Genomic DNA, 71871 nt, shown 5'->3' with positions numbered 1-71871 from the left:
GGATTTACTGTTAGTAATTGACTAAGGAGGTTCTCCAGTTCTTCTGAAACCCCACAGGGGGCAGGATACACCCCTGCGACAACTTGTATTTGTAATTCTTGGATGATCACAGAATCAAATGGGAGCTTTCCCACTACCATATAATACAAGACCACTCCTATTGTCCACATATCATTCTTCATCCCGTCATACAGAAGTCCAAGGAAGCGTTCCGGGAAACCAAAAGAATACGCACCGCAGTGCTGGTTTAGCATTTGTCCAGGTTGTGTTTCGGTGCTAAGCCCAAAGTCGATGACTTTGACCTTTTTGTTTTTATCAATCATTATATTGTCCACTTTCAGGTCTCGGTGAACAATCCCCTTTCCATGGCAGTAGCTCACTGCTGCCAATATCTGTTCAAATATTTGCCGGGCCTCATCCTCCTCTATGTGCCCTGACTCTCTGATGTACTGGTAGAGTTGTTGGCCTTCCACCAGCTCCATTATGAGGTATATTCTAGTTTTGTTTTCAATGACTTGTAAGAGAGAAACAATGTTGGGGTGGTTGATCTTTCTCATTATGTTTGCTTCTGTCATGGCTGGCCGGAACCACTGCTTGTTCTTTCAGAGAACTTTGACCGCCACTCGGGTTCCTGTGAGCCGGCGGTGGGCCAGGAGGACCTTGGCATGGCTTCCTTTTCCAATAGTCTTCAGTACTTTATATTGGGAATGAAAGGTTCCCTCCTGAGAGATACTGGGATCGGGACTAGAAGGTGGTAACTCCTCCTCAGTCTCTGTAGGCATTTTATCAGTACTAATGCCACCTAAAAATAACAAACAAATGGAATCAAATAATGAAAAAGATGGAGCAATTCAGGAACTAAAATTACACATGTGGAACCTAAAAAAACAAATGAAACAAAAAGAAAAAAATAATAACAAAGAAAAGACTAGACTAGAAAAATAGAGTAAAATTATGAACAGGGGGAAATATGAAGAATCATAAGTAAAAGCCACCCAAATAACCATCCCCAAAAGAGAAAGCCAAGAGCACACAAATACTAAACGTAATGATGAAAATAAAAATCGTCATACTAAAATAGGATTGGGCGGCTAAACCTGATCAAAACTGTGAATGGATTGTTTGAAGAAAAAGGTCAGATGAAAGAAATGAGAGGAGAAAGACTGAGTATAAGACAAAACAAACAAATGTAAAAAGCCAACACTTAAGGGAAAACTCCATTGAATTTCAGGACCTAGTGATCCACAAAAATCCACAACTCTCCAGAGCAAAATACTGAAAATTAAAATTAACCAACCACAAGGAATAAGGCAGTTAATATCAGTGAATAGTAAACGTTAAACAAAGGCCGAAGAGTCAAAGTGTCACAAAGGGCAAATTTGTATCAAGTCTAAGCCAATGATTGCTTGTACTCAATAAATAGAGAAACAGGAGTAATGTAAAAGGATGAAACAGCAGGGCATTGAAAATGGAGATAGAGTTAATCATCCGACTGCAGAACAGTAAATAATCAAAGCAGTAATATAGCATGTGAGAACATAAAAGCCACCACCAAAATGAATCCAGCAATCCATAATAAATAAATAAATAAATAAATAAATAAATAAATAATGAAACAAAACCACAAAAAGGAAATAGCCAGTGGTCTTGAGAATATATGGCCTAATTCTATCTCTTAAACACATAGAAAAAAAATCAATCCATAAATAAGCAGCCAGCAGTCTACGTAGGCCTTTAATCTGATATTATGGGGTTGGCATATCAAATTCCTGGGAGCCACTGGAGACCCAAGACAGGTACTTGGGCAGCTGCAGGCCAGTGAGAGAGCCTGTCATGAAAATGAGGTTGAGGACCTGCCTCAGGAACAGGAGCCAGGGTGACTTCTAGCCTCTACACTCTTTTGCTCTGAAGTGCAGGTAATATAGATCCAAGGGGCAAAAGGGGATGGGCACGTGCGTGCACACACAAACACACACACACACACACACACACACAGGCACACACACAGACAAACACCCAGATTCATACAAAACACACTCACGTAGGAACAGGCACACACATACTTACACACAAGTAAACCTGGAAAAATGCACATCACAGACACACACACACACACACACACACACACAGGGACACACACACACACAAAAGAAGTGGTACACACATACAAACATACACACAAACAAACCTGTAAACTCACACACTCCTACATATACTGACAAACACACAAGCGAATGTGTACACACACTCACACACAGGCAAATATGTCAGCACACACTCTTACACACACTGATACATACACATATACACAGTACAGTAAAATCCAACACAACCACACACAGCTCACAAGATACAAACAAGTCGCAGAGGGCTCCACTCCACACCTCCTTCAAAGCACTCAAAGAAATCCAGGCCTGGCAACAGCTTAACATCTGTTGGCTGGGATGCCTCACAGTAGCTCCTCATGAGGTCACAATAGGACCTGTCATGACATGGTTGGGAAGGGCTTCAAGGCTCTGGCTTCTGTGGGCTGTGGAGAGATTTAAGGCTTTTAGAAATCAAAGCCTGTAAGATGTTTACCTCTCCTCGGTTCTCTGTTTTGAATGTTTTCTATGCCTCCTGCTTCAAAGTCGTCATGTCTACACTCAGGATGTCACTTTTTCATTGAATTCTGAATGATTAGCCTCAAACTGATGGTACACTGTTAAAAAAATAAAAAAAAAAACAAAGCTGTGTTTCTAAACTGACCCATCAAGATGACACTGATTTCATAAATCCTCAGAAAGGCTCTAGGTTATCATCAAACACCTGAGAAAAAGCTGCAGGGATAAGCAGAGCACTTGCCTCCCAAGGGTAAGGAATTGAGTTTCAATCCCCAAAACCCCCATCAATGTTGGATGCATCAGCAAAGCCCATAAGCTCAACATCTGTGGAGTGGGGAGGGGTTGGGGCTTGAAGACAGGTGGTCTGACATGCAGGCGTGAGGACCTGTCAGAGGATGGCCTCTGACAGGACGTGGGGTAGTGGTATGCATGGACACCTAGGCATATAAGGGGGTATGCATACACAAGCAGACACTTCCTATCACACAGAGGTTGGCATGATGTATAGAAAACCAAGTCCATCCTGAGTGTAGGGCTCACTTTAAATATTAAGGTCCAGTGATGGAAGAGGCATGTATGAGGACAAGGAGCTCTGTGCAACCTGGGGCCAGAAGGAACAGAGTGGCTATGCTGACACAGTTGAAATGAATTCTTAATCACAGTCTGTGACAGCCAGGTCACAGGACCCAGTCTGCTGTGTTATTTGTGAGCAGCCAGTGCAGCCAGAAGCTAACTATTGAGCACTGACTGGCCCAAGCCCAGAAAGGGTCTCTGTTTCTCAGAGTGCTGGGGGGCAGTGCAGTGTGTAGCGCTTTCCTTCTGAAGACTCTTCTGGGGTTTGGAGTCCCCTGTAGAGGACTCTCATGGCTGCAGACACTAAGCCTGGGAGGAAAGATACTCATTTGTAGAGTTCACTGAAAGGCCTGAGAGCAGAAAAGGAAAGAAACAGTAAAATGTGCCACCTCTGCTCACTGTGGTTCAGCTTCTGCCTTTGCAGCTGAGCTCAGGTGCCCTGGAGTCCTCCCTAGCCTGAGTCAGTGATCTCAAGTTTAAGTCCCTACTTCCTGGTTTGTAGTATCAAACAAAGCACAGTTTCAGGCAAGAAAAGCTGTGAACACCATCTAGACATTGTTGTCTACATTTGAGGGGGACTGTTGAGCCCCAAAGGGAGCAAGGGTTACAAGGTCAGGTATTATAGGAATGGCCAGGGTTGGAATCCAAGTTCCAATCTCCCTTTGCTCTGGGCAGAGGGTAGGCCTGGCAATTGGTTCCTGCTGTGTACATGGGGAGAATCAAAGGGTCTTATGGGATCGCTGGCACAGACCTGCCCAAGCATGGCTTAGGGAGCCTCACACCAACTCAATATTTGATGTGTTCCCAGTTTCTTCTACCACCCTCAGCTGTGTGCCATTTTCCCTGCCTCCTGCAAGGGACCCTAAATATCTTCCTATAAAAGGCGATCAAGGAGGAGTTGCACAAGGACAGGTGGGGCTCTGTGGGGAGGTTCACATGGGCTAACACATTAGAGGGCTACAGTCCCTGGATTGATGCTGGATGGACACCCTCCTCTGACATCCAACAGAGAGATCTTCACAGAGATCAAGAGAAGGCTTCTCTGAATAGCTTTGCAGAGCACCTCCGATTCATGGACTTAGGACTGACACCCATAGGATGCTTTTGAGGAGCCGATTGTGATTCAAGGGCTCAACTGCCTGGGTCCATGTGCCTCTAGAGATGAGCCCAGGACTTGGCTGTGGCTAGTTATGGGGTCAGATCAGAGGATGGGAGGGGGCTTGTCCTTGGCTCCTGGGAGTAGAGCAATTTTTCTTTCCCTGCCCCTACTTTTTTTGCTTTTCTTTCCTTGGCATAAGGAGGGACTGGAAGAAGTCTGTCTATGGGGAGTGAGGCTGGCTGGGAAACTGCTCGCTGTTCTACATTGTCATGCAGCTGGGGACTTGGGGTTGTTGGCAGGATAACCTCTGCACCATTCCAGTCTGCTTCTCTCCACTTTATCCATGCATCCCTGTCCCAGGGCTGGGAGACCTGGATACAAAAGTCCCACCTGTAGCTTCCAGTCCAGGGATGGAGTCCCTCAGTGAATGGATTCCAGATGGTTCTGTGTAAAGCTGCATCGAACAGGGTAGTTACTGAACATGTGGGTACATGGAGGAGGATACTGCACTGCACCCACCCACATTTCATATAAAACCAATCCTCATGCTCTGGTACTAATTGGTTCTTTTTATACCTTTCACCATTTTTGCTATTCACTGTATTGTGAAGGGTGAATTTTCATTGTTTCACTTCTGCAAAAAGACAGAGTTTAGCATTGGAGACTCCCTACAGCCTGGCTGGAAGGGAGGCCTACACCCATGTGTCCTTCTAGGAAAAAGCTCTTTCATAGGATGCCTCCCTGAGTCCCAGGATGTGTGGAGGTCTCTGTGCCCTACCCAGGGTTGACCTCAGTATATTAACGGGAGCAGAGGCTTCTCTCTGATAGAACAGGACCACCCTCCTGCAAGATGTCTATGATGGTTTGTATATGCTTAGCTCAGGGAGTGGCAATATTAGGAGGTGTGGTCTTGTTAAAGTAGGTGTGTCACTGTGGGCATGGGCTTTAAAACCCTTTTCCTATCCACATGCAAGCCAATCTTCCCCAAGCAGCCTTCAGATGAATATGTAGATCTCTCACTTACTCTGGCACCATGACTGCCTGGATGCTGCCATGCTCCCAGCTTGATGATACTGGACTGAGTCTCTGAACCTGCAATCCTGTGTCCATTAATGTTGTCCTCATAAGAGCTGCATTGGTCATGGTGTGTCTGTTCTCAGCAGTAAACCCCTAACTGAGACAATGTCAATGTTCCCTGCTCCAGCTTCCTGGCTATAGAAGCTTCACACATGAGCGGCATTCTCTTGGGATATGGGCCTAATAGGCTCTAGGCTGTATGCTTGATCTGAGAGTGTTAGGACATCCTGCTCCTAAGGGCATTGTTACTGTTCCCATGCAATACTGTGAAAACATCAGCAGGCTCATGCTTTCTTACCCCCCTGAACACAATGCTGCCTTTTCCAGGAGTGGATCCAACAGCTCTCAGAACCTCCTCAGGAACTATGTGTTACCCAAGGATTACCTGCACTTGCTTACACACCCCTATTCTGTGTCCTGAAAACTTTTCAAAGCCCATTCATCTGAGACTGGTGAGTTCAGGACAGTAGTCCCAAGTGTCTTGTCCTACGCTGACAGTTCATTCTCATGAGGCATCACTTACCCTTGATAGAGGATTTTTCCAAGGGGCATTGGATGTGCAGGAGAATTGTGTGTGCTGACTCCTGTCAGATCAGCACAGGATACCATCAAGGCCCCATTTGCTCTTAATTTTGGAACTCATGGTCTTGGCACTGTCTTGTTGTTATTTAGGTCCCTGTCAGTCCCTAATTGAATTTTAGCATGGGAACCCAGGGCAGTTGTCTTCAAAGATATTCCTAGTATGGGCCACATCTTCACCTTGCCAGACATAAAGCACAACAAAACACCAGGCACTCAGAGAACCCTCAGGGGCTGGAACTGGCATGTTCAAACACTCTGGCTTGACCTTGGCCAGCACAGATTCAGAGAACATCTTCTATGTAGGAAGATCTCCTTCCTCCTCTCAGAGTTTAGGACATCTAGAGGTAGGCTAAGGTGCTGGCACAATGTGAGCAGAGGCAGCACTCTGGGCTTGTTCAGTGTCAAAGCCTCCCTGCCACCCCTGTATCACAGTCACAGCAGCCCATCTCATGAGAATTCTAGGGCTGCTGATATCCTGGATGAATAATCCATGTTCTGCTGCTTCTTTCTTTGCTTCCACATGGACAACTGAGAGAAGGGATTAAGTGTAGGTGAGGAAGCCCTGCAAATATCTACTTGGTGTTACCAAAGACAATGGGTTCTGACTGGCAAGATCTTTGAATTAGATTTTGAAAAATGCCACCTAGGAACAGTTAGTAGGTACTCTCAGGAAGGTGCAGCATGGTGGGCACAATGGGACAGGATCCCTGAGGCTGGTGCAGTGGGACAGGTTCGTTGGGGCAGGTAAAACTGAGTAGGAAACGTGAGCCAGGAACAACCGGGCAGGGACCCTGGTTCAGTTACAACAGAGCAGGAATCCTGGGGGAGATGCAAGGGGGCATGAGTCCTGGGGAAGGGATCTTGTAGTTGTGGCCCTGTGGCATGTGCAACTGGCAGGGACCCTGGGGCAGGTGCACTGTGACGTGCACCCAAGCAGGAATGTTCAGACAGGTGTGTGTTTGCTTCATGCAGCTGCTGTCTGAAGTAGAGAACACTGGCAACTGCCCCAGAGGGGATTTTGGGAACTCCTTCCAAGAATCCCTTACCTCCTAACTGAGAAGCTATACATTCCACAGATGGACCTTTATTGAGATGAGCAGATTCTAAGGGAGCTGCCTTGAATGAACAGCCAAAGAAAGCAGAAAAGAAGAACAAGCAATTGCAGCAGACATGTTCAGTGTGTTTTCGACCAGAAAAGTGGGACTGGAAGAAACTGATTAAGTCAAATCACTTCTCTGTCTATCCATCCATCCATCCATCCATCCATCCATCCATCCATCCATCCACCCACCCACCCACACACACACCCATCCATCCATCCATCCATCCATCCATCCATCCATCCATCCATCCATCCATCCATCCATCCATCCATTTCCCTGAGGGAAGTCAGCTTTTCTTTCTGAGAAGGTCAAAGCAGCGCTCCCTTGTGGTGACAATGAGGATTGCAGGCAGTGAGAAAAGTGGGTATTTATTTATTTATTTATTTATTTATTTATTTATTTATTTATTTCATGATCTGCGATAGACTGCCACTTGTGGCCAGTCCCCATCTGCATCAGCTGTACCATAAACCCAGTCTCAGTGTGACACAGAAAAGGCCTAATTGGAAAGTATGTCCTCTCTCTAAGCGACACTGTATAATAACATACTCTGGACCGCAGGTCAGTCAAGGCCTGTGTTTAGGAGACTTGTGGACAGATGAATGTCTGTGAGTCTGGACTTAGACTCTGTGGAGGGCTCAGGTCACCTGACTGTCCTGAAGCTTCCCACTGTGATTTATTTCCCTCCTACAGAGCCAGACACCTGAGCAACTGCATTTCCTGGTTATCCCCTAATCCTCTTACACTGTGTAGTGTGTTCAATCTCAGGGAGGGCCTGGGAATCTGAGAGACACCACTGAGCCCTCTGGGCCTGGCTGACTCAACCTGAGGCTACTCTGTGTGTCTTCATTTTGCTCACCCTTCAGAGACCTCAAAAGTCAGCAGTGAGCTTGCTGAGAGGTCAGGAACCTCCATATTGCCAAGAGCAACTGTCCTCTTTTACAGGTTCATCCACAGAGCTTGTAATTCTGATTGGTGCAACAGTCAGGAAGAGTGAAAGATGTCATCTCCCAAGGACAAGTGCTGTGCTAGTGGACACTGAGGAACTTCAGGGATCAAACCCTTCCCCATTCTTCTCCAGCCTCTCTTGTTCTTCATTGAGATGTTTCCTGCATATCTAAAAGATCCAGGCAATCCATGACATGGGTTTGAACATAATCTCGACATTTTATTCATTGCCTGATAACTAAGACTAGGTAAAATTTATTTATTCGTTCATTCATTCATTCATTCATTCAATCAATCATTCGTTATACATACGTACAGGGTAGCTGTATTTAGAAAGACCAGAGAGGTCATCAGATGTCATTAGAGACATTTGTGAGCCTCCATGTGTTTGCTGGGATTTGAACTCAGGACCTCTGAAAGAGCATTCAGTGCTCTTAGCCTCTTATCAATCTTTCCATTGTCCAGGCTAACTTTTTTACTTCCAATAATGTCTTCTTTATTCAGGTTACATCCTGATCCCAGTCACTCTCCCTCTTCCCTTCCCAGTCCCACCTTACAAATCCTTTCTACCATAATGCTCTCCCTTCTCTTTGGACAAGGGGAGAGTCCCTGGGTACCACACCACCCCGGGACATCTAGTCCCAGGTGGCCCGAGCACATTCTGCCCCACAGATTTACAATCAGGCAGTCCGGGTATGGGGAACAGATCCAATGGCAGGCAACACAGACTCAGACAGTCCTGGATCTACTTGTCAGATGACCCACATGGAGACCAACTGCAGATAGCTAACCCGGCTCTGGGGTTGGTTGCACAGGCTCTAGCATACTCCATGGTCCAAGGTATCTGACGGTAGGGGACTTCTTGTAGTGTTTTAACCCAACCAGTTTCCTTGTCACTCTCCCCCCACTCTTCCACAAGACTTCCCGAGCTCCATCTGAGGATTGGCTATGGCTTTCAGCTGCTGAGTGAAGCCTCTGGAGACAGGTGTGCTACTTTTCTGTCTGCAAGTAAATCAGAAAGAATACCATAAATAGCGTCAGAGGTTGTGTCTGTCACATGAGACAGATCTCACTTTGTGTCAGTCATTGACTGGTTGGTCCCTCAATATCTGCTTTACCTTTATCCCTACACACTTATTGGCAAGACAGATTTCGAGTTGAAGGTTTTGTGAATGTATTGATGTCTCCTTCCTCTTCTAGAAGTCTTTCTTGTTACAGGAGGTGGCCATTTCGTTTTCATGCTCTGGTAAGCCTGCAAGGGAGGCTTTGTGTTGGGTACAGTAGTTAAAAGCAAGACCTGGGAAGAGGAACGGCAGAGTTGTGATCTAGGACTTCCTGCAGCAGCCAGCTCTGGGTCCTGGGAGCCTAGGCAGGCTTTGCAGTCATAGAGCTCCATCCACTGCCCAAGTCCCATCCTGACACCTTCTCCATCTCTATTACAGACCATTGTAATTCTGGCATAGTCGCTCTGTCCTGGGCCCGATAGGCCATCCTACCCTGGAAGAACAGAGAGTTCAAGGACGGCCAAATTTCACTTAAGCAAACTTGTTCTCAGACTGTGTGGTTGCTCTGTCTTAGCTCTCATAACACACTTTCCTCTGCGTTGCCTTAGGCTGTATCCTCCAAGCATCCCACCATGCATCAGCTCCATATCCTGACGAACCTACCTTAGGGTCCCTGATAATTCCAGATACTTTAATGTTCTCCCAGGATGGACTGTGGCCTCTGGTGTGGCTCACATTGATCCTAGAAGTTCTTGGGAGCCTCCATGCCATGGCATAGGATGTCTCTGAATCCGCACTGGCCTGAGGGATTCCATCTGGCACAGGATTCTCTCCCTATTGTTGAATTTTGGCTCTTACGTTTTTCAGGAATGGCTCTGCATGTGGTCAACACATACTACCCTGGAAGACCAGAGAGTTCAAGGACGGCCAACTTTCACTTAAGCAAACTTTTTCACAGAGTGTGTGGGTCCCATCAGCAGAGAGTAGCCTCCACATTGCAATGATGTGCAAACTTCTGCCTTTCAGCCATGATGGACTTTAGGATCTACCCTGAGGACCCTCCACAAGCCACAGGTGGGTGATGTGTAAATTGGGCATGTTATTGGGTCAGGTCTTCAGTGCAGTGCCTTAAGCTGACAGCCTTTTGGGAGGGCATATGCTTCTCTATTAAATGAACTGGTTCCACTGTTGGCCTGGACTCTGCTGTGTCTGCCCCTCATGCTCTCCTCCAAGTCTCTAACTGTCCATAACTCTCCTTGACTGGCTGGTCAATCAGTCTTCATACCAGTCTAGAGCCATTCTATAAACACAGAGCCCAGACTGTCCTCTGCCGACGTTTAACAGGGCTGCTGGTTTAGTGTCCTGGGTTCCCTATGGGGGTGCAAACTCAAGTTTCTTAGGTCCCTATGTGTCTGACAAAAAGCCTTTCAACAAGGTAGATGTGAAGAAATCAGGAAATAAACTCCTGCAGTACTTCATGTCTACCACTGGAGGGCTCTACACTTTTCTGGTCCTGGTGTGCTACTCAGCAAACCCTCTCACTGGAAGGCTCTGTGCCTGAAGCAGAGAACCTCTGCTAAACACAATGTTACCAAGAAACTGGCTGTATCTTCATGGCAGCCTGTAGAAGATTCTCCACGACCTTGAGGACCCTATTGAGAAAACTTAGGTAGGCAGGGTGTGGGAGCCACCAGGGCTGTATGGAGACCTTACCCAGAATTTAATCTCCAGCTGTGCATTCCAAATAACATGACCCACACTCCTATGAAGGTCTCTGGGTGGCTCCTGATATGAGTTGGGGGAGGGGGGAGGACAAGGAAGCTGGGTCAAGACAGAAGCACTGTCCTTACTCACTGCGTCTGGGCTTGTTCCTGCCCTAACTGGGAAGCAGGAACCAAACACCCACTCCTCATGGGACTGTCCCTGATGAGGCCAGCTGAGGATCTGAACTGTCAGCAAGAAAGACAGGAGCTGTATGTGCCACAAACCAGAGCACAGTGTCCCGCATAAGCCCATCTCTCAAATGATGCCATCTCCTCCCCAGAGTGGCTCCAGTCTGGGTTAGGAGTGGGTCATGTATTCCGAGCTCTCTGCTACTCCTGCAAACTCAGCAATGGTGCCTTCTCATGCTCATCTATACTGAGCCTAGGGAGCAGCCAGAGGTCATACTCATGGGAATTTAGTCTCAGTTCAATCTGCTATCCTGTAGCCCATGAGTCTGGACTCAACATTAGTGGTCAAGGCCAGTTGTTTTTCTCCTGGACAAGACTTTGAGAATGTTAGTGACACATTGTATGCCCTTGGCTGGCCTTCACTCTAATAGCCCTGAGTGACCATTCCAGCCTGCACCCAGGGATTCAGATCAGCATTGGCCAGATCAGTCTCTTTGCTACCTGTTCCTATAGCTCACCTCCACTGTAGTTCATGTGTCCTGGCTGCTGCAGCTGCTCCAGAAGCTACCAGATGTCTTCCCACAGAATCCTGTAGTCCCTGTGGGCTCATCCACAGACATCTCACACTCTCCCTGCTGGGAGTTAGGCTGGATGCCTGCTGTGTGGGAGCTGCCTTGGCTTGTGGAGCAGAGTCAGAAGCAGTGGAGGAGATGTTGTCTGCTGCTCTTAGTGTCCTCAGTGCCCAGGGCTTGCCTGTGGTGTGGTTGTGGTCCAGCTCCAGTTAATCACTGATATAAATTCAGCCCATAGAAGCTGCGTACCCCATGAGGCACAGGGAGGACGATAACTGAGGGGGAACCATGCAATCCAGGACCCTGTTGGGATCAGGGAATATTCCAGGACCCCTCTCACGCAGAATGCAAGGCTAGGAGCTCTGTGTGCCCTGACACAGGGGCATGGGACTGTGACTCCCATGAAATGCTCCTTCATACCTATTACATCATCAGCTTTGAGAAGGTCTTCCTCAGTAAGAACATTCCACACTGCTTGCCTCTGCCATCTTGCTCTCTTTTCCAGGGCTGCATGCCCTTAGGAACATTGACATATCTTCTATGAAAATTAATATTCTGTTAAATCATTTTGATAAACATTTCTCAGCATGATATCTGTGTCCAGAAGTAGTCATCAGCAATTCTCAAGGGGACAGGGAATCAAAATATTCCCCCTGCTCTTCGTCCTCCTCTTTCTCCTCCTCTTCCTTCTCTTACTCCTCCTCCTCTACTTTCTCCTCCTCTCTTCATCTTCCTCCTCCTCCTCCTCCTACCCTCCTCGTTCTCCTCCTCCTGCTGCTGCTGTGCCTAATGCTGCTTCTGCTATTGTTGCTACTCCTGTTGCTGCTGTAGTTTCTGCTGGTGTCTTTTCCATTGCCATGTGTCTGAAATCACCTACTGTTTATACTGAGGACATGAAAGAATTTCCAGATGGCACTGTGAAATAGACAAGACAATTTATTCCAAGCAAAAAAGACAGTGAGGTAGAATTCTTAGCTTACCATTTGGGGCTTTGATTTGCCTTAATATATTATAACTTCTTTTTTCTACTTCTCAGTTGAGGTCTTTGAAAGAAACCATTTAGAACTACTACCTATAAAATTCAATAGATCACTAGGTCTTAGGAACAAAAAAAAAAAAAACCAGTATGCAAAACAATATGCATGCATGCAGGATTCTGACCATCAACTATAACCCACAAACTAGGTTGTTGATACTTATTCAATGACAAACCTTGTTAATTAGTTTTGAGGCTTAATGGAATGGGATGTTACATTTGAAAACATAAGACTCTGTTCTGCAGCACTTGTGATTGATGACCACATGTGAAAAGATCAGTAGCCCCTGGAGGAGTCCATGAGCCCATAAACCTCTAGTCCTCACCCTGTGGGAGCTATTGGCCTAAGGGGAAGCTGGAGTCCATCTGAAGGGATGGGCCAACTAGAAAACTCTGTAGAGTGTGGAACTCATCAATCCTATTGGGTCCCTGCTGGGAAGAGGAGAAATCAAGAAGAGGGAGAAGGCTTGGTGTTGGGGAAACCTCATAAAGAACTTAGAGCAGATACAAGGTAAGAATTGTGGGGAAAATGGAAACCAGAGACAGAGGAAGGACCAGCATAGAGCAAACTGAAAAGGACAAAGCACAAAGGTACCTGGGCTATGCCGGCTGCTTGTTCTCTGGACTCTCCATGTGGCTCATTTCTGGGGGGAGATTCTGTTCTGCCCCAGGCGAGGTTTCTTTCTCCTTGGCATGCAGCAACACAGCTTTATCAGGGCATTTGCTATATTCCTGGTCCACCCCTTAAAACCTCTGTGCCGGACCCTGCTGGAGATGGGCTTATCCTCTAATGGGGCTCTGTGGGAGAGTGGGTTGTCTTCTTTGATTTCCTTATTGCTACTCTTCTCACTGAAGATGCTTGTTGTTTGAATGCATGGGACACTCACGGCACATTTGTGATAGTGGTCCTGTGTAGGTGTCATCGGTAGTGGACTGAGACGACCAGCCACAGTGGATCTTTTGTCTCCTTTTGGATGAGCATTCTGGCCATAGTGAGATACGTGACCGTGGGAGGATGACACCCGCAAGGTGCCAAGGACTGGCAGGCTTCCACTCCTCTTTGGTTCTAATCTAAAAGCAGCAGCAGGATCAAGGCTAGGGAATGGGGCTGCAACGGGACTCACTTGCTGTGCCTGGGCTGTGCAGCCATCCCCCTGGAGAGCCTGCTTTTGTAGAAAGAAATAAGTTGCCATTTCCTCATTATATTTTCTTTGTTTTAAAGAGTGTTTTACTACAGAGGGTTGGAATCCAATGCTTTTCATGGCATCCAAAATGGCCGGGTCTGGTGTGAGGGGAAGCAGTTCTTCATAGGGACCTATCAATCCGTTCCAGTGTTCTTTGAACCAGGGTTGTTTCATCGCCTTTCTTGCTGTTGGTCTAAAGTTGGGATTTACTCTCAGTAATTTACTAAGGAGGTCCTCCAGTTCTTTTGAAACCCCACAGGGAGCAGGATATACCCCTGCCACTACTTGTCTTTGCAGTTCTTGGATGATCACTGAATCAAATGGGAGCTTTCCCACTACCATACAGTACACGACCACTCCTATAATCCACATATCATTCTTCGGCCCGTCATACCGATGGCCAAGGAGGAGTTCAGGGGAACCAAAAGAGTACGTGCCGCAGTCGTGGTTTAGCATTTTTCCAGGTTGAAATTGGGTGAAATTGGGTGACTTTGACCTTTTTGTTTTTATCAATCATTATATTATCCAGTTTGAGGTCTCGGTGAACAATCCCCTTTCCATGGCAGTAGCTCACTGCTGACAATATCTGTTCAAATATTTGCCGGGCCTCATCCTCCTCTATGTGCCCTGACTCTCTGATGTACTGGTAGAGTTCTTGGCCTTCCACCAGCTCCATTATGAGGTATATTCTCGTTTCCTTTTCAATAACTTGTATGAGAGACACTATGTTGGGGTGGTTGATCTTTCTCATTATGTTTGCTTCCATCATGGCTGGCTGGAACCACTGCTTGTCCTTTCGCAGAACTTTGACAGCCACCGGGGTTCCTGTGAGCCGGTGGTGGGCCAGGAGGACTTTGGCGTTGCCCCCTTGCCCAATTGTCCCCAATACTTGGTATTGGGAATGGAAGTTGCCCTCCTCAGAGATACTGGGCTCGGGTGTAGGGGTTGGTAACTCCTCCTCAGTCTCTGTAGTCATTTTATCAGTACTAATGCTACCTAAAAATAACAGAAATGGAATCAAATATTGAAAAGATGGAGCAATATAGGAGCTAAAATTACACTTGCGGTACCTAAAAGAAACAAACAAAAGAAAAAGAAAAAAAACAAACAAAGACAAAGTAAAAACTAGACTAGAAAAATAGAGCAAAATTATGAAAAAGTTAAGGGGAAAATATGAAGAGTCATAAGTAAAAGCCACCCAAATAACCAACCCCAAAAGAGAAAGCCAAGAGCACACACATACTAAATGCAATGATGAAAATAAAAATCGTCATACTACAATAGGATTGGGCGGCCAAAAGATGGTCAATACTATGAATAGGTGTTCATTGAAGAAAAAAAACAGATGAAAGAAACTAGAGGAGAAAGACTGAGTATAAGACAAAACAAACAAATATAAAAAGCCAACACTTAAGGGAAAACTCCATTGTATTTCAGGACCTAGTAATCCACAAAAATCCACAACTCTCCAGAGCAAAATACTGAAAATTATAATTAACCAACCACAAGGAATAAGGCAGTTAAATATCAGTGAACAGTAAACCTTAAACAAAGGCCGAAGTGTCAAAGTGTCACAAAAGGCAAATTTGTATCAAGTCTAAGCCAATGATTGCTTGTACTCAATAAATAGAGAAACAGGAATAATGTAAAAGGATGAAACCGCAGGACATTGAAAATGGAGATAGAGTTAATCATCCGACTGCAGAACCTTAAATAATCAAAGCAGTAATATAGCATGTGAGAACATAAAAACCACTAAAAAATGAAACCAGCACTCCATAATAAATAAATAAATAAATAAAACAAAAAACAAAACCCCAATAAGGAAATAGCCAGTGGCGTGGCAATATGTGACCTAATTCTTTCTCTTGAAGTCATCCAAAAATCAATCAATCAAGAAATAGGCAGCCAGCCATCTACATAGGCCTTTAAACTGATATTATGGGGTTGGCATACCAAATGCCTGGGAGCGACTGGTCAGCCAGCCCAGATACTTGGGCAGCTGCAGGCCAGTGAGAGAGCCTGTCTTGAAAATAAGGTTGAGAACCTACCTCAGGAACAGCAGCCGGGGTGACTTCTGGCCTCTACACTCTCTTGCACTGAGGTGCAGGTAATATAGATACAAAGGGCAAAAGGGGATGGGCACGTGCACACACAGACACACAGACACACAGACAAACAGACACACAGACACACAGACACACACACACACACACACACACAGGCACACACACAGGCACTCATACAGGCACACACACAGAAAATACACAGAAGTGAACTTATACTCACACAAACTCTGACAAACACCCAGATTCACACAAAACACACATACTTACACACAAGCAAACCTGGAAAAACACACGTCAGACACATACGCACATACACACAGGGATACACATACGCACAAGAAGACATACACACATACAAACACATACACACATAAAAACCTGTAAACTCACACACTCCTACATATACCGACAAACACACAGGCAAAAGTGTACATGCACTCACACACAGGCCAATCTGTCAACACACACTCTCTTACACACACTGATACATACACATATACACAGTACAGTAAAATTCGATACAACCACACACAGCTCACTAGATACAACCAAGTCGCAGAGGGCTCCACTCCACACCTCCTCTCAAAGCACTCAAAGAATTCCAGGCCTGGCAACACCTTAATATCTGTTTGCTGGGCCGCCTCACAATCGCTCCTCATGAGGTCACAATAGGACCTGTCACGACATGGTTGGGAAGGACTCTGAGACTGTGGCTTCTATGGGCTATGGAAAGACTTTAGGCTGTTAGAAATAAAACCCTGTAAGATGTTTAGCTGTCCATAGTTCTCTGTTTTGAATGTTTACTCTGCATCCTGCTTTAAAGTCCTCATGTCTACACTCAGGGTGTCACGTTATCTTTGAATTCTGAAGGATTAGCCTCAAACTGATGGTATAGTTTTCTTTTTTTAAAGACAAAGCTGTTTCTAAACTGACCCATCAAGAGGACACTGTTCTCATAAGTCCTCAGAAAGGCTCTACGTTATCATCAAACACCTGAGACAAAGCTGCAGGACTAGGCAGAGACTTGAGTTTGAATCCCCCAAACGCCTAATGGATGCATCAGCAAAGCTCATAAGCTTTCTCTGTGGAGAATTTAACATGGACCAACAGATTAGAGGGCCAGAGCCCCAACCCATGCTGGGTGGACACTCTCCTCTGACATCCAACACAGAGATCTTTGTACAGAGATCAGGAGAAGGCTTCTCTGAATAGCTGTGCAGAGCACCTCAGGCTCAGGGACTCAGGACTGACACCCATAGAATGCTGTAGAGGAACCCTTTGTGATTCAAGGGCTCATCTGCCTGGGTCCCTGAGCCTCTAGAGATGATCCCAGGACTGGGCTGTGGCTGCTTATGGGCTCAGACAGGGAGGTGCCAGGGGGTTTGCCCTTGGCTCCTGGGAGTAGAGCAGTTTTTCTTTCCCTGTCCCTGCTTTTTGAACTTTTCTTTCCTTGGGAAAATGGAAGGACTGGAAGAAGTCTGGCTATGGAGAGTGAGGCTGGCTGGGAAACTGCTCGCTGTTCTCCATTGTCATCCTGCTGGGGGCTTGGAGTTGTTGGCAGGTTAGCCTCTCCACCATTCCAATCTGCTTCTCTCCATTTAATCCATGCATCTCTGTCTCTTCGCTTCGTGACATGGTTGCACAAGTCCTACCTGTAGCTGCCACTCCAGGGCATAAGTCCCTCAGTGAGTGAATTCCAGATGGTTCTGTCTAGAGAGAAATTGTACAGGGTCGTTGCTCAGTATGTAGGAACATGGAAGAGGATACTGCACAGCATCCAAACACATTATATATAACATCAATCCACATACTCTGGTACTCATCGGTTCTATTTACACCTTTCGCGATTACTGCTATTCACTGTACTGTGAAGTGTGAATTTTTATTATGTTTCACTTCTGCAAAGGAAGAGACAGTGTTTAGCACTGGAGATTCCAAAGGCCTAGCTGGAAGGGAGGCCTTGACACACAGGTGTGCTCCTGGGAAATAGCTCTTTCATAAAACGCCCCGTTGAATCCCATGATGTGTGGATTGCTCTATGCCCTATCTAGGGTTGACCTCAGTGTGTGTGTGTGTGTATATATATATATATTAACTTGAGTATTTTTTATATACATTTCCAGTATTCCCTTTCCCAGTTTCTGTGCAAACATCCCCTTCCCTCCTCCCCATCCTCCCCCCCTTGTCTCCCTCCTCACAACAATCTAGTTCACTGGGGGTTCAGTCTTAGCAGGACCCAGGGCTTCCCCTTCCAATGGTGATCTTACTAGGATATTCATTTTCCATGTTCCCTTCCCCAGCTTCCAGACTTTAGATGACTGGATGCCCTGACTGATTTTTACACAGGATAAAAGTCGGCTACATTTGTGTTTGATTATTAACAGTGCCTCTGGAACTAAACTCAGATCATCAGCTATTCCTTTCACCTCTGAACCATCTCAAAAGCTCACACTATATATTCTGTTCTGTCCTCAGTGTACCATGTATTGCTATAATCACCAGCATTGTTAAAGCAAGCCAAAGGAGATTTATAAAATCTTCAGATTTTGAAATTTACATTCACACATAGCTTGTGCTACACATCATTAATCCCCCTTTCATGAGAGAGAAGGTCTCTTTACTGTCCAAACCACCCTTGTGTACAGGGTGAGTTTTAGGACAGCTTCAGTTTGTGGTAACACTCTGTCTCAAATTAAGCACACAACAGCAACAACCCAACCACACTCACACAGAAACACATTCATGGAACACACACACACACACACACACAAACACACACACACACACACACACACACACACACACAGAGCACTTTCCAGTTGCTACCCTTCCCATTCCTCAAGTGAACATTCAGTGTAACTGTACTTTAATCTCACCTACCTCAGTCCTTCCAGTCTGTAGGCTTGTCTTAAACCCTTAGGAATTGGCAACTGACATCAGGCCGGTTTCTGCTTGCTGGTGGGGAAATTGGGTTGTGTTGCTTTGTTAATCTGTACTCCCTCAGCCACCTTCCCCAGGCCCTGAGAAGTTTCCATTAACCTCCTTCAGAGTACTTCAGTGTTTTTAAGTCATACTCAACAAAGTAAGAAACCATTTGGTTTGATTGCAGCATTTAGGATTGTGTTGAGTAGGTACCAGCAGAATGTACACTGTTTATGAAGTAGGTCTGTGAGTAAGGGATAGGTGTAATTTTATCTGCTGAGTGAGTGAGCGTTTGCTCCATATCGTTACCCATTTTGGCTTCTGTGGTATTTTTATTCCTATAGACTAAACGGTTTGAGTTTGTGTTGGCTTCTTCTGTGATTTCAGTATCCAGCACCCCTGGACTTATCCTATAAGTATTACCAGATTAACAGGGCTGTTGATTTTCCATGGAGATGCTTGTTTACATTTGTACTTAATCCACATCTTATGCTCAAAGGAGGGAGAGCAGCTTGCTGGCTTTGCAGCAACACACATTGACCCAGAGTGAAGGTTCTCTCTGTTACTGATTCGAATTCCTGAATCATCATGACATTTTGCATGAGCTATCCTCCACTGTCTCGGGCATTTGAGTACTCCTTTCCCAGTTGGTGACTCTGTTTGGGAAGACTCAGGAGGTATGCCCTTGCTGGAGAAAGAATGCCAGTGGGGCTGGGCTTGAGGTTTTAGTGCTCTGCACCACTCCCTGTGCACTCTCTGCTTTGTACTTGTGATTCCAGATGTGAGTCCTCTGCTTCCTGCTCCTTCCACTGTGCCCTGTAGTCATGGAACTTAACCTGTGGTAACAGGTGGTCTGTGAAATAGGATCACTAATCGCCTACATGTTTTATAGTTTGCTGTGCTCATGGCATTTCTGTCACAGAAATACAAAGGTAACTAATGCAGAAGGGGATATAATAGAGCGGACTCTTGTTCTGTGATACCTGACTATGCCAGTTTGTGCTTGTTACTTGTTTTGGAAAATATGCAAGAATTCAGAACTTTGAACTAGAAGTGGCCCAGTGCTCTAAGAAGAGTTTAATGGGGTATACTGGCAGGAGCTTGGGAGTCAGGAGTGCCAAGACCTATCCAGAATGTGGAAGCCCAGGACAAGGGGATTCAGAAGGCAATAATATTTGTAACTGGTCTGGGATAATTTGTATGATGCTTTTACAAAAATGTGGCTTCCTTCCGCCCACATCGTAAAAACCTACCTGAGGCTAAATTAAAAAGTAATAAACAAATTTCTTCGATGAAAATTTGAAGAGAGCCCAGTATGGCCTCTGTTATACTGAGGTATAGGACTTCAATGAAAAAGAGCAAATGGGGCAAATAGAAATGCAAAATATACAGTTTACAGAGAAAAAGACACTGGGAAGATTAATATTATAGCCAATGCCTAGGCCAGAAGAGAGCCTGCAATTACTTAGGAGATTAGAACCTTAATAAGAGGCCATGTCTCCTCAGGTGATGACATCACTCAATTAACCTCATAATCTGTGGTAGAAAGTGACTTACTTAGTGTTTTCCTGCTATTAACAGACACCATGACCAACGCAAATCTTATAAGAAGAACACAGCTTTGGATTTGGCTTACAAGTTCAGCAGTTTGGTTCATTATCATCAAGGTGGGAGCATGGCAGCATCTAGGCAGACATGGTACAGGAGGAGCTGGGTGTTCTACATCATCATCTGAAGGCCGCTACTAGAAAACCGATTTTCATGCAGCTAGGACAAGAAACATAAGGGTCACATCAACAGTGACACACTTCCTCAATCAAGGCTACACCTATCCAATGAGGGCTCATCTGCAAATAGTCCCACTCCCTGGGCTGAGCATATTCAAATCAACACAGGAACATTAGGCATTTTCAGTTCCTGAAATCACCTGTGATCAGAAGCTGCTGCTACTGTGGGTCATGGGGCCCAGGGCTTTCCAGAAATCAGGCATCTTCTCATGTACTCTCATCAGTCACTGGGAGTAAGGAAGCTCAGCAAAGGACTGCTGTGTGGGCTGAGAAAACTGAGAAAGTCTGCTTGGGAAGGTGTGTCAATCTTCATCTCCACATGGAGATAGCATGGGGGTTACCTGACCTTACCTGACCAGTTTCCATGTTTGGTACCCCTGGATCATATTCATTGTCAGGTAGGAAAGTGTTATTTGGCACCCAATGTCATGTTGTGCTTATCATGTACCCAAAGTTGATAGATGACTTAAGAATGTAGGCTTGAAAGGTATCCAGTTTCTAATCTGGGAAGGAGTACAGCAGGCCTGAGAGGAACAGGCCTCATGTGCAGAGGGATGTACCATCTGTACATGGTTGGGAGAAGCTCAGAGAAGGTTAGTCAAACCTGTCTATCCAGTAGAGGTTAGTTAACTGTGAAACTATCACTCACAGTAAAGGTAACTTTGAACTCTGAGGAAGAGAAGGTTTGTTGCCATTGTTTGTGGACCATGCTTCAGAGGTGATGAGACACAGAGATACTGTGTCTTGGGTTCATGCCACGAAGTGTGCTAGCTGAGCACTTCACATCTTAAGTTGTGTATGTCGTCAGGGCCCTTACACAAAGGTGATCTAGTGACAGTGTCTTGCTTTATTTGTAGCAATCACATGAATTTAATTTTCCTACTTGTTCTTGTTCTTAAAAACTCACTGATTAGTTTTAGCTGAGACTCCTGGGAGACTTTTCTCTCACATGCTGTAAGTTTTAAAGATTTGGTGATTAACATAAATAACTATTCATAGGTCAACACAGGGCCCACACTGACCTCACCTTGCTATCTGGAACTGTTACTCCTGAGCCAAGGGTCTCAAGGGTCTCTGCCTCAGAAAGAAATGTGGTAAAGTGATTTCATAATCTATTCACATTCCTTGTGTCATCCAGAACATCTGCTAGAATGAGAGGATCCTTCTCTGCTCAGGACAATGTAGCTAATGATTCCCCAGGAGGAAAGAAAGGGCCACTACCTGCCTCTGTGGGGCAGTCCCTGGTGTTCACGGTAATGTCACCAAACAGTCCCACCTTGAATCTGCTGTTCCACTTGAGCATGGAGCCTCCATTTTATTCTGGGAGATAAACAGGAATCTCCAGCTAGGAACAGTGGTCCAAACATGATGTTAAGTGAAGGCAGTTAGAATGGGGTATATACATTAAGGGTTTCTGATTGAATGATTCTGAACTTAATGTACTTCCTACTAGAGTCATCTGTAAGTGATATGTAAGCTTTGTATTAAAATGTACCTTTAGGTCCAAGATTTCATGGTAGGTCAATGCTCTACACTCTCTTAAAGATAATTTAAGAACTGCATAAAGAAGAGAAAATACTGATCAGAAAATGTTCCTAGGTATACAGGACTGGTTTACATGTGCAAGTCTCTGTGCTCAACTCCAAGAGCACACAATATGCATTAGAAAGTAGATGATAAGAACTCTCTTTCTCTCTCTCTCTCTCTCTCTCTCTCTCTCTCTACCTCACTTTCGATCTATCACTCTCTCATGGGTGTGTGTGTCTGTGTGTGTGTGTGTGTGTGTGCATGTGTTTGTGAATCTGTGTCTGTGTGTCTGTCTGTCTGTCTGTCTCTCTCTCTCTCTTTCTCTCTCTCTCTCTCTCTCCCTGTGTGTGTGTGTGTGTGTGTGTGTGTGTGTTTGTGTGTGTGTGTGTGAAGGTGAGCTGAGGGTCTGCATGCCGAGTTGGAAAAAGGATCCCATGTTGATTGACTCCCACCTTGACAAGTATCTTGTTGTTGGGATGACCAGCATGTGACTATTGGGACAAGATAGAAGTATTTACAAAGCCAACAGTTTTGACCGATTTATGCAAATTAGGGCAGATTTGAGAGTACACTTAAGAGTTTTAAACTTTGTTTGAAAAAACTAAACAGTGTTCTTGGAAGCGTTTCTTTGGAGTAGACCGCCAAAGGCCAAATTTTATCTGAATGTTGGTGAGCACCTGTGGGTTTTTGTGTTCCTTATGTAGTATCCCTTAGGTTTGGGTCAGACAATGTAAACCTTATCATTTCCACTGTTTTTAACATCTCAAATGATGTCCAACGTCCTAGGTGCCAATCCACAAATGCCCACTCCTAAATCTTCTCCCTCCTCCCTCCATTTTGCCACTATGATGCTGCTCCTAAACTCACCCAACTTTTCGAAACCCACCACTCCAGCCTCCTCCTATGTTCGAGCATCACATCTCCACAGGACCAAGGGCCTTCCATCCCATTGGTTTCAAATAATGCCATCCTCTGATATATATTGTTTGGTGGTCTATTTTCTGGAAGCTCTGGGTCATCAGCCAGCATATATTGTTCTTCCTCTATTGCAGGACCTCCTCTGTCACAGGACATCCACTGTTTAAGCACCACCACTACCTCAGGAAGTCCACTGTCTGTGTGTCAACTCCACTGTTACAGGACCACAAGTGTCTCAGCACTTCAACTATCACAGCACTTCTACTGTTCAGGAGCTCAAGAGTCTCAGCATCTCAAGTGTCACAGGACCTCCTTTGTCCAAGAACTGGACTGTCCAAGCAACACTACTATTGCAGGACTTCCACTGTAGGAGCACTACAACTGTCTCAGGACACCCACTCTCCTATAACCTCCACTATCCCAGGAATTCCACTGTCGTAGCACCACCCGTAGCAACTAAAGTGTTTCAGGACATCAACTGAAGCAAGATCTCCCATGATTCTGCAACTTCACTGCCACAGGATCTCTACAGTGACAGGAATACCCCTGAATCAGCAATTCCAATTTTGCAGGACCTCCACAGTAGCAGAACCTTCAATTGTGCAGCAGCTCCCCTGTAAGTAGATTGACCGCCACGATCTCAGTGCCTCCACTTTCAAAGGACCTTCACTGTCACAGAACCGGCGCTATTTCAGTGCCTCCACTGTCGCAGGACCTACCTCTTCACAGGATCTGCACTGTTGCAGCAACTGTAATTTCAATTTTTCAAAGTCATTGCTGGTTATTAGATTTAAGGCTGAATGAAATGTGATGCTACTTTTGACCGCATAAGAATTTGTTCTATAGCTCTTGTGATAAATGCCGTGTGTGCTAGGACCAGTAACCTATGGAAGACTTCATGAGCTCATACCACTCTCCACCTCACTTTGTGGAAGCTGGTGTTTTTAGAGTGTGATAAACTTCAGGTGAATGGATGCATTCAGCTGCACCACGCTCTAGAGTGGGCTACACAGCAGTCATATTGAGTCCTTGCTGGGAAGAGAAGAAATCCAGAAGAGGGAGATGGTTGGGTTGGGGGAAGAATCATAAAATACTTAGAGGATATAAGAAGGTAAGAATTATGGGGAACTGGAAAACAGAGCCAGAGGAAGAATGAGCACAGAGCAAACTGGGAAGGACAAAGTACAAAGGCACGTGGGTTTTGCCATCTGCGTGTTCTCTGTACAATCTCCCTTGGCCTCATTTCTGGGAGAAAACTCTTCATCCACCCCCTTGTAATGTTTCATTCTTGAAGGAAAGCAGCAACACAACTTCATCAGTGAATTTCCCCATTGGAATTGGTTCATCCTTTAATGCCTCTGGGATATCGCCAGCTGGGTAATGTCCTGCTCTCTGCTGAGAGACAGCAGGAAAGTAGGTTGTCCTCTGTTTTCTCGTTGCTACAGCTCTTCTAAGTGTGGCTGATTGTTGAGTGAAGACACAGGACACTTCTGGTGTGTATGTATGCTTTGTTCACTGTGGGTGTTGTCGCGAGTGTCCTGAAAAGAAGAAGGGCATGGCCAATGGCTCTTTGCTTCCTCTTTGACTAGCCTTATGATCATAGGGATACACTAGGCCATTGGAAGATGAGGAGAACAATGTGTCTATGTTGTGTTCACTTCTATTCCTATTTAGTCCTAGAGGGAAATCAGCAAGGGTAGAGAATGGGACCGTAACTGGACAAAGCTGCTGAGCCTGTGTTGTGAAGCAATTCCTTGCTGTTACATTAAGCAATAGGATGCCATGTTCTGGTTATACCTTTTTGATGCAATGAATCTATAATATTTTACCTCAAACCTCAATATATTACGTTTCTTCCTCTTTTGGAGTATCTGGCATGGGAGGGATCACTTCTTCATAAGGATATGTGAACCTCTTCCAGTTTTCATTGACCAGGGGAACATCATCACCTCTGAGACTGTCAGCCCATAGTTAGGATTGACTTTTATTAAGAGGCTAAGCTGCCTCTTCTGACACCCCACAGTGAGCAGGGTACACACCTGCTACAACCTGTCTTCTGAACTGTTGTATGACAACAGAGTCAAATACAACAGTGAAATATAAGCCTACTCCTAAGATCCATACGTTGTTTTTTTTTTTTTTTTTTTTTGCACCATCATAAAGTTGTCCTAGGAAGTGATCAGGTGCACCAATAGGGTAAGCACCATGCTGCCAGTTCAGCATTTGCCCAGGTTTGTCTTGAGTTGAAGGCCAAAGTCGATGCTTTTGACTTTTCCGTTCTTCTCTAACTAAATATAATCTGGTTTCGGGTCACTGTGAACTTATACAGTGCCCATGGCCATAGATAAAGTCTGCTAATATTTGCCTAAATATTTCCTTGGCTCCTTCCTCCTCTCGGTGGAAAGAATTTCAGATGTATTTGTAAAGCTGTAAAATTTCAACCAGTTTCACGATAAGTTATTAGAATTGTCTCAGACTCAATTGGAGAAGCAAGATGATGTTGGGGTGGATGAAAAACTTCATTATATTTGCCATGGTCATGTTTGGCTGGCACCATTTCTTCTTCTTTGCATGCACTTTGATAACCCCTGTAGCAGAACTTCCACTGTCCCAGCACCTGAACTATCCCAAGACCTCTACAGTCAAAGGACCAATATTGTGGAAGGGCATCTGTGGTCAGGCAACTGCTCTGTCTCAGACCCTCCAAATTGCAAGACCTTTACGGGCACTGGAAGTCACTGTCCATAAACTTCCACTGTTGGAATACCTCAACTATAACAAGGACCTCTACTATTGTACAACCCCCTTGTCATAGCACGTGTATTGTTACAAAGTAGTCCACTGTCAAAGGACTTCCAGGGTCTCAGCCTCTCCACGGTTACAGGATCTCTACTGTCTTAGGACCACTGCTGTTGGAGGACCTCCTGTCTCTCAGCAACTTCAGTTTGTTGGAGCTCTCCTATCAGAGGACATTTACATTTTCTGTACTTCCAGTGTCACAGCTGTTATAAGAACCTCCATTCTCACAGGACCTCCAGTGCGTCAGTACCTCCACTGTCCAAGGACTTTTATATTGTAGGACCTCTACTGTCCTACAGAATGTCCACTGTCGCTAGATTTCCACTGTCACAACACCGCAACCATTACAAGAACTGCAATTTTGGCATGACCTCCAGTGTTCCAGCCCCTCCAGTGTCATAGGACCTCCACTATCACAGGACGTCCACTGTCTCACCAAGGCCAATTTAAAGGACCACTGTCTCATGATATTCACTGTTGCTGGACCAGTAGTGTGGCAGCACATTCATTTTTGCCAAGCCCCTCCACTGACGCAAGACTTCCACTTTTGTAGCACCTTCACTGTCCAAGCAAACCAACTCCTGCAGGATCTCCATTGTCTCTGGGCATTCACTAATGCCAGCTCTCCAATGTTGTAGGATATCCACTTTCACAACAGCTAGAATCTTGCAGGACCTCTACTGGCAAAGACAGTCCACTGCTGCTGGCTCTCTACGGTCAGTGCCAATGCACTGATTCATGACCTCCATTGTCACAGGACCTCCACTTTTGTAGGACCTTCACTGTCCAGGCAAACTGTAGGATCTCCAGTGTCTCAGGACATTTACTGGTGCAGAGCCTCCCTTTATTCCAGACTTCAACTATTCCAAGGTCATCTACACTGTCTTAGGACCTCCAATATTGCAGGACCTCAATGTCCCAGGACCTCAGGTGACATAGCACCTCCATTGTCCCAACACCCTTACTGTCCCAGAACCTCAATTTTCCCACGACCTATTCAGTTGCATGACCTCCAAAGTTGGAAGAACTGCACGGTATGAGAGCCTCAACTGTTGCAGGACCTCCAATGTTGTAGGAACACAATATTCCTACACTGGACCTACACTGTCCATCACCTTCACTTTCCTAGCACCTCCACTCTCACAGGACCTACACTGTTGCAGGAACTCCATTGTCTGAGCACCTGCATGTCTCAGGACCTCGAATGATCCAGAACCTCTAATGGTGCAGGACCTCCACTGTCACCAGACTTCCACTGTCTCAGGACATCCACTCTATCACCAACTAGACTTTTGCAGAACTTCTACTGGAACAGGATCTCCATTGTGGCTTGTCTTACATTGTCTAAGGCCTCCACTATCACAGACTTTCAGATGAATTTGTAAAGCTGTAGAACTTCAAAGAGCTCCGTGAGAAGGTATAGACGTGTCTCAGACTCAATTCCTTGGTGAAGCAATATGATGTTGGGGTGGATTAATATCTTCATTATATTTGCCATGGTCTGGTCTGGGTGGCATCCTTGCTGCTTCTTTCCATGCATTTTGATAACCATTGTAGCAGTACTTCCACTGTCCCAGAACCTGCACTACCCTAAGAACTCCCTTGTCACAGAACATCCACTGTGGTAGTACCTCGGCTGTCAGGAAACTCCACAGACTCAGTACCTCCAAACTGCAAGATCTCTACTGGCACAGGAATTCTACTGTCCCTGAACATCCACTGTCACAGCACTTCAACTGTTTCAAGGACCGTTATTGTCGCAAGAACTCCTATATCACGGTTATAAGGACCTGCATTGTCAAAAGACCTCCATTGTCTCAGCCCTTCCACTTTCTCAGGACCTCCAAGCTGCAGGAACTCTACTGGCACAGGTTATCCATTCACACTGCTTTTCCACTGTTGCAGGACCTCAACTGTTATAAGGACCTCCACTGTGGCAGGACCTTCAGTGTCTCATCAACTTCACGGTGAGCAACACCAATGTGCAAGACATCTACTAGCACAGGATATGCACAGTATCTATACTTAGACTGTTGCAGTACCTTAACTGTTGCAGGACCTCCAATTTAGAACATGCACTCTTTTAGCAGCCAGACTTTTGCAGGACCTCTACTGGCACAATAATTCCTCTGTTGCTGGACCTCCACCGTCAGTTCAATGGCACTGACTCATGACATCCACTGTTGCAGGACCTTCAATGTTGAAGGATGTTCACTGTTGCAGGGCATTCCCTGTCAAAGGACCTCTGTTGATGCGGGATCTCCACTTTCACTGTTCTAGCAAACCAACTATTGCAGAACCTACAGTGTTGGAACAACTGCATTGTATCAGGACATTTACTGTTGCATGACCTGTAGTGTGGAAACACCCCCATTTTTACCAGATCTTAGCTGTCCCAGGCCCATCTCCACTGACTGAGGACCTCCAATAATGCAGGACATCCAATATTTCAGGACCTCAAATGTGCCAGGACCTCAACTGATGAAGCATCTCCAATATCGCAGCACCAAAACAGTCACAGGACCTCCATTGTCCCATCACCTTTACTGTCCCAGCACCTCCACTCTCACATGACCTACCATGGTGCACAAACTCCAATGTCCGAGCAACTGCACTGTCTCAGGACCTCGATTGTTCCAGAACCTCCAATGGTGCAGGACCTCCACTTTCACCAGATATCCACTGTCTTAGAACATCCACTCTATCACCAACTGGACTTGTGTAGAACCTCTCCTGGCACAGCATCTCCATTGTGCCTGGTCTGACATTGTCTCAAAACTTCAGCTATCACAGGAATTCCACTGTAGCAGGACCTCCTCTGTCTAAAGACAACCCCTATTGCAGGACCTTTACTGTGCAAGGAACTCCACTGTTGCAGGACATCCATTCTTGCAACACCTGCATTGTCTCAGGACCTCCACTGTACCAATCCCATCTCCAATGTCTCAGGACGCCCACTCTTTCAGGACCTCCACTGTTGCATGATCTTGAATGTAAAAGGACCTTCGCTATCTCAGTGCCTCCACTGTTGCACGAACTACAATGTCTCTCAGTGCCTCCACTGTTGAAGGACCTACAATGTCACGGGTGCTGCACTGTTTTATCAACACCACTATCACTTATTACAAGGCTTTGCTGGTTATTTATTTTGAAGCTTAATGGAGAATGATGTTACTTTTGACAAAATAAGAATTTGTTCCAAACCGCTTGTGATTAATTGCCATATGTGCAAGGATCAGTTGCCCCTAGAAGATTGCATGAATCCATAGGCCTCTAGACCTCACCTTGTGGGAACCGTTTCCTTTTGGTGGTGATACCGTCCTGGTAAAGGAATGGGGTAACAGGACAACTCTGAAGTCTGGGGTACACATCAGTCATATTGAGTCCTTGTTCGGAAGAGGAGAAATCTAGAAGAGGGAGAAGAATTGGCGGAAGAATCATACAGTACTTAAAAAGTTAAGACAGAAACGATTTTGCAGAAATGGATACCAGAGACAGAGCTAAGCAACACAGAGCAAACTGGGTAGAACAAAGCACAAAGGTACCTGTCCTTGCCTGCCTGCCGCTTATTTTTTGGATGCTGTCTCCAGCCCTCATTTCTCAGGAGAGATACTGTCCTGTCCCAGGAGAGTTTTCTTGCTTGATTGAGCACAGGAACACTGCTTCATTTGGATATTCCTAATTTCTTGGACCATCCCTTGAATCCTCTTAGCCAGCCACTGATGGGGACAGACTCGCCCTCTCCTCATGCACAGAGAGATAATAGGTTGTCTTCTGTGTTATCATTGATGCTTCTGTTCGGCCTGAGGCTGCTTGTTGAATGAAGGAAGAAGACACTCTGGCATGTATGTTTTGTCCAGGTCATCTGTAGTGGCCTGAGAAGAAAGCCAGTCCCAGTGGTTCTTCTGAAAGCTATATGACTAGAATATGGACAAAGGCATAAATGAGGCCATGGGGTTGACAAGTCCAATGTGTCAATGGTGGGTTGGTTTCCACTCCTCTGCAGTCCAGTCCTAGAGGGACAGTAGCATAATCATTAAGGGTAGGGAATGGAGCCATTACTAGACTCACTGTCTGAGCATGGGTATGAAGCCAGGCATCAGAATTGCCTGTCCTTCCAGTAAGCAGTTGGATGCCATGATCCGCTTAGACTTTCTTTGATGTAAAGAATCTTTGTCTTGTGTTTTGAATGGAACATGTTGCACTACTTCCAAAATTCCAGGGTGTGGCCTGAGAGGTATCATTTCTTCATAGGGATTTGGGAAACGCTCCCAATCTTCTTTGAAACAGGGGTGCATTATCATGTCTATGACTGATATTTCTGGGTTTGACTGTTATTAAATGCTAAGCAGGTCATCAAGCCCTCTTGACACCACACAGTGGTCAAGATGCACACCTGCCACAACCTGTCTTTTCAGCTCTTATATTAAAACAGAGGTAACTTTTTCAGCTACCATAAAATGTAAGACTAACATTCATATGTGGTTCTTTGGACCATCATAAGTATAACCCAGGAAGAGTTCAGGGGCATCAAAAGTGTTAGCACCGTAGTTCAGGTTCAGCATTTGCTCTTGTTTGTCTTGGGTACTAAGGCCAATGTCGATGATTTTGACTTTATTGTTCTTATCCACCATTTTATTTGTTTTGAAGTCCTGTATTTATTCTGTGCCCCTGACAGTAGATCCAGGCTGCTAATATCTGCATAAGTATTTCCCATGCCTTGTCTTTCACTATGTAGCCATACTTTCAGATACATTTATGAAGACATTGAATCTCACACAGCTCCATGACAAGGTATCTACTTGTTTTCGTCTCAATTATTGAAGATGATGTTGGAGTGGTTAACCACAATTGTCATCATTGCCATGGTCATTATTGGATGGCATAAGTGCTTCTTCCTCACAAGGACTTGGAGGCCACTGTAGCAGGACATCCACTGTCTTAGCACCTGCTTTTTCCCCACACCTCCACTGTGCTGACTGTCCAAGCCTATTTTGTGCTGTCTTGCCTGTGAACTTCCTGCCTTTGCAGAAGGAAGTAGGATGCCATGGTCTGGTTATAATTTTGTTCAGTTGAAGTGTCCTTAGTTTCCAGCACTTGGAATCCTATATATTCCATTGCTCTTATACTTACAGGGTCTGGCCTGAGGGGGATCAGTTGCTCAAAGGGATTTGGGAACTGCGTCTAGCCTTAGTTGAACTAGGGTTGCATCATGACCACAGTGACTTTTGGCCTATATCTAGGGTTGACTGTCATTAGGAGGCTAAGTAGGTCCTTCTGACACCACACCAGAGGCACCACACACTCCTGCTACAACCTGTCTTCTCAACTCTAGAATGAAGAGAGAGTCAAATGGAAACTTTCTGACTGCCATGAAATATAAAACTCCACCTAAGGTTCAAATTTAGTTCTTTGGAACGTCATAAAATTTGCCAAAGAAGTGTTCAGGAACACAAAAAGTATAAGTACTGCAGTGCTGGTTCATCATTTACCCTGATTGGAATGGGATACTAAGGCCAAAGTTGGTAATTTTGACCTTCCCATTGATGTACAACACAATATTCTTTGGCTTTAGGTGCCTGTGAAATATTGTGTGCCCATAGCAGTAGCTCATCACAGCTATTATTTAAACAATATTTTGCTGGCCTTGCCTTGCTCTAGATAGCCATACTTTTGGGTGTATTTGTAAAGCTGTTGCTCTTCAACCAGCTCCATGAAGAGATGTATTGTTTTGGTCTAAATTACTTGAAGAATCGAGATGATGTTGGGGTGATCAGCCATCATCATCACTTCCATGGTCACTGCTGGCTGGCATTATTTCTTCTCTAATACAAGGACTTTGTTGGACACTGTCACAGGAACACCAGTGTGGTAGAAACTCTGTTGTCAAATCAACTCCACATTCTCAGGGCCTCCAAATTGCAGGGCCTCTCCTGGCACAGGACATACACTTTCCCTGTACTTCTACTCTCACAGAGTCTCAACTTTTCAGGACCTGAACTATTGTAGGACCTTCACTTTTGCAGAAAATTGATTCTCTCAGCAACTAGTATGTTGCAGGACCTCAGCTCGCAGAGAAATTCCACTGCCGCAGGACCTGCAATGTCAATGTAAATCTAGAGTCTCAAGACCTCCACTGTTGCAGGAGCTCCAGTGTTGTAGGATGTCCAATTTTGCAGGGTCATCACTGTCAAAGGACCTCCTCTGTCACAGCCTAGACCTTCAGACTTAACTGTAAAACTAGTGGCATTCAAGTAGCACCATGACAAGGTATTATCTTGTCTCAGACTCAATTACTTGCGTAGTGAAATGGAGTTAGAGTGGTCAAAAATCATCATCGTTACAAGCACTTTGATGTGCACTGTAGCAGGACATCCACTGTTCCAGTGTGGCTTCTGTCCCAGTACCTCCACTATCACTGGACCTCCAGTGTCATAGGACCTTCTCACTAACAGCGGCTGCATTGTCAGGGCCCTCAATTTTCAGGACATCTACTGTCACAGTATGTGTACTGTTGCTGGACTTTCATTGTCACTGCACATAAACTGTCACAAGGTCATCCAGTGTCACAGAGCAGTGTCTCAGCACCTCTATTCTCCCAGGACCCCACAGTCACAGGACCTCCAATAACTCAGGAAATCCAAGTTCCATTACCTCAACTGGCACAGCGTGTCCACCCACTGATGTTGGACTTTCACTGTGGTAGCACCTCAACTATCACATGAAGCCCACTATTGAACGACCTCCACTTTTCAGGACATCTATTTCCTCTGAGACTAGAATTGGCAGGACCTCCTCTGTCACAGTACGTCTACTGTCGAAGCACTTCCACTATCACAGGACCTCTAGTGCTGCAAGGCTTTCACTATTATAGCATTTCTATTGTCGCCACACCTCTACTGGCTCTCCTACACCTGTACTGTCCCATCACCTCCTAGGTCAAAGATCCTGACTCGTGCATCAATTGAAGTTTTTCAAGACCTCCACTGTAGCAGCATATCCACTGTACCAGCTGCTACTCCACTGTCACAGGACCTGAAATGTCTTAGGAACTCCACTGTTACAGGACCTCAACTGATGAAGCACCTCAACTGTCACAGTACCTCCACTCTTGCAGTACCTCCAAAAACTCAGCCACTCTACTGTCACAAGTCTTCCAATTTGAAGGAACTCCATTGTTGCAGCACCTCCACAGTTGTCGAAGCACCATTTATATGGCACTTCCCCTGTCCTGGGACCTCCATAGCTTCTACTCTATATTCTGAGGACCTCAACTGTTGAAGCACATCCACTGTCCCAGGACCTCCATTGACAATGGACCTCATTGTGTCAGGAACACCACTTTTGCTTGGTCTGTCCCTAAAGCCTCTGGGCTGGCACTAGCTGAGGACAGACTTTCTCCCTACTGAGGCATACCAGGAGAGTAGATTGGCTTCTGTGTTCTTATTGCCATTGTTCTTCTCAGTGAGGCTGATTATTTGGTGTATTCAGGCGACACTGGAGGCATGGATGCATGTTTCTCCAGTGTGGGTGTCATCTGGAGTGGCCTGAAGAGAGAAGGGCAGCACCAGGGGCTCTTATGCCTAATCATGGACCAGTTTATGGCCGCAGGGAAACAGAAAGCCATTGGAGGATGATGAGACCGGTGTGCTTAGGGTGGGGTAGCTTCCACTCCTCTTGAGCCCAAAGGGAATGAATCATTATCATCAAGTGTAGGGAATAACTGAACTCAATGTGTGAGCCTCTGTTGTTCAGCCTTGCACCTGGAGAACTTGCCAGGACAGTAAGCAACATGATCCCATGGGTGGATTATACATTGTAATATCTTAGGCTCTGGACTCAATATGTTCCATGTCGTCCACAATTACAGGGTCTTGTGTGATGGAGCTCAGTCCTCATAGGGATTTGAGAAAGCCTTCCGGTCTTCCTTTAACCAGCGGTACATCATCACATCAGTGACTGTCATCCTATATTTCATGTTGAGTATCATTAAGAGGCTAAGCAGGTTATCCATCTCTTCTAACACCCAACAGGTGGCAGAATACAATTGCCACAACAAGTCTTTTCAAATCTAGTATGAATACAGAGTAAAGATCTTAACTTTTTAAGTACCATGTAAAACTAAGGTCCAAATGTCATTTTGTGGACTATCATAAAGTTTGCTGGGCAAGAGTTCAGGAGTTCCAAAAGACAAAGCACCACAGTGCCAGTTCAGCATTGCCCTGGTTCAACTTGTGTTCTAAGGCGAAAGAAAGTCTATGATTTTAACTTATCCATTTATGTCCAACATAATCTTATATGGTTTGAGTTCCCTGTGTACTATACCGTGCTCATGGCATTAGCTCACAGTTGCTCTAATTTGCCTAAATATTTGCCTGACTTTATCCTCCTCTACCTTACCCCCATTTTCTGGTGTTTTCATAAAACTGTTGTCCTTCAATGAGCTCTTACTTGGGGAAATAAGATGCTGTTCAGGTGGTCGACCATCATCATTGTCTCTGCCTTGGTCATGAGTGGCTGGCACCATTGCTTCTTTAGAAGCAGTTTGATGGTCATGGGGCTGCCAGGGAGGTGATGGTGTGGTATTGGGACCTTGGGGTTGCTCCTGTGTCCCATGTTCCTTAAGTCTTTGTATTGACAGTGGAAGTATACCTCCTCAGAGATTCTGCTCAGGTCTAGGGTGTTGTAACTCCTCCTTACTATGTGTAAGCATTGTAGTTAAAAACTACAAATATTCCCTAGAAATAAATTAATAAGAATAGAATAAAATGATGAAAAAGATGTAGTGAAATTACTATATGTGTTAACTCAAAATGAGCAAAATGTCTTGTGGATTGCTCTTTGTATTTTTGCTTTCCCAACAGGGTGGACCTGTAGTGCAATAGATCACATATTCAGATGATGTCAGGTGAAATAGTAATTAGCCAAATAAAGGTTACTACCTCTGATTGGACAATGGAAGGAAAAGGTAGAGCAGAATGCATTGGAAAAGGGAGAGAAAGAAAAATAGAGATGGAGGATGTGGGCAATAAGTAGATGGAGGAGGAAGAGGTTGAAAATGGAGCAGACCCCTGTGGCCTGGAGGAGCCACAAGTAGCTAGAGATTTCATAAATGGGCAATAGAGTAGTGTAGAGGTGTATTTGTCCAATCTAATCGCACACTTTGTCGTTATATTATTGAGTTTTCTGTTCCTTACATTGGCGTTTTTGGTTTGGAGATTTACCCATGTAAATCTGGTTAGTATAAACCTCTGGTATTTTCATTTCAATTGAAGAAGGCAAGTCCTGTGAGAAGAACTTTACCCAGCCTTCTGCAGGCCAGCCAGAGGGTGTGGGTGGGATGAGAAATGCAACAGCACTCCAGGCACTTCAGTTAAAATTTGCTTGGTTAAAGTAGCAAACTAACAGCAGGAACCAAGACAAGATGGCTGCATAGAACTAGCCATGTAGGGTGAACCTAACCACTGATACCAGAGCATAGAATGAATTAGCATGGGTTTAATTTAAAACTACATGCAATAGATGACGTCGAGTGTGGTAGTCAACAATCCACTAGGGAGTTAGGATTCTTGTCCTAGGGATGAGAGAGTTAGATTCCTGAATGAGCAGAGATGAGTCAAGGGACTCCAACACATGGGAATCTTAAACACAAGGATAGACAGACCCAAATCAGGCTCTGAGTTCTCCTCCTGTAAAAAGAATCAGTATAATGAATGGCTCCAGGCAGAGAGGGAAAGTAAAGGGTGCCTGCTTTTAATAAAGTTTGGTTTAGTTGTTGCTAATTTGGTTTAATTGGATAGAAGAGGACACAATTTTGGCCTCAGTCACCTGGGGAATTCCTCCTGAGGTTCAGAGCTAACTCAGGGAAAATGGGCCCAGATTATCTGGGAGCTCCTGCTGTGCAGGGAGAAGCTGAGCTAACAGAAAAACTACAACCTGCAAAGCAGACAACAGAGATTGGATGAGGATAAAATCCTCTAGGAAAGTCTCAGTGTCTCACAGGATGCTCCTGTTCTCTCAAAAGTGGGTTCAATATCCTGGCATGGCAGATTAGAAAAGGCCGGAAAGAAAGGTTTCTACTGTGCTTGTTTGGTTTAGTTACTTTGTTGAGAAGTTAATTTTCAAAATGTGTGTGATTTTGAATTTTCTGGTTATTTTACTATTTTTCTGGGAAAGATGTCAAGCTAAAAATCTTTCTGGTTACTGGCTAAAGGACATGCTCGTTTGGGAGAAAGACCTTATGTTTCTGCTTATAGGAAAAGTAATTAGGCCCTGGACTCCTTCCAGAGTTCTCTGGATCAGAAAGGGCAGAGGGAGCCACCCTGTAGAACTAGAAAATTCTAGAGAACCAAACAAGAAAGGTAAAGATTCCTTATGCCATCCTTCACAAGGCATGAGCAAAGACTTATGATTGGTTATTATTAAATTTGGCTCATAAAAAGACTATCTTTTCACATGCTCAAACAAAGAGCAATTTCGTCTTGAGTAGTCAAGGTATTTTATGTTAAACTGGTTCACAATCGGCTTAGCAATCGAGCCTTAGGATGCAGAGTAACAAGTGCATAGAAGTAGCCATGGAGGCTGCGTGAAACTCTGATGCCTGTGTTTAGCCAGACTTAGTGCTGGGTTATTTTAAAATTGCATGTAGCATAATGTGCTTGATATGAACTAAAATCAAAGTTAGAAAAATAGAATATATATCATGGAAAGATATCAGGGAAAAGGCTAAAAACAAAAATCCCAAGTAAAATCCAAACAAATAACCAACTTTTTATTCTGTTCAGCAGAGTCATGAAGCTCTCTAGAAGGAGACAAGAGAGGATGCAGCTGTTGGGCTATCTCAGGCAAACTCTGCACCAGAGCACCTGTTCAAAGAGATTAGGGCATCATTACTGTATCATGGATGTTTACTGGGAGAATTGAATGAATTAACAGCTGAGTTGTGGAATTCTATAGATCTATAAAATAATCCGCAGTGGATAATACAAAGTTATGAAATATCTTCCAGCTTCTTAATCAGAACTATAAATTTTCAATGTAGCCCATGGATGCTGAGGGTAACTGTGATTTCAAGGTAATTTCCAATCATCTATGTTAAGTGTTTTGACTCAAGGAAAGTGTCATTGCCATAGATGAAATCAGTTAAAGGCATATTTATTTCTGCTTTGCCAAGTAACTGGACAAAAGTCAGTTCAAAAAGTTGCCATTATTGAGTGTACTTTTTTCCTCTCAGTTACTTCATGTATTTTCTCACTTATTTAAATTTCCATACATCTATACAGTAAAATATGGTCTTATCAACCCTAACTTCTCTCCTCCAAATTCTAAAAGATTCCTCTCAGAATCCCCCTTTTGACTCTATAGCCCTGATTAGTCTGGGACTGGCTGTGTAAATCAGATTAGTCTAGAACTCACAGAGGTCCACCTGAATCAGATCCTGGGTTGAAAGTCAGCACCACTAAACCACCCCTCTGTGTGTGTGTGTGTGTGTGTGTGTGTGTGTGTGTGTGTGTGTGTGTGTGTACAGAAATACACATAAACACATTTTTTTGTATCTCATTAAGCCCTGTTAGACCTGGTCAGGCTTGCATACTGTGTATACAGCTGTTCACTGGGAGTCGTACCAATGGCCTTCCCCCAAGGAAGAATGAATTTCTATCAGCTGCTGTTAACTGCAGCTCCTCATTTGATGCAAGGGCTTATAATTTCTTCTCCCACCCATGCATGATGTGCAGACAAATGCCACATCTGTCACTTTACTCGGTTAACATATACTAATAAAATGTTGTGGTGTTTTCAAATTTATATGTATATATATATATATATATATATATATATATATATACATGTATATATATTGTGCATGTATAATGACACATCTTATATACTCGTAGTGGCTATTCCTGGTTGTGAACTTGACTATAAGTGGAATGAACTACAACCCAGAATTGTAAAGCTCACCTTTGATCCTGATGTTGAGGCTGGGAGATACAAGTTTCTGAACTGCATCTTGGCATGGAGATCATGAGGCAAAGTGGCTAGGAATCTCAGGAGCTTAAGGCAAGGAGGTCTCTGAGTTCAAGGTCACCTGGGACAAAGCAAGTCCCAGATCCAGCTGTGGTTGTATGCACCTTTAACCTGGGACACACCTTCTGCTGGGGATTTACATGAGGACATTGGAAGAAGGAAGAGTCTCTCTTTTTCACCTGCCTGTCTGCCTGCCTTGTGGGAATGAGCCACTGATAGATCCTTGGCCTCCCATTCATATTTGCTGCTGATCATGGTTGGGGAGTTGGACTACAGACTGCAAGTCATCAACCAATTGTCTCTCTGTACAGAGATTACCCATAAGTTCTGTGACTCTAAGGAACCCTATATAAGACAATTCTATTTTATAATATATAATTTCTATTTATATATTAATGTACAATGTAATTTATTATTTTATTCATAATTTTATTACATACATCCATATATTTATATGTAAATAAAACACAGGTTGTATGACTATGAAACAATAACACACTGCATACTTGATGACTGCTGCCTTGTCCCTACTCCCTACTGCAGGGGAGAAAATGGACCAGTCTCACCAATGAAAAAGGTAAACTAAAATGTTAACTACTGGGTGGAAATACAGATGGTATGCATATAAAATAACATCTTCTTGATTCCTTCTTTAGAAATTTTTCTTCATTTCTTGAAGTCACTTTTTATGATACATTATTATATGATATACTATCTCACAATTATTAAGGTAAGTTATTTTTGTTGTTAGTACAAAAGTATACACATAATGTTTGCTAATTCCAGTAATGTCCGGGTAAGGCTTCATGCACATGACTGCATTGTATAATATTTCCCTATGTGATGCAAAAATTCTTTTGTTGTTATATTATGATCTCTAAGCAGAATATTGATGATCCTGAAATTATATACAATACCTAAGATTTTTCTCAAACATTTCATTAGCTTTCCATAGAATGCTATTGTAAGTGCATTTGACTGTTCAGTTCCAGGGTATGAATTCCAGTAGAGTACTTTCTGGATAATATTTCCTTACAAAATGCTGTTAACTGCTTCCTCCAAGAAGTTAATTTCTTGTTTTAAAATGTATAAATTATGTTTAAATGGAAGATAGAGAAGGCAGATGCTGGGTTATTTAGTTCCAAGCTGGTTTTCTGTCCTGATGTAGGTAAGGGCTGGTAACTTGTTATGTTTCTCATTCCTTTAGATTTGGAGCTGTTTTAGACTTTATAAATAATCATTTTGAGTATTCCAAGTCCATAGGCATTTTCTGACCCAAATGTCCGTTTTACAGGAGTATTTTTCTTAGAAGTTTGGAACCATAAAATAGAAATTTTCCTAACTAGTCAAGATTCCAGGGTATATGTGGTTAGGATTTTGCTCATATCCTGCTGTGTGATTTCATTGTGCTGTTCTGACCTTGTTTTTGCATAGGGTGCTGGCCGGTATAAACTGGAAATGTATGTTCAGTCGTTGTCCAAGGCAGTGTTGCAGATGTGGCCAGTATTTGTTTTAAAGGAATCAGTGAAGGGCATTCTGCACTCAAGCTTTGTGAAAAAGTGTGCAGATGGTCATGGCTGTGGATGCTGTGTGGTGTGAAGAACACTGCAGTTCATTGAATATGGTGTGAGGAATGCTGCTGTGCACTGACTGTGTTGTGTGAGGAATGCTGCTGTGCACTGACTGTGTGGTGTGAGGAATGCTGCTGTGCACTGACTGTGTGGTGTGAGGAATACTGCTGAGCACTGACTGTGTGGTGTGAGGAATGCTGCTGTGCACTGACTGTGTGGTGTGAGGAATGCTGCTGTGCACTGACTGTGTGGTGTGAGGAATGCGGCTGTGCACTGACTGTGTGGTGTTAAGAATGATGCTGTGTACTGACTGTGTGGTGTGAGGGATGCTGCTGTACACTGACTGTGTGGTGTGAGGAATGCTGCTGTGCATTGATGCTGCCTTTTTTCCCCACTGTTTTTTTTTTATTAACTTGAGTATTTCTTATTTACATTTCAAGTGTTATTCCCTTTCCCGGTTTCCGGGCAAACATCCCCCTCCCTCCTCCCCTTCTTTACTGGTGTTCCCCTCCCCATCCTCCCCCCATTGCCACCCTCCCCCCAACAATCTAGTTCACTGGTGGTTCAGTCGTAGCAGGACCCAGGGCTTCCCCTTCCATTGGTGCTCTTACTAGGATATTCATTGCTACCTATGAGGTCAGAGTCCAGGGTCAGTCCATGTATAGTATTTAGGTAGTTGCTTAGTCCCTGGAAGCTCTAGTTGCTTGGCATTGTTGTTCATATGGGGTCTCGAGCCACTTCAAGCTCTTCCAATTCTTTCTCTGATTCCTTCAACGGGGGTCCTATTCTCAGTTCAGTGGTTTGCTGCTGGCATTCGCCTCTGTGTTTGCTGTATTCTGGCTGTGTCTCTCAGGAGCGATCTACATCCGGCTGTCAGCCTGCACTTATTTGCTTCATCCATCTTGTCTAACTGGATGGCTGTATATGTATGGGCCACATGTGGGGCAGGCTCTGAATGGGTGTTCCTTCTGTGTCTGTTTTAATCTTTGTCTCTCTATTCCCTGTCAAGTGTACTCTTGTTCCCCTTTTAAAGAAGGAGTGAAGCATTCACATTTTGATCATCTGTCTTGAGTTTCATTTGTTCTAGGCATCTAGGGTAATTCAAGCATTTGGGCTAATAGCCACTTCTCAGTGAGTGCATACCATGTGTGTTTTTCTGTGATTGGGTTACCTCACTCAGGATGATATTTTCCAGTTACACCCGTTTGCCTACGAATTTCATAAAGTCATTGTTTTTGATAGCTGAGTGATATTCCATTGTGTAGATGTACCACGTTTTCTGTATCCATTCCTCTGTTGAAGGGCATCTGGGTTCTTTCCAGCTTCTGGCTATTATAAATAAAGGCTGCGATGAACATAGTGGAGCACGTGTCTTTTTTATATGTTGGGGCATTTTTGGGGTATATGCCCAAGAGAGGTATAGCTGGATCCTCAGGCAGTTCAATGTCCAATTTTCTCAGAACCTCCAGACTGATTTCCAGAATGATTGTGCCAGTGTGCAATCCCACCAACAATGGAGGAGTGTTCCTCTTTCTCCACATCCTCGCCAGCATCTGCTGTCACCTGAGTTTTTGATCTTAGCCATTCTCACTGGTGTGAGGTGAAATCTCAGGGTTGTTTTGATTTGCCTTTCCCTTATGACTAAAATGTTGAACATTTCTTTAGGTGTTTCTCAGCCATTCGGCATTCCTCAACTGTGAATTCTTTGTTTAGCTCTGAACCCCATTTTTAATAGGGTTATTTGTCTCCCTGCGGTCTAATTTCTTGAGTTCTTTGTATATTTTGGATATAAGGCCACTATCTGTTGTAGGATTGGTAAAGATCTTTTCCCAATCTGTTGGTTGCCGTTTTGTCCTAACCACAGTGTCCTTTGCCTTACAGAAGCTTTGCAGTTTTATGAGATCCCATTTGTCGATTCTTGATCTTAGAGCATAAGCCATTGGTGTTTTGTTCAGGAAATTTTTTCCAGTGCCCATGTGTTCCAGATGCTTCCCTAGTTTTTCTTCTATTAGTTTGAGTGTATCTGGTTTGATATGGAGGTCCTTGATCCACTTGGACTTAAGCTTTGTACAGGGTGATAAGCATGGATCGATCTGCATTCTTCTACATGTTGACCTCCAGTTGAACCAGCAGCATTTGCTGGAAATGCTATCTTTTTTCCATTTGATGGTTTTGGCTCCCTTGTCAAAAATCAAGTGCCCATAGGTGTGTGGGTTCATTTCTGGGTCTTCAAATCTGTTCCATTGGTGTATCTGTCTGTCTCTGTACCAATACCATGCAGTTTTTATCACTATTGCTCTGTAATACTGCTTGAGTTCAGGGATAGTGATTCCCCCTGAAGTCCTTTTATTGTTGATGATAGTTTTAGCTATACTGGGTTTTTTGTTATTCCAGATGAATTTGAAAATTGTTCTGTCTAACTCTTTGAAGAATTGTATTGGTGTTTTGATGGGGATTGCATTGAATCTGTAGATTGCTTTTGGTAAAATGGCAATTTTTACTATATTAATCCTGCCAATCCATGAGCATGGGAGATCTTTCCATCTTCTGTGGTCTTCTTCAATTTCTTTCTTCAGAGTCTTGAAGTTCTTATTGTACAGATCTTTTACTTGCTTGGTTAAAGTCACACCGAGGTACTTTGGTATTTGGGTCTATTATGAAGGGTGGTGTTTCACTAATTTCTTTCTCGGCTTGTTTCTCTTTTGTGTAGAGGAACGCTATTGATTTATTTGAGTTAATTTTTTACCCAGCCACTTTGCTGAAGTTGTTTATCAGCTTTAGTAGTTCTCTGGTGGAACTTTTGGGATCACTTAAATATACTATCATATCATCTGCAAATAGTGATATTTTGACTTCTTCTTTTCCGACCTGTATCCCCTTGACCTCCTTTTGTTGTCTGATTGCTCTGGCTAGAACTTCAAGAACTATATTGAATAAATAGGGAGAGAGTGGGCAGCCTTGTCTAGTCCCTGATTTTAGTGGCATTGCTTCAAGTTTCTCTCCATTTAGTTTAATGTTAGCAACTGGTTTGCTGTATATGGCTTTTACTATGTTTAGGTATGGGCCTTGAATTCCTATTCTTTCCAGGACTTTTATCATGAAGGGGTGTTGAATTTTGTCAAATGCTTTCTCAGCATCTAATGAAATGATCATGTGGTTTTGTTCTTTCAGTTTGTTTATATAATGGATCACGTTGATGGTTTTCCATATATTAAACCATCCCTGCATGCCTGGGATGAAGCCTACTTTATCATGGTGGATGATTGTTTTGATGTGCTCTTGGATTCGGTTTGCCAGAATTTTATTGAGTATTTTTGCGTCGTATTCATAAGGGAAATTGGTCTGAAGTTCTCTTTCTTTGTTGGGACTTTGTGTGGATTAGGTATAAGAGTAATTGTGGCTTCATAGAAGGAATTCGGTAGTGATCCATCTGTTTCAATTTTGTGGAATAGTTTGGATAATATTGGTATGAGGTCTTCTATGAAGGTCTGATAGAATTCTGCACTAAACCCGTCTGGACCTGGGCTCTTTTTGGTTGGGAGACCTTTAATGACTGCTTCTATTTCCTTAGGCGTTATGGGGTAGTTTAACTGGTTTATCTGTTCCTGATTTAACTTCGGTACCTGGTATCTGTCTAGGAAATTGTCCATTTCCTGCAGATTTTCAAGTTTTGTTGAATATAGGCTTTTATAATAACATCTGATGATTTTTAGAATTTCCTCTGAATCTGTAGTTATGTCTCCCTTTTCATTTCTGATTTTGTTAATTTGGACACACTCTCTGTGTCCTCTCGTTAGTCTGGCTAAGGGTTTATCTATCTTGCTGATTTTCTCAAAGAACCAACTTTTGGTTCTGTTGATTCTTTCTATGGTCCTTTTTGTTTCTATTTGGTTGATTTCAGCTCTGAGCTTGATTATTTCCTGCCTTCTACTCCTCCTGGGTATATTTGCTTCTTTTTGTTCTAGAGCTTTTAGGTGTGCTGTCAAGCTGCTGACATATGCTCTTTCCTGTTTCTTTCTGCAGGCACTCAGCGCTATGAGTTTTCCTCTATAGCACAGCTTTCATTGTGTCCCATACGTTTGGGTATGTTGTACCTTCATTTTCATTAAATTCTAAAAAGTCTTTAATTTCTTTCTTTATTTCTTCCTTGACCAGGTTATCATTGAGTAGAGCATTGTGAAATTTCCACGTATATGTGGGCATTCTTCCCTTATTGTTATTGAAGACCAGTTTTAGGCCGTGGTGGTCCGATAGCACGCATGGGATTATTTCTATCTTTCTGTACCTGTTGAGGTCCGTTTTTTGACCAATTATATGGTCAGTTTTGGAGGAAGTGCCATGAGGAGCTGAGAAGAAGGTATATCCTTTTGCTTTAGGATAGAATGTTCTATAAATATCTGTTAAGTCCATTTGGCTCATGACTTCTCTTAGTCTGTCTACGTCTTTGTTTAATTTCTGTTTCCATGATCTGTCCATTGATGAGAGTGAGGGTGTTGAAATCTCCTATTATTGTGTGAGGTGCAATGTGTGTTTTGAGCTTTAGTAAGGTTTCTTTTACGTATGTAGGTGCCCTTGTATTTGAGGCCCAGATATTTAGGATTGAGAGTTCATCTTGGTGGATTTTTCCTTTGATGAATATGAAGTGTCCTTCCTTATCTTTTTTGATGACTTTTAGTTGAAAATTGATTGTATGTGATATTAGAATGGCTACGCCAGCTTGCTTCTTCCGACCATTTGCTTGGAAAGTTGTTTTCCAGCCTTTCACTCTGAGGTAGTGTCTGTCTTTGTCTCTGAGGTGTGTTTCCTGTAGGCAGCGGAATGCAGGGTCCACGTTGCGTATCCAGTTTGTTAATCTATGCCTTTTTATTGGGGAGTTGAGGCCACTGATGTTGAGAGATATTAATGAACAGTGATTATTGCTTCCTGTTATATTTATATTTGGATATGAGGTTATGTTTTTGTGCTTTTCTTCTCTTTGTTTTGTTGCCAAGACGATTAGTTTCTTGCTTCTTCTAGGGTATAGCTTGCCTCCTTATGTTGGGCTTTACCATTTATTATCCTTTGTAGTGCTGGATTTGTAGAAAGATATTGTGTAAATTTGTTTTTGTCCTGGGATATCTTGGTTTCTCCATCTATGTTAAGTGGGATTTTTGCAGAATACAGTAACCTGGGCTGACATTTGTGTTCTCTTAGTGTCTGTATGACATCAGTCCAGGATCTTCTGGCTTTCATAGTTTCTGGTGAAAAGTCTGGTGTGATTCTGATAGGTCTGCCTTTATATGTTACTTGACCTTTTTCCCTTACTGCTTTTAATATTCTTTCTTTATTTTGTGCGTTTGGTGTTTTGACTATTATGTGATGGGAGGTGTTTCTTTTCTGTCCAATCCATTTGGAGTTCTGTAGGCTTCTTGTATGCCTATGGGTATCTCTTTGTTTAGGTTAGGGAAGTTTTCTTCTATGATTTTGTTGAAGATATTTACTGGTCCTTTGTGCTGGGAGTCTTCACTCTCTTCTATACCTATTTTCCTTAGGTTTGATCTTCTCATTGAGTCCTGGACCAATGTTTTGGACCAGTAGATTTTTCCGCTTTACATTATCTTTGACAGTTGAGTCAATGATTTCTATGGAATCTTCTGCTCCTGAGATTCTCTCTTCCATCTCTTGTATTCTGTTGGTGAAGCTCATATCTACAGCTCCTTGTCTCTTCTTTTGGTTTTCTATATCCAGGGTTGTTTCCATGTGTTGTTTCTTGATTGCTTCTATTTCCATTTTTAATTCCTTCAACTGATTGATTGTGTTTTCCTGGAATTCTTTCAGGGATTTTTGTGACTCCTCTCTATGGGCTTCTACTTGTTTATTTATGTTTTCCTGGAATTCTTTCAGGAATTTTTGCGATTCCTCTCTGTAGGCTTCTACTTGTTTATTAATGTTTTCCTGTGTTTCTCTAAGGGAGTTCTTCACGTCTTTCTTGAAGTCCTCCAGCAACATGATCAAAAATGATTTTGAAACTAGATCTTGCTTTTCTGGTGTGTTTCGATATCCCATGTTTGTTTTGATGGGAGAATTGGGCTCTGATGGTGCCATGTATTCTGGGTTTCTGTTGCTTGGGTTCCTGCGCTTGCCTCTCGCCATCAGTTTATCTCTAGTGTTACTTTGTTCTGCTATTTCTGACAGTGGCTAGACTGTCCTATAAGCCTGTGTGTCAGGATTGCTGTAGACCTGTTTTCCTGTTTTCTTTCAGCCAGTTATGGGGACAGAGTGTTCTGCGTTCGGGCGTGTAGTTTTTCCTATCTATAGGTCTTCAGCTATTCCTGTGGGCCTGTGTCTGGAGTTCACCAGGCAGGTCACTTGCAGCAGAAAAGTTGGTCTTACCTGTGGTCCTGGGGCTCAAGTTGCTCTTGGGGTGTTGCTTATGAGCTCTCTGCGGCGGCAGCAACCAGGAAGATCTGTGCTGCCCTTTCCGGGAGCTTCCGTGCACCAGGGTTCCAGATGGAGTTTGGTGTTTTCCTCTGGCGTCAGAGATATGTGCAGAGTGCAGTCTCTTCTGGTTTCCCAGGCATGTCTGCCTCTCTGAAGGTTTAGCACTCCCTCCCACGGGATTTGGGTGCAGAGAACTGTTTATCCCGTCTGTCCCTTCAGGTTCTGGTGGTGTCTCAGACGCAGCGGTCCTGCTGCACCTGGGCCCTCTTCTGCGGGAACCCAGAGGCCTTAAACAGTTTCCTATTGGGCCAGGGATGTGGGCAGGGGTGAGCAGTGTTGGTGGTCTCTTCTGCTCTGCAGCCTCAGGAGTGCCCACCTGACCAGGCAGTGAGGTCTCTCTCCCACGGGGTTTGGGAGCAGAGAGCTGCTGCGGGCCGGGATCCGCGGGTTTGGGACTCCCGGTAAACCCCGGAAGTGCCCAGTCCTAGAGGAATTTTTGCCTCTGTGTGTCCTGAGTTCACCAGGCAGGTCTCTTGCAGCAGAAAAGTTGGTCTTACCTGTGGTCCCGAGGCTCAAGTTTGCTCGTGGGGTGCTGCCTATGAGCTCTCCGCAGCGGCAGCAACCAGTGACGCTGCCTTTTTTCTTTTCTCCCTACACCTGCACCCTTCTGGTGGCTCAGGTTGGACAACTAGGTGCCCATGACCAACTCCGCATTGTGGATGAATTTAGTCTGGTTGGACTTTCTCAGGAAAGGTATGACTAATTGGTCACTTAAACGCGTCAACTAATTGGTTAGTTTTAGTGTACTGAAGTGATAGTTTGCATTTAATTTTGAAATTTGAATTCAAAAAGAAGTGATGTAAAAGCTCTTTGTGTTTACTCACCTTCACTATAACCCTAGTTCTTAGAGCACATGAATCTCATTTTGGGTTCACTCATAAGAATGTATATTAGTATAGAACATTTCATTAAATAATTATATAAATATGTACACATATACTTAGAGCTTGTAAAATCTTTAAATATCTTAATGTTAATGTTATAGAATAGAATATATTTACCTGTTTTATAATTAATTATCATAAGTGATGTGGACAGGACATAATCTTCTGAAATTCTGGTTCATTTCCCCAAACAGCAACCAGGCTGAGGAACCTAAGCACAATTATTCTGAACATAGACTCCTCTATGACAGTGAGCGCTGTTTCTTTATATTTTCTTCCTAGGGCAGCAGAACTCATGACTACAACCAGTTCCATGGTTACACTGGAAGTTGCAAATCAAGGCATCCTCTCTCACTGCCTGTCCACCTTTCTTACCCAGCCATTGTCCTCCATGGTGCAGAGAGGTAAGAGCTAGTGACTCAAGCCAGGTTAGCCAACATATAGTAATCCTGTATTGAGATAGGGCTCCTCCTAAAAGTTATCAAAATCTGGGGATGGAAAGATGGTTCAGTATTTTACAACACCAGTGTTAGCTCACAACTGCCTAAACCTCTAATTTCAGGGGATTTGAAACCTTCTTCTAAGTTCTTTGGACACCAGTCAAGCATTCATGTGCACACATGCTGGGCAAACACTCATACACATAAATTATTTTTATAAAGTGAGACCCTAAAAGTCCCATGTAGTAGCTCCTACCACAGCTCTTGCTCAGCTTTTCAAGGAAGAAGTTAGTTGAGACTGAGTGCATGATGCTGAGAAATACTTCTGGATCATGATACAGATCAGATCTGATGGTACGGTTTACTAGATATATTCACAGTCTGTTAGGTGCAGTATTGTGAATCCTCTTCTGACCCTGACTCAGCTTTTATTTTTACTTTTTATTTTTTCAGTTTTATTTTTATTATGCTACTCAAGTAAATTAATACTAAATTAATGAATCTGGGAAAATGAGAATTAGTTTAAATGAGTAAATAATAAAATGTGAAATGTTTTTTATTGAAAGCATAGTGTAAAAATTATAGTTTTTAGCAGGGCATTTAAAATACATGCTTTTTAGAAAACCATTTATTTATTTCCTTTACAATCCTGTCTTCCCAGTAACCCACCATACAAATCTTCCCTCCATCACACTTTTCCTGAAATGGCAAAGCTTGTTTCGGGGTGTCAACCCCCATGAATGCTTTTTAAAAGATTGTAAAACAGATACCTGAGGAAAAAGTACGCCTTTTATGCAGTTTTAAGCATCTGATTGTTTACTTCTTTACATTTCACAAGAACAGACCCCTCTACCTAGACCTGAAGCTAAATTTCAGGAGTGACAATGCCACAAACAGCATGCATCAGTGTATAGAAAAAATCTTTTTATTCCTTTGTAGACACAGGAACAGCTGGCTACTTGGCCAGTGAGGCATAAAGCAGTGTCAGGTCTGGTTATATAACCATTCCCCAGTTTTTGTTACCTCCTCTGTGAGGAAGAAACATGCATGAAATTTTGCTACCATCTCTGGTGAGTCCCTGAAGTAGTATAGCTTCCTCTTTTCTTTTCTCAGCCTCTTACCCCTTCCAAGGAAGAGCTTCAGGAAGTTTTACCTACTTGAGCTCCATTGAGTAGAGGCTGGCAAGGGTCTCTAGTGTGACAGTGATATGTGGATCCAGAGGTCCTCAGTGGAATCTAGCACATGCAGCCAGGAGCACCTGAACTCTTCCTCCAAGTCAGTTGCCCCTGCTTCCACTCTGACCAAGAGTGGTCCTGGCCATTGGGAAACCCCAGCAGAGGTGCTGCCCACCCCTGTGACTGTCTCCCAGCCCATATGAACAGACCTCCCTCCACCACCTCCTCTACCACAGGTCCACTACACCAGATATTGGTGGCATTTCAGTGGATTTGCCACTCCCCCCTCCTTCTGCAAACAAGGCAGCATCCCAGTCTGCACAGGTGGCTGGGAAAAAAGAGTGAGGAGCAGCAGTGGTGGTCTGAGATATAGAAGGCCTGTCTGGACAAGGAAGCAGAGAGGAAGCACAGGGAGCAGGAGAGGAAAGGGCGACAGATGCACTCTCATTCCCTGAAATTGCTTCCTTCTCATCTTTGACCACACCGACCAAACCAGGAAAACCTTCCACACTGCAGAGGCCCCAAGAAACAGTCATTCTGGTGTTGTAGTCCCTGCAGCAGCCCCCCACAATTGAGCACAGGGATCTGCAGTTCATAACTATCAGAAAAGAGGTGCTGTCCTATGGGGAGTTTGTCTCCAGACCCATAAAAATAAGATGTCAGGAAGAAGCTGGAGAAGCAACAGCAAATGCACCTTGTGGATATGCTAAGCAAGGAGATCCATGAGCTGCAAAACAAGGGGGACGGTAGTGCAGAGGAGACTGACTGCCTGTGGACGCTTATGCTGGAGTGGCAGTTCCAGAAGAGACTTCAGGCCATATTTCTTACGTTTCTCCCAGGTTCATTTCATAAAACTGATCAAGAAGCACAACATTTGATGTTTCCATAGTAAAAATTTATAACAACAATGTTTTTGCCCTTCTGGCCTTAGACAGTTCTACAGTGGTGTCTATGGTTAAGTGCCAGGCAGTGAGAACCCAGGAGTGACATTCAGAGGTACACAGGATGACCAGCAGGTGAGGTGCTCCTGGGGCCCAGTGTCCTGAGTGCAGGTCCTCAGCCTTACAGCTGCCCACTCCAGCTGTGCCTGGGATGGAGCCAGTGCTACCAACCTAGGAAGCAGCTCAGGGAGTGTGCTTAGTATGTGCCCCATTGCTTCAGTGCATGACAAGGTTAATCTGCAGGAGTAGCAAGGATTTTAGCCAGCTCTCGTTCTGTATCTGAGGAAGAACATGTCTTTAAGAACATCAAGATGCTCACCTCTAGCACATATCAGCTTTATATATCAAAGATATCATAATAAAGCTGTTTAAAACATAAAAAGTTATAAGGTAGCTCAAGGGTAGGATTACTGACCCTGAGTATTATATCTAATTACACACACACACACACACACACACACACACACACACACACACAGAAAGAGCTACAAAAGTTGGAAAAATAAACGAATCTTAAAAATATATAAATAAATGTATAATTATTAAAATCTATATGAGAGTCAATGTTTATCACACAGCATTGAGGAAGGGGCTTAGAGAAATGAATTATCCCCCTCCAACCTCAAAAAACATACGTACACACACAATCAATGACATGTGTAATTATACCAGGAAATACCCGTATTTTATAGAATGCCATAATCGAAAGTAAGAACCATCTTTTTGGTTAAGGGTTGCCAATACATTCTTTTTCCAAGGTGTGTGCAGCTGTGCCAGTCTTGTTCACTATGGGATGGAGGAAGTCTCTGACCTGTGAGCCTAGAGGTGAGCAGGGGATCTTTGCTCCATTCTGAGACTGAGAAAGGCAGGATGCCCACTCAAGGGTCCATAGCAGGGAAGGTTTTCAAGCTATGACAGTGCTGGAAAAGCCTATACAAGGCACACAGTTAGCAGTGATGTGTTTGCAGGGAGTCCAAGGAACCAGCTTTGTACTGATGCAGGTGGGCAAGCATTTATCATCCACCTCCCACTCTGACAGCAATGAAGAGTATTGCTTAAGTTTTATTTCATAGATTTGATCCCTGACCAAAATACCAAAAACTGCACCCTTAATGATGTAGCAAATAGAATAGTGGATGCTAGGCCAGGAACCTTTGACTCTTCTAATACCATTGTGTATTTCCGAGCAAGGAAGGAGAGGTATCAATGGACAGCAGTCTGTTTCCCCACGAGTACTCTACCACTGAGTTAGTAGCCTTAGCCCTCCTCACCTCTAGAAAAAGGGTGTCACTAAGTTGTCCAAGCTGATCTTAAACTCATGATGTAGACCAGGCTAGCCTTGAAGTTCTGATCCCCCTCCCTGCTGTGTGTCTTGAGTGTCTGGTATTACAGGCCCGTTTCTCTATGGATTAGTAGCCCATGGAAGAGTCCATGATCCCGTGACCCTCTAGTTCTCACCCTGTGGAGCTATTGGCCGAAGGGGGAGATGGAGTCCATCTGAAGGGATGGGTCAACAAGACAATTCTGTAGAGTGGGGAACTCATCATTCATATTGGGTCCCTGCTGGGAAGAGGAGAAATCAAGAGGAGGGAGGAGATTGGTGTTGGGGAATCCTCCTCTTCCTCATCTTTCTCCTCCTCCTCCTCCTTCTGCTGCTAATGCTGCTGGTGCTATTGCTGTTTCTCCTGTTGGTGCTGTAGCTTCTGCTGGTGTCTTTTCCTTGGCAATGTGTCTGAAATCACCTCCTGTTTATACTCAGGATATGACAGAATTTCAAGATGGCACTGTGAGAGAAAAAAAGTCAATTTATTCTAAGCAAAAATCTTATGCGGTAGAATACTTAGATTACCATTTGGAGCTTTGATTGCCTTATTATTTTATCAAATCTTCTCTTCTACTTCTCAGTTAAGATTTTTGAAAGAAATCATTTAGAAATGTTACATATATATATATATATATATATATGTGTGTGTAACAATATATATCAATTGCTAGGTCTTAGGAATGAAAAAATCAGTACGCAAAACAATATGCATGCATGCAGGATTCTGACCATCAACAATAACCAACAAACTAGGTTGTTGATACTTATTCAGTGACAAACCTTGTTATTAATTTTAAGGCTTAATGGAGTGGGATGTTACATTTGAAAACATAAGACTCTGTTCTGCAGCACTTGTGATTGATGACCACATGTGCTAGAACCAGTAGCCCATGGATGAGTCCATGAGCCCATGAATCTCTAGTCCTCACCCTGTGGGAGCTATTGGCCTAAGGGGGAGCTGGAGTCCATCTGAAGGGATGGGTCAACAAGAAAACTCTGTAGAGTGGGGAATTGATATTGAGTCCCTGCTGGGAAGAGGAGAAATCAAGAAGAGGGAGAAGGCTTGGTGTTGGGGAAACCTCATAAAAGAACTTAGAGAAGATACAAGGTAAGAATTGTGGGGAAAATGGAAACCAGAGACAAGAGGAAGGACCAGCATAGAGCAAACTAGAAAGGACAAAGCACGAAGGTACCTGGGCTGTGCCTGCTGCTTGTTATCTGGACTCTCCCTGTGGCTCATTTCTAGGGTGAGATTCTGTTCTGCCCCAGGCGAGGTTTCTTTCTCCTTGGCAAGCAGCAACAAAGCTTTATCAGGGCATTTGCTATATTCCTGGTCCACCCCTTAAAACCTCTGTGCCGGACCCTGCTGGAGATGGGCTTATCCTCTAATGGGGCTCTGTGGGAGAGTAGATTATCTTCTTTGATTTCCTTGTTGCTACTCTTATCACTGAAGATGCTTGTTGTTTGAATGTATGGGACACTCATGGCACATTTGTGATAGTGGACCTGTGTAGGTGTCATCGGTAGTGGCCTGAGATGACCATCCACAGTGGACCTTCTTCCTCCTTTTGGATGAACCTTCTGGCCATAATGAGATATGTGACCTTGGGAGAATGACACCTGCAAGTTGTCAAGGACTGGCAGGCTTCCACTCCCCTTTCTTTGTAATCTAAAAGCAGCAGCAGGATCAAGGCTAGGAAATGGGGCTGCAATGGGACTCACTTGTTGTGCCTGGGCTGTGCAGCCATACCCCGGGAGAGCCTGCTGTTGTAGGAAGCAATAAGTTGCCATTTCCTCATTATATTTTCTTTTTATTAGGGAGTATTTTATTACAGAGGCTTGAAATCCCATGCATTTCATCGCACCCAAAATTTCAGGGTCTGGCCTGAGGGGAAGCAGTTCTTCACAACGAACTGTGAACCCCTTTCGTGTTCTTTGAACCAGGCGTGTTTCATCACCTCGCTGGCTGTTGGTCTATACATTGGATTTACTGTTAGTAATTGACTAAGGAGGTTCTCCAGTTCTTCTGAAACACCACAGGGGGCAGGATACACCCCTGCAACAACTTGTTTTTGTAATTCGTGGATGATCACAGAATCAAATGGGAGCTTTCCCACTACCATATAATACAAGGCCACTCCTATTGTCCACATATCATTCTTCATCCCGTCATACAGAAGTCCAAGGAAGCGTTCCGGGGAACCAAAAGAATATGCACTGCAGTGCTGGTTTAGCATTTGTCCAGGTTGTGTTTCGGTGCTAAGCCCAAAGTTGATGACTTTGACCTTTTTGTTTTTATCAATCATTATATTGTCCACTTTCAGGTCTCGGGGAACAATCCCCTTTCCATGGCAGTAGCTCACTGCTGGTAATATCTGTTCAAATATTTGCCGGGCCTCATCCTCCTCTATGTGCCCTGACTCTCTGATGTACTGGTAGAGTTGTTGGCCTTCCACCAGCTCCTTTATGAGGTATATTCTAGTTTTGTTTTCAATGACTTGTAAGAGAGAAACAATGTTGGGGTGGTTGATCTTTCTCATTATGTTTTCTTCTGTGATGGCTGGCCGGAACCACTGCTTGTTCTTTCGGAGAACTTTGACCGCCACTGGGGTTCCTGTGAGCTGGTGGTGGGCCAGGAGGACCTTGGCATAGCTTCCTTTTCCAATAGTCTTCAGTACTTTATATTGGGAATGAAAGGTTCCCTCCTGAGAGATACTGGGATCGGGACTAGAAGGTGGTAACTCCTCCTCAGTCTCTGTAGGCATTTTATCAGTACTAATGCTACCTAAAAATAACAAACAAATGGAATCAAATAATGAAAAAGATGGAGCAATTCAGGAACAAAATTACACATGTGGAACCTAAAAGAAACAAATGAAACAAAAAGAAAAAATAATAATAAAGAAAAGACTAGACTAGAAAAATAGAGTAAAATTATGAACAGGGGGAAATATGAAGAATCATAAGTAAAAGCCACCCAAATGACCATACCCAAAAGAGAAAGCCAAGAGCACACAAATACTAAATGCAATGATGAAAATAAAAATCGTCATACTACAATAGGATTGGGCGGCCAAAGCTGATCAATACTGTGAATGGATTGTTTGAAGAAAAAGGTCAGATAAAAGAAATGAGAGGAGAAAGACTGAGTATAAGACAAAACAAACAAATGTAAAAAGCCAACACTTAAGGGAAAAATCCATTGAATTTCAGGACCTAGTGATCCACAAAACTCCACAACTCTCCAGAGCAAAATACTGAAGATTAAAATTAACCAACCACAAGGAATAAGGCAGTTAAATATCAGTGAACAGTAAACCGTAAACAAAGGCCGAAGAGTCAAAGTGTCACAAAGGGCAAATTTGTATCAAGTCTAAGCCAATGATTGCTTGTACTCAATAAATAGAGAAACAGGAATAATGTAAAAGGATGAAACCGCAGGACATTGAAAATGGAGATAGAGTGAATCATCCGACTTCAGATCCGTAAATAATCAAAGCAATAATATAGCATGTGAGAACATAAAAACCACCACCAAAATGAATCCAGCAATCCATAATAAATAAATAAATAAATAATTAAATAAATAAATAAATAAATAAAACAAAACCACAATAAGGAAATAGCCAGGGGTCTTGAGAATATATGGCCTAATTCTATCTCTTAAACACATAGAAAAAAAATCAATCCATAAATAAGCAGCCAGCAGTCTATGTAGGCCTTTAATCTGATATTATGGGGTTGGCATATCAAATTCGTGGGAGCCACTGGAGAGCCAAGACAGGTACTTGGGCAGCTGAAGGCCAGTGAGAGAGCCTGTCTTGAAAATGAGGTTGAGGACTTGCCTCAGGAACAGGAACGGGGTGACTTCTAGCCTCTACACTCTTTTGCACTGAGGTGCGTGCACACACAAACACACACACACACACACACACACACACACACACACACACACACACACAGACAAACACCCAGATTCATACAAAACACACTCACGTAGGAACAGGCACACACATACTTACACACAAGTAAACCTGGAAAAATGCACATCACAGATACACACACACACACACACACACACACACACAGGGACACACACACACACAAAAGAAGTGGTACACACATACAAACATACACACAAACAAACCTGTAAACTCACACACTCCTACATATACTGACAAACACACAAGCGAAAGTGTACACACACTCACACACAGGCAAATCTGTCAGCACACACTCTCTTACACACACTGATACATACACATATACACAGTACAGTAAAATCCAATACAACCACACACAGCTCACAAGATACAAACAAGTCGCAGAGGGCTCCACTCCACACCTCCTCTCAAAGAACTCAAAGAAATCCAGGCCTGGCAACAGCTTAACATCTGTTGGCTGGGACGCCTCACAGTCGCTCCTCATTAGGTCACAATAGGACCTGTCATGACATGGTTGGGAAGGGCTTCAAGGCTCTGGCTTCTGTGGGCTATGGAGAGATTTAACGCTTTTAGAAATCAAAGGCTGTAAGATGTTTACCTCTCCTCAGTTCTCTGTTTTAATGTTTTCTATGCCTCCTGCTTCAAAGTCGTCTGTCTACACTCAGGGTGTCACTTTTTCATTGAATTCTCAATGATTAGCCTCAAACTGATGGTACACTGTTAAAAAAAATAAAAAAAAAACAAAGCTGTCTTTCTAAACTGACCCATCAAGATGACACTGATTTCATAAATCCTCAGAAAGGTTCTAGGTTATCATCAAACACCTGAGACAAAGCTGCAGGGATAGGCAGAGCACTTGCCTCCCAAGGGTAAGGAATTGAGTTTCAATCCCCAAAACCCCCATCAATGTTGGATGCATCAGCAAAGCCCATAAGCTCAACATCTGTGGAGTGGGGCGGGGTTGGGGCTTGAAGACAGGTGGTCTGACATGCAGGCGTGAGGACCTGTCAGAGGATGGCCTCTGACAGGACATGGGGTAGTGGTATGCATGGACACCTAGGCACATAAGGGGGTATGCATACACAGGCAGACACTTCCTATCACACAGAGGTTGGCATGATGTATAGAAAACCAAGTCCATCCTGAGTGTAGGGCTCACTTTAAATGTTAAGGTCCAGTGATGGAACAGGCATGTATGAGGACAAGGAGCTCTGTGCAACCTGGGGCCAGAAGGAACAGAGTGGCTATGCTGACACAGATGAAATGAATTCTCAATCACAGTCTGTGACAGCCAGGTCACAGGACCCAGTCTGCTGTGTTATTTGTGAGCAGCCAGTGCAGCCAGAAGCTAACTATTGAACACTGACTGGCCCAAGCCCAGAAAGGGTCTCTGTTTCTCAGAGTGCTGGGGGCAGTGCAGTGTGTAGCGCTTTCCTTCTGAAGACTCTTCTGGGGTTTGGAGTCCCCTGTAGAGGACTCTCATGGCTGCAGACACTAAGCCTGGGAGGAAAGATCCTCATCTGTAGAGTTCACTGAAAGGCCTGAGAGCAGAAAAGGAAAGAAACAGCAAAATGTGCCACCTCTGCTCACTGTGGTTCAGCTTCTGCCTTTGCAGCTGAGCTCAGGTGCCCTGGAGTCCTCCCTAGCCTGAGTCAGTGATCTCAAGTTTAAGTCCCTACTTCCTGGTTTGTAGTATCAAACAAAGCACAGTTACAGGCAAGAAAAGCTTTGAACACCATCTAGACATTGTTGTCTACATTTGAGGGGGACTGTTGAGCCCCAAAGGGAGCAAGGGTTACAAGGTCAGGTATTATAGGAATGGCCAGGGTTGGAATCCAAGTTCCAAACTCCCTTTGCTCTGGGCAGAGGGTAGGCCTGGCAATTGGTTCCTGCTGTGTACATGGGGAAATCAAAAGGTCTTATGGGATCGCTGGCACAGACCTGCCCAAGCATGGCTTAGGGAGCCTCACACCAACTCAATATTTGATTTGTTCCCAGTTTTGTCTACCACCCTCAGCTGTGTGCCATTTTCCCTGCCTCCTGCAAGGGACTCTAAATATCTTCCTATAAAAGGCGATCAAGGAGGAGTTGCACAAGGACAGGTGGGGCTCTGTGGGGAGGTTCACATGGGCTAACACATTAGAGGGCCACAGTCCCTGGACTGATGCTGAATGGACACTCTCCACTGAAATCCAACAGAGAGATCTTCACAGAGATCAAGAGAAGGCTTCTCTGAATAGCTGTGCAGAGCACCTCCGATTCATGGACTTAGGACTGACACCCATAGGATGCTTTTGAGGAGCCGATTGTGATTCAAGGGCTCATCTGCCTGGGTCCATGTGCCTCTAGAGATGAGCCCAGGACTTGGCTGTGGCTGGTTATGGGGTCAGATCAGAGGATGGGAGGGTCCTTGTCCTTGGCTCCTGGGAGTAGAGCAATTTTTCTTTCCCTGCCCCTACTTTTTTTGCTTTTCTTTCCTTGGCATAAGGAGGGACTGGAAGAAGTCTGTCTATGGGGAGTGAGGCTGGCTGGGAAACTGCTCACTGTTCTACATTGTCATGCTGCTGGTGGCTTGGGGTTGTTGGCAGGATAACCTCTGCACCATTCCAGTCTGCTTCTCTCCACTTTATCCATGCACCCCTGTCCCTGCGCTGGGAGACCTGGATACAAAAGTCCCACCTGTAGCTTCCAGTCCAGGGATGGAGTCCCTCAGTGAATGGATTCCAGATGGTTCTGTGTAAAGCTGCATCGAACAGGGTAGTTACTGATGTGGGTACATGGAGGAGGATACTGCACTGCACCCACCCACATTTCATATAAAACCAATCCTCATGCTCAGGTACTAATTGGTTCTTTTTATACCTTTCACCATTTTTGCTATTCACTGTACTGTTAAGGGTGAATTTTCATTGTTTCACTTCTACAAAAAACAGAGTTTAGCATTGGAGACTCCCTACAGCCTGGCTGGAAGGGAGGTCTACACCCATGTGTCCTTCTAGGAAAAAGGTCTTTCATAGGATGCCTCCCTGAGTCCCAGGATGTGTGGAGGGCTCTGTGCCCTACCCAGGGTTGACCTCAGTATATTAACGGGAGCAGAGGCTTCTCTCTGATAGAACAGTACCACCCTCCTGCAAGATGTCTATGATGGTTTGTATATGCTTAGCTCAGGGAGTGGCAATATTAGGAGGCGTGGTCTTGTTAAAGTAGGTGTGTCACTGTGGGCATGGGCTTTAAGACCCTTTTCCTATCCACATGCAAGCCAATCTTCCCCAAGCAGCCTTCACATGAACATGTAGACCTCTCACTTACTCTGGCACCATGACTGCCTGGATGCTGCCATGCTCCCAGCTTGATGATACTGGACTGAGTCTCTGAACCTGCAATCCTGTGTCCATTAATGTTGTCCTCATAAGAGCTGCATTGGTCATGGTGTGTCTGTTCTCAGCAGTAAACCCCTAACTGAGACAATGTCCTTGTTCCCTGCTTCAGCTTCCTGGCTATAGAAGCTTCACACATGAGCGGCATTCTCTTGGGATATGGGCCTAATAGGCTCTAGGCTGTCTGCTTGATCTGAGAGTGCTAGGACATCCTGCTCCTAAGGGCATTGTTACTGTTCCCATGCAATACTGTGAAAACATCAGCAGGCTCCTGCTTTCTTACCCCCCTGAACACAATGCTGCCTTTCCAGGAGTGGATCCAACATATCTCAGAACCTCCTCAGGAGCTATGTGTTTCCCAAGGATTACCTGCACTTGCTTACACACCCCTATTCTGTGTCCTGAAAACTTTTCAAAGCCCATTCATCTGAGACTGGTGAGTTCAGGACAGTAGTCCCAAGTGTCTTGTCCTACCCTTACAGTTCATTCTCATGAGGCATCACCTGCCCTTGACAGAGGATTTTTCCAAGGGGCATTGGATGTGCAGGAGAATTGTGTGTGCTGACTGCTGTCAGATCAGCACATGATACCATCAAGGCGCAATTTGCTCTTGATTTTGGAACTCATGGTCTTGGCACTGTCTTGTTGGTATTTAGGTCCCTGTCAGTCCCTAATTGAATTTTAGCATGGGAACCCAGGGCAGTTGTCTTCAAAGATATTCCTAGTATGGACCACATCTTCACCTCAACACACATAAAGCACAACAAAACACCAGGCACTCAGAGAACCCTCAGGGGCTGGAACTGTCATGTTCAAACACTCTGGCTTGACCTTGGCCAGCACAGATTCAGAGAACATCTTCTATGTAGGAAGATCTCCTTCCTCCTCTCAGAGTTTAGGACATCTAGAGGTAGGCTAAGGTGCTGGCACAATGTGAGCAGAGGCAGCACTCTGGGCTTGTTCAGTGTCAAAGCCTCCCTGCCACCCCTGTATCACAGTCACAGCAGCCCATCTCATGAGAATTCTAGGGCTGCTGATATCCTGGATGAATAATCCATGTTCTGCTGCTAGTTTCTTTGCTTCCACATGGACAACTGAGAGAAGGGATTGATTAAGTGTAGGTGAGGAAGCCCTGCAAATATCTACTTGGTGTTACCAAAGACAATGGGTTCTGACTGGCAAGATCTTTGAATTAGATTTTGAAAAATGCCACCTATGAACAGTTAGTAGGTACTCTCAGGAAGGTGCAGCATGGTGGGCACAATGGGACAGGATCCCTGAGGCTGGTGCAGTGGGACAGGGTCGTTGGGGCAGGTAAAACTGAGTAGGAAACGTGAGCCAGGAACAACCGGGCAGGGACCCTGGTCCAGTTACAACAGAGCAGGAATCCTGGGGGAGATGCAAGGGGGCATGAGTCCTGGGGAAGGGATCTTGTAGTTGTGGCCCTGTGGCATGTGCAACTGGCAGGGACCCTGGGGCAGGTGCACTGTGACGTGCACCCAAGCTGGAATGTTCAGACAGGTGTGTGTTTGCTTCATGCAGCTGCTGTCTGAAGTAGAGAACACTGGCAACTGCCCCAGAGGGGATTTTGGGAACTCCTTCCAAGAATCCCTTACCTCCTAACTGAGAAGCTATACATTCCACAGATGGACCTTTATTGAGATGAGCAGATTCTAAGGGAGCTGCCTTGAATGAACAGCCAAAGAAAGCAGAAATGAAGAACAAGCAATTGCAGCAGACATGTTCAGTGTGTTTTCGACCAGAAAAGTAGCACTGGAAGAAACTGATTAAGTCAAATCATTTCTCTGTCTATCCATCCATCCATCCATCCATCCATCCATCCATCCATCCATCCACCCACCCACCCATCCATCCATCCACCCATCCATCCATCCATCCATCCATTTCCCTGAGGGAAGTCAGCTTTTCTTTCTGAGAAGGTCAAAGCAGCGCTCCCTTGTGGTGACAAGGAGGATTGCAGGCAGTGAGATAAGTGGGTATTTATTTATTTATTTATTTATTTATTTATTTATTTATTTATTTAATGATCTGCGATAGACTGCCACTTGTGGCCTGTCCCCATCTGCATCAGCTGTACCATAAACCCAGTCTCAGTGTGACACAGAAATGGCCTAATTGGAAAGTATGTCCTCTCTCTAAGCGACACTGTATAATAACATACTCTGGACTGCAGGTCAGTCAAGGCCTGTGTTTAGGAGACTTGTGGACAGATGAATGTCTGTGAGTCTGGACTTAGACTCTGTGGAGGGCTCAGGTCACCTGACTGTCCTGAAGCTTCCCACTGTGATTTATTTCCCTCCTACAGAGCCAGACACCTGAGCAACTGCATTTCCTGGTTATCCCCTAATCCTCTTACACTGTGTAGAGTGTTCAATCTCAGGGAGGGCCTGGGAATCTGAGAGACACCACTGAGCCCTCTGGGCCTGGCTGACTCAACCTGAGGCTACTCTGTGTGTCTTCATTTTGCTCACCCCCCAGAGACCTCAAAAGTCAGCAGTGAGCTTGCTGAGAGGTCAGGAAGCTCCATATGGGCCCAAGAGCAACTGTCCTCGTTTACAGGTTCATCCACAGAGCTTGTAATTCTGATTGGTGCAACAGTCAGGAAGAGTGAAAGATGTCATCTCCCAAGGACAAGTCCTGTGCTAGTGGACACTGAGGAACTTCAGGGATCAAACCCTTCCCCATTCTTCTCCAGCCTCTCTTGTTCTTCGTTGAGATGTTTCCTGCAGATCTAAAAGATCCAGGCAATCCATGACATGGGTTTGAACATAATCTCGACATTTTATTCATTGCCTGATAACTAAGACTAGGTAAAATTTATTCATTCATTCATTCATTCATTCATTCAATCAATCATTCGTTATGCATACGTACAGGGTAGCTGTATTTAGAAAGACCAGAGAGGGCATCAGATGTCATTAGAGACATTTGTGAGCCTCCATGTGTTTGCTGTTATTTGAACTCAGGACCTCTGAAAGAGCATTCAGTGCTCTTAGCCACTTATCAATCTTTCCATTTTCCAGGCTAACTTTTTTACTTCCAATAATGTCTTCTTTATTCAGGTTACATCCTGATCCCAGTCACTCTCCCTCTTCCCTTCCCAGTCCCTCCTTACATATCCTTTCTACCATAATGCTCTCCCTTCTTTTTGGACAAGGGGAGAGTCCCTGGGTACCACACCACCCCGGGACATCTAGTCCCAGGTGGCCCGAGCACATTCTGCCCCACAGATTTACAATCAGGCAGTCCGGGTATGGGGAACAGATCCAATGCAGGCAACACAGACTGAGACAGTCTTGGATCTACTTGTCAGATGACCCACATGGAGACCAACTGCAGATAGCTAACCCGGCTCTGGGGTTGGTTGCACAGGCTCTAGCATACTCCATGGTCCAAGGTATCTGACGGTAGGGGACTTCTTGTAGTGTTTTAACCCAACCAGTTTCCTTGTCACTCTCCCCCCACTCTTCCACAAGACTTCCCGAGCTCCATCTGAGGATTGGCTGTGGCTTTCAGCTGCTGAGTGAAGCCTCTGGAGACAGGTGTGCTACTTTTCTGTCTGCAAGTAAATCAGAAAGAATATCATAAATAGCGTCAGAGGTTGTGTCTGTCACAAGAGACAGATCTCACTTTGTGTCAGTCATTGACTAGTTGGTCCCTCAATATCTGATTTACCTTTATCCCTGCACACTTATTGGCAAGACAGATTTCGAGTTGAAGGTTTTGTGAATGTATTGATGTCTCCTTCCTCTTCTAGAAGTCTTTCTTGTTACAGGAGGTGGCCATTTAATTTTCATGCTCTGGTAAGCCTGCAAGGGAGGCTTTGTGTTGGGTACAATAGTTAAAAGCAAGACCTGGGAAGAGGAACGGCAGAGTTGTGATCTAGGACTTCCTGCAGCAGCCAGCTCTGGGTCCTGGGAGCCTAGGCAGGCTTTACAGTCATAGAGCTCCATCCACTGCCCAAGTCCCATCCTGACACCTTCTCCATCTCTATTACAGACCATTGTAATTCTGGCATAGTCGCTCTGTCCTGGGCCCAATAGGCCATCCTACCCTGGAAGAACAGAGAGTTCAAGGACGGCCAAATTTCACTTAAGCAAACTTGTTCTCAGACTGTGTGGTTGCTCTGTCTTAGCTCTCATAACACACTTTCCTCTACGTTGCTTTAGGCTGTATCCTCCAAGCATCCCACCATGCATCAGCTCCATATCCTGACGAACCTACCTTAGGGTCCCTGATAATTCCAGATACTTTAATGTTCTCCCAGGATGGACTGTGGCCTCTGCTGTGGCTCACATTGATCCTAGAAGTTCTTGGGAGCCTCCATGCCATGGCATAGGATGTCTCTGAATCCGCACTGGCCTGAGGGATTCCATCTGGCACAGGATTCTCTCCCTATTGTTGAATTTTTGCACTTATGTTTTTCAGGAATGACTCTGCATGTGGTCAACACACACTACCCTGGAAGACCAGAGAGTTCAAGGACGGCCAACTTTCACTGAAGCAAACTTTTTCACACACTGTGTGGGTCCCATCAGCTGAGAGTAGCCTCCACATTGCAATGATGTGCAAACTTCTGCCTTTCAGCCATGATGGACTTTAGGATATACCCCGAGGACCCTACACAAGCCACAGGTGGGTGATGTGTAAATTGGGCATGTTATTGTGTCAGGTCTTCAGTGCAGTGCCTTAAGCTGACAGCCTTTTGGGAGGGCATATGCTTCTCTATTAAATGATCTTGTTCCACTGTTGGCCTGGACTCTGCTGTGTCTGCCGCTCATGCTCTCCTCCAAGTCTCTAACTGTCCCTAACTCTCCTTGACTGGCTGGTCAAACAGTCTTCATACTAGTCTAGAGCCGTTCTATAAACACAGAGCCCAGATTGTCCTCTGCCGATGTTTAAGAGGGCTGCTGGTTTAGTGTCTTGGGTTCCCTATGGGGGTGCAAACTCAAGTTTCTTAGGTCCCTATGTGTCTGACAAAAAGCCTATAGAACAAGGTAGATGTGAAGAAATCAGGAAATAAACTCCTGCAGTACTTCATGTCTACCACTGGAGTGCTCTACACTTTTCTGGTCCTGGTATGCTACTCAGCAAACCCTCTCACTGGAAGGCTCTGTGCCTGAAGCAGAGAACCTCTGCTAAACACAATGTTACCAAGAAACTGGCTGTATCTTCATGGCAGCCTGTGGAAGATTCTCCACGACCCTGAGGACCCAATTGGGAAAACTTAGGTAGGCAGGGTGTGGGAGCCACCAGGGCTGGATGGAGACCTTACCCAGAATTTAATCTCCAGCTGTGCATTCCGATTAACATGACCCACACTCCTATGAAGGTCTCTGGGTGGCTCCTGATATGAGTTGGGGGAGGGGGGAGGACAAGGAAGCTGGGTCAAGACAGAAGCACTGTCCTTACTCACTGCGTCTGGGCTTGTTCCTGCCCTAACTGGGAAGCAGGAACCAAACACCCACTCCTCATGGGACTGTCTGTGATGAGGCCAGCTCAGGATCTGAACTGTCAGCAAGAAAGACAGGAGCTGTATGTGCCACAAACCAGAGCACAGTGTCCCGCATAAGCCCATCTCTCAAATGATGCCATCTCCTCCCCAGAGTGGCTCCAGTCTGGGTTAGGAGTGGGTCATGTATTCCGAGCTCTCTGCTACTCCTGCAAACACAGCAATGGTGCCTTCTCATGCTCATCTATACTGAGCCTAGGGAGCAGCCAGAGTTCATACTCATGGGAATTCAGACTCAGTTCAATCTGCTATCCTGTAGCCCATGAGTCTGGACTCAACTTTAGTGGTCAAGGCCAGTGGTTTATTTCCTGGACAAGACTTTGAGAATGTTAGTGACACATTGTATGCCCTTGGCTGGCCTTCATTCTAATAGCCCTGAGTGACCATTCCAGCCTGCACCCAGGGATTCAGATCAGCATTGGCCAGATCAGGCTCTTTGCTACCTGTTCCTATAGCTCACCTCCACTGTAGTTCATGTGTCCTGGCTGCTGCAGCTGCTCCAGAAGCTACCAGATGTCTTCCCACAGAATCCTGTAGTCCCTGTGGGCTCATCCACAGACATCTCACACTCTCCCTGCTGGGAGTTAGGCTGGATGCCTGCTGTGTGGGAGCTGCCTTGGCTTGTGGAGCAGAGTCAGAAGCAGTGGAGGAGATGTTGTCTGTTGCTCTTAATGTCCTCAGTGCCCAGGGCTTGCTTGTGGTGTGGTTGTGGTCCAGCTCCAGTTAATCACTGATATAAATTCAGCCCGTAGAAGCTGCGGACCCCATGAGGCACAGGGAGGACCATAACTGAGGGGGAACCATGCAATCCAGGACCCTGTGGGAATCAGGGAATATTCCAGGTCCCCTCTCACGCAGGATGCAAGGCTAGGAGCTCTGTGTGCCCTGACACAGGGGCATGGGACCGTGACTCCCATGAAATGCTCCTTCATACCTATTACATCATCAGCTTTGAGAAGGTCCTCCTCAGTAAGAACATTCCTCACTGCTTGCCTCTGCCATCTGGCTCTCTTTTCCAGGGCTGCATGCCCTCAGGAACGTTGACATGTCTTCTATGAAAATTAATATTCTGTTAAATCATTTTGATAAACAGTTCTCAGCATGATATCTGTGTCCAGAAGTAGTCATCAGCAATTCTCACGGGGACTGGGAATCAAAATATTCCCCCTGCTCTTCGTCCTCTTTTTTTCTCCTCCTCTTCCTTCTCTTCCTCCTCCTCCTCTTCCTTCTCCTCCTCTCTTCATCTTCCTCCTCCTCCTCCTCCTCCTACTCCTACCCTCCTCGTTCTCCTCCTCCTGCTGCTGCTGTGCCGAATGCTGCTTCTGCTATTGTTGCTACTCCTGTTGCTGCTGTAGTTTCTGCTGGTGTCTTTTCCATTGCCATGTGTCTGAAATCACCTACTGTTTATACTGAGGACATGAAAGAATTTCCAGATGACACTGTGAAATAGACAAGACAATTTATTCCAAGCAAAAAAGACAGTGAGGTAGAATTCTTAGCTTACCATTTGGGGCTTTGATTTGCCTTAATATATTATAACTTCTTTTTTCTACTTCTCAGTTGAGGTCTTTGAAAGAAACCATTTAGAACTACTACCTATAAAATTCAATAGATCACTAGGTCTTAGGAACAAAAAAAAAAAACCAGTATGCAAAACAATATGCATGCATGCAGGATTCTGACCATCAACTATAACCCACAAACTAGGTTGTTGATACTTATTCAATGACAAACCTTTTTAATTAGTTTTGAGGCTTAATGGAATGGGATGTTACATTTGAAAACATAAGACTCTGTTCTGCAGCACTTGTGATTGATGACCACATGTGAAAAGATCAGTAGCCCCTGGAGGAGTCCATGAGCCCATGAACCTCTAGTCCTCACCCTGTGGGAGCTATTGGCCTAAAGGGGAGCTGGAGTCCATCTGAAGGGATGGGCCAACTAGAAAACTCTGTAGAGTGGGGAACTCATCAATCCTATTGGGTCCCTGCTGGGAAGAGGAGAAATCAAGAAGAGGGAGAAGGCTTGGTGTTGGGGAAACCTCATAAAGAACTTAGAGCAGATACAAGGTAAGAATTGTGGGGAAAATGGAAACCAGAGACAGAGGAAGGACCAGCATAGAGCAAACTGAAAAGGACAAAGCACAAAGGTACCTGGGCTATGCCGGCTGCTTGTTCTCTGGACTCTCCCTGTGGCTCATTTCTGGGGGGAGATTCTGTTCTGCCCCAGGCGAGGTTTCTTTCTCCTTGGCATGCAGCAACACAGCTTTATCAGGGCATTTGCTATATTCCTGGTCCACCCCTTAAAACCTCTGTGCCGGACCCTGCTGGGGATGGGCTTATCCTCTAATGGGGCTCTGTGGGAGAGTGGGTTGTCTTCTTTGATTTTCTTATTGCTACTCTTCTCACTGAAGATGCTTGTTGTTTGAATGCATGGGACACTCACGGCACATTTGTGATAGTGGTCCTGTGTAGGTGTCATCGGTAGTGGCCTGAGACGACCAGCCACAGTGGATCTTTTGCCTCCTTTTGGATGAGCATTCTGGCCATAGTGAGATACGTGACCATGGGAGGATGACACCCGCAATGTGCCAAGGACTGGCAGGCTTCCACTCCTCTTTGGTTCTAATCTAAAAGCAGCAGCAGGATCAAGGCTAGGGAATGGGGCTGCAACGGGACTCACTTGCTGTGCCTGGGCTGTGCAGCCATCCCCCTGGAGAGCCTGCTTTTGTAGAAAGAAATAAGTTGCCATTTCCTCATTATATTTTCTTTGTTTTAAAGTGTGTTTTACTACAGAGGCTTGTAATCCAATGCTTTTCATGGCATCCAAAATGGCCGGGTCTGGTGTGAGGGGAAGCAGTTCTTCATAGGGAACTATCAATCCGTTCCAGTGTTCTTTGAACCAAGGGTGTTTCATCGCCTTTCTTGCTGTTGGTCTAAAGTTGGGATTTACTCTCAGTAATTTACTAAGGAGGTCCTCCAGTTCTTTTGAAACCCCACAGGGAGCAGGATATACCCCTGCCACTACTTGTCTTTGCAGATCTTGGATGATCACTGAATCAAATGGGAGCTTTCCCACTACCATACAGTACAAGACCACTGCTATAATCCACATATCATTCTTCGGCCTGTCATACCGATGGCCAAGGAGGAGTTCAGAGGAACCAAAAGAGTGCGTGCCACAGTGGTGGTTTAGCATTTTTCCAGGTGGAAATTGTGTGCTAAGCCCAAAGTCGATGACTTTGACCTTTTTGTTTTTATCAATCATTATATTGTCCACTTTCAGGTCTGGGTGAACAATCCCCTTTCCATGGCAGTAGCTCACTGCTAACAATATCTGTTCAAATATTTGCCGGGCCTCATCCTCCTCTATGTGCCCTGACTCTCTGATGTACTGGTAGAGTTCTTGGCCTTCTACCAGCTCCATTATGAGGTATATTCTCGTTTCCTTTTCAATAACTTGTATGAGAGACACTATGTTGGGGTGGTTGATCTTTCTCATTATGTTTGCTTCCATCATGGCTGGCTGGAACCACTGCTTGTCCTTTCGCAGAACTTTGACAGCCACCGGGGTTCCTGTGAGCCGGTGGTGGGCCAGGAGGACTTTGGCGTTGCCCCCTTGCCCACTTGTCCCCAATACTTGGTATTGGGAATGGAAGTTGCCCTCCTCAGAGATACTGGGCTTGGGTGTAGGGGTTGGTAACTCCTCCTCAGTCTCTGTAGGCATTTTATCAGTACTAATGCTACCTAAAAATAACAAAAATGGAATGAAATAATGAAAAATATGGAGCAATATAGGAGCTAAAATTACACTTGTGGTACCTAAAAGAAACAAACAAAAGAAAAAGAAAAAAACAAACAAAGACAAAGTAAAAACTAGACTAGAAAAATAGAGCAAAATTATGAAAAAGTTAAGGGGAAAATATGAAGAGTCATAAGTAAAAGCCACCCAAATAACCAACCCCAAAAGAGAAAGCCAAGAGCACACACATACTAAATGCAATGATGAAAATAAAAATCGTCATACTACAATAGGATTGGGCGGCCAAAGATGGTCAATACTATGAATAGATATTCATTGAAGAAAAAAAAACAGATGAAAGAAACGAGAGGAGAAAGAATTAGTATAAGACAAAACAAACAAATATAAAAAGCCAACACTTAAGGGAAAACTCCATTGAATTTCAGGACCTAGTGATCCACAAAAATCCACAACTCTCCAGAGCAAAATACTGAAATTTAAAATTAACCAACCACAAGGAATAAGGCAGTTAAATATCAGTGAACAGTAAACCTTAAACAAAGGCCGAAGAGTCAAAGTGTCACAAAGGGCAAATTTGTATCAAGCCTAAGCCAAAGATTGCTTGTACTCAATAAGTAGAGAAACAGGAATAATGCAAAAGGATGAAACCGCAGGACATTGAAAATGGAGATAGAGGGTTGGGGATTTAGCTCAGCGGTAGAGCACTTGCCTAGCGAGCACAAGGCTCTGGGTTCGGTCCCCAGCTCCGAAAAAAAAAAAAAAAAAAAAGAAAATGGAGATAGAGTGAATCATCCGACTGCAGAAATGTATATAATCAAAGCAATAATATACCATGTGAGAACATAAAATCCACCAACAAAATGAATCCAGCAATCCATAATAAAGAAAGAAAGAAAGAAAGGAAGGAAGGAAGGAAGGAAGGAAGGAAGGAAGGAAGGAAGAAAGAGAGAAAGGATGAAAGAAAGGAAGAAAGAAAGAAAGCATAAATAAAAATCAAAACCATAATAAGGAAACAGCCAGTGCCTTTGCCAATATGTGACCTAATTCTTTCTCTTGAAGTCATCCAAAAATCAATCAATCAAGAAATAGGCAGCCAGTCATCTACATAGGCCTTTAAACTGATATTATGGGGTTGGCATACCAAATGCCTGGGAGCGACTGCTCAGCCAGCCCAGATACTTGGGCAGCTGCAGGCCAGTGAGAGAGCCTGTCTTGAAAATAAGGTTGAGGACCTACCTCAGGAACAGCAGCCGGGGTGACTTTTGGCCTCTACACTCTCTTGCACTGAGGTGCAGGTAATATAGATACAAGGGGCAAAAGGAGATGGGTACGTGCACACACAGACACACACAGACACACACAGGGACACACACACACAAACACACACACACCACAGGCACACACAGAGGCACTCACACAGAAATACACAGAAGTGAACTTATACTCACACAAACTCTTACAAACACCCAGATTCACACAAAACACACATACTTACACACAAGCAAACGTGGAAAAACACACATCAGACACACACACACACACACACAGGGACACACACTCACGCACAAGAAGAAGTACAGACATACAAACACATACACACACACAAACTTGTAAACTCACCCACTCCTACATATACTGACAAACACACAGGCAAAAGTGTACACACACTCACACACAGGCAAATCTGTCAACACACACTCTCTTACACACACTGATATATACACATATACACAGTACAGTAAAATCCGATACAACCACACACAGCTCAGTAGATACAACCAAGTCGCAGAGGGCTCCAGCCCACACCACCTCTCAAAGAACTCAAAGAATTCCAGGCCTGGCAACACCTTAATTTCTGTTTGCTGGGCCGCCTCACAATCGCTCCTCATGAGGTCACAGTAGGACCTGTCATGACATGGTTGGGAAGGACTCTGAGACTGTGGCTTCTATGGGCTATGGAAAGACTTTAGGCTGTTAGAAATAAAACCCTGTAAGATGCTTAGCTGTCCATAGTTCTCTGTTTTGAATGTTTACTCTGCCTCCTGCTTTAAAGTCCTCATGTCTACACTCAGGGTATCACGTTTTCTTTGAATTCTGAAGGATCAGCCTCAAGCTGATGGTATAGTTTTCTTTTTTTAAAGACAAAGCTGTTTCTAAACTGACCCACCAAGAGGACACTGTTCTCATAAGTCCTCAGAAAGGCTCTAGGTTATCATCAAACACCTGAGACAAAGCTGCAGGACTAGGCAGAGACTTGAGTTTGAATTCCCAAAACGCCTATTGGATGCATCAGCAAAGCTCATACGCTTTCTCTGTGGAGAAGTTAACATGGACCAACAGATTAGAGGGCCAGAGCCCCAACCCATGCTGGGTGGACACTCTCCTCTGACATCCAACACAGAGATCTTTGTACAGAGATCAGGAGAAGGCTTCTCTGAATAGCTGTGCAGAGCACCTCAGGCTCAGGGACTCAGGACTGACACCCATAGAATGCTGCAGAGGAACCCTTTGTGATTCAAGGGCTCATCTGCCTGGGTCCCTGAGCCTCTAGAGATGAGCCCAGGACTGGGCTGTCTCTGCTTATGGGCTCAGACAGGGAGGTGCCAGGGGGTTTGTCCTTGGCTCCTGGGAGTAGAGCAGTTTTTCTTTCCCTGTCCTTGCTTTTTGAACTTTTCTTTCCTTGGGAAAATGGAAGGACTGGAAGAAGTCTGTCTATGGAGAGTGAGGCTGGCTGGGAATCTGCTCGCTGTTCTCCATTGTCATCCTGCTGGGGGTCGGGGGTTGTTAGCAGGTTAGCCTCTCCACCATTCCAGTCTGCTTCTCTCCATTTAATCCATGCATCTCTGTCTCTTCGCTTCGTGACATGGTTGCACAAGTCCTACCTGTAGCTGCCACTCCAGGGCATAAGTCCCTCAGTGAGTGAATTCCAGATGGTTCTGTCTAGAGAGAAATTGTACAGGGTAGTTGCTCAGTATGTAGGTACATGGAAGAGGATACTGCACGGCATCCAAACACATTTCATATAACATCAATCCACATACTCTTGTACTAATCGGTTCTATTTACACCTTTCGCGATTACTGCTATTCACTCTACTGTGAAGTGTGAATTTTTATTATGTTTCACTTCTGCAAAGGAAGAGACACTGGAGATTCCAAAGGCCTAGCTGGAAGGGAGGCCTTGACACACAGGTGTGCTCCTGGGAAAAAGCTCTTTCACAATACGCCTTGTTGAATCCCATGATGTGTGGATTGCTCTATGCCCTATCTAGGGTTGACCTCAGCATATTAATGGGAGCTGAGACTTCTCTCTGATAAAACAGTACCACCCTCCTTGAAGATGTCTGTGATGGTTTGTATATTCTTAGCTCAGGGAGTGGCACTATTAGGAGGCATGGTCTTGTTAAGTAGGTATGTCACAGTGGTCATGGGCTTTAAGAACCTTTTCCTATCCACATGCAAGCCAATCTTCCCCAAGCAGCCTTCAGATAAAGATGTTGAACTCTCACTCTCTCTGGCACCATGCCTGCCTGATTGCTGCCATGCTCCCAGCTTGATGATACTGGACTGAGTCTCTGAACCTGAAATCCTGTGTTCATTAATGTTGTCCTCATAAGAGCTGCATTGTTTGTGTTATGTCTCTTTACAGCAGTAAACCCCTAACTGAGACAATGTCCATCTTCCCTTCCCCAGCTTCCAGACTTTAGAAGCTTCACACATGAGCGGCATTCTCTTGGAACTATGAGGCTAAGAGGCTGTAGGCTGTCTGCTTGATCTGAGAGTGCTAGGATATCCTGCTCCTAAGGGAATTGTTACTGCTCCATTGCAATACTGTGAATAACATCAGCAGGCTTTTGCTTTGTACTCCCTGAAACAATACTGTCTTCTCCAGGAGTGGATCCAACAGCTCTCAGAACCTCCTCAGGAGCTATGTGTTTCCCAAGGATTACCTGCACTTGCTTACACACCCCTATTCTGTGTTCTGAAAACTTTTCAAAGCCCATTCATCTGAGACTGGTGAGTTCAGGACAGTAGTCCCAAGTGTCTTGTCCTACCCTGACAGTTCACTCTCAAGAGGCATCACCTGCCCTTGACAGAGGATTTTCCCACGGGACGTTTGATGTACTGGGAATTGTGTGTACTGACTCCTGTCAGATCTGCACAAGATGGCATCAAGGCCCCATTTGCTCTTCTTTATGGAATTCACATTTTGGCACTGTTGTTGGTATTTAGGTCCATGCTTGTCCATAGTTATATGTTAGCATGGAAACCCAGTGCAGCTGCCTTCAAAGATATTCCTAGTATGGACCACATCTTCACCTTGCCAGACGTAAAGCACAGCAAAACACCAGGCAGGCAGAGAACACTCAGGGGCTGGAACTGGCATGTTCAAACACTCTGGCTTGACCTTGGCCAGCACAGATTCAGAGGACAGCCTCTATGTAGGAAGATCTCCTTCCTCCTCTCAGAGTATAAGACATCTGGAGTCAGGCTAAGGTGCTGGCACCCATGTGAGCAGAGGCAGCACCCTGGGCTTCTTCAATGTCAAAGCCTACCTACCACCCCTGTATCACATGTCAGAGCAGTCCATCTCATGAGAATTCTAGGAGTGCTGTTATCCTGGGTGACTATCCCATGTTCTGCTGACAGTTTCTTTGCTTCCACATGGCCAACTGTGAGAAGGGATTGAGAAAGGGAAGGTGATGAAGCACTGCTAAT

At 44.6% G+C, this 71871-nt stretch overlaps 3 pseudogenes across 4 annotated transcripts in view; all 3 read right to left on the bottom strand.

Annotated features, from left to right (window-relative positions):
• Window positions 1-2419, bottom strand: part of LOC148007029 (sperm motility kinase Y pseudogene) — a 5060-nt pseudogene extending 2641 nt beyond the window's left edge. Inside the window, exons 1-2 of the transcript XR_015646113.1 lie at window positions 2385-2419; window positions 1-802 (exon numbers count right to left, since the gene is read on the bottom strand). The exon at window positions 1-802 is cut by the window's left edge and continues 790 nt beyond it. The product of XR_015646113.1 is annotated as a sperm motility kinase Y pseudogene (transcript). The remainder of the gene's footprint in view (window positions 803-2384) is intronic.
• Window positions 2420-49876: 47457 nt separating this feature from the next.
• On the bottom strand, window positions 49877-54885 carry LOC148007028 (sperm motility kinase Y pseudogene; annotated as a pseudogene). 2 transcript variants are annotated; one of them, XR_015646111.1, is made up of 3 exons: window positions 54379-54885; window positions 51731-53322; window positions 50741-50997 (listed from the first exon to the last, which is right to left on the bottom strand). The product of XR_015646111.1 is annotated as a sperm motility kinase Y pseudogene, transcript variant X1 (transcript). The 2 variants fall into 2 exon arrangements; XR_015646112.1 differs by lacking the exon at window positions 54379-54885 and having other exon boundaries at window positions 49877-50997; window positions 51731-54010.
• A 5752-nt stretch (window positions 54886-60637) lies between these two features.
• LOC134482834 (sperm motility kinase Y-like) lies at window positions 60638-69647 on the bottom strand (annotated as a pseudogene). Its single transcript, XR_015646110.1, has 5 exons — window positions 68390-69647; window positions 65545-67137; window positions 63852-64830; window positions 61555-63390; window positions 60638-61438 (listed from the first exon to the last, which is right to left on the bottom strand). The product of XR_015646110.1 is annotated as a sperm motility kinase Y-like, transcript variant X2 (transcript).
• Between the last annotated feature and the right edge of the window lie 2224 nt (window positions 69648-71871).

The sequence above is a fragment of the Rattus norvegicus genome, chromosome 1, assembly GCF_021556685.1.
Source record: "Rattus norvegicus strain SHRSP/BbbUtx chromosome 1, alternate assembly SHRSP_T2T, whole genome shotgun sequence".
Taxonomy (NCBI): domain Eukaryota; kingdom Metazoa; phylum Chordata; class Mammalia; order Rodentia; family Muridae; genus Rattus; species Rattus norvegicus.
Note: the sequence above shows the minus strand (reverse complement) of the source record. Positions and strands in the feature narration are given on the sequence as shown.